This window comes from Triticum urartu, chromosome 3A, assembly GCF_056163025.1.
Source record: "Triticum urartu cultivar PI428250 chromosome 3A, HENAU_Tu73, whole genome shotgun sequence".
NCBI classification, from domain to species: Eukaryota; Viridiplantae; Streptophyta; class Magnoliopsida; order Poales; family Poaceae; genus Triticum; species Triticum urartu.
The window spans coordinates 158,288,461-158,360,549 of NC_141875.1; positions in this window are offsets into that span (position 1 = coordinate 158,288,461).

A 72,089-nucleotide genomic window follows, 5' to 3' on the forward strand; every position below is an offset into this window, starting at 1 on the left:
AAAGGTGGAACCCACAAGAAAAAAATACTTATTGGTCATGGTGGATAAATTCACCAAACGGATAGAGGCCAAACCGGTTAAAATAGCCGAATCCGGACCGGTGATAGATTTCATATCCGGGGTTGTACATCGCTACGGCGTCCCCCACAGCATCATCACTGATAACAGCACGAACTTCACGGCCAACAAGGTAAAACTCTGGTGCAGCAAAATGGGCATCAAGCTCGATTATGCTTCAGTCTACCATCCACACACCAACGGTCAAGTCGAACGAGCAAATGGTCTTATAATGAGCGGCATTAAACCCAGACTAGTGCGCTCCTTAACAGAGTCTGACACGCACTGGGTAGAGGAGCTCGACTCTGTACTCTGGGGGCTACGGACCACGCCGAATCATAGTACTGGATACACACCATTTTTTATGGTGTACGGCGCAGGGGCAGTCCTGCCCTGTGACATAATTCATGACTCACCTCGAGTGCGCATGTACGAAGAAAGAGAAGCCGAGCTCGATCGGCAGGACAGTCTGGATACCTTGGAGGAAGAGCGCGACGTAGCCATAGCCCGTTCCGCATTTTACCAGCAACAGGCCCACAGATACCAAAGCAGAGAAGTGCGAGCCAAAACTTATAACGTTGGCAAGTTCTCCGGCTGCCGGATAAGAAAAAGAACAAGCTAGAGCCCAAATGGGAAGGTCCCTTCGTCATCGACCAAGTTCTGACTGGCGGAGCATACCGACTGTGGGATGCATCGACTAGTCGACTCGAGCCGAACCCATGGAACGCAGCCAGGCTCCGAAGATTCTACGCCTAGCACTGGACTTTGTGTTAGTCCCTTCCCTTTGTCCATTTTCTGCATATGCGTCGTCTGTCTTGTTTCCCTTTCTTTCTTTTATTCTTCTAGGCCTTCAAGGGTCACCTTGTGCCTCACTTGTACACTACAGAGGTGCTAGCCGCACTATCTACACCTGGGGGCTTCTTTCACAGAAGCTTAAATTATTTACCTAGGCATCACGCCCAACACATGCGTTATACTTCCGCATGTACCTTTTTTCACCATTATATGCATCGATATGACTTAAGTTTTGGCCAAGCTTGGTTGCCTGGCTCTTGTATTAATGCCCTACGTTCCCGTTAATTCGGCTAGGGCATAAGGGGAGCACCTCTGCGATTGTTACCGCCGGGTCAGCCGGACGTGTACCTCAGACTGGGTGAAGCCGAAAGCTAGCGTTCTTAAGAGAATATTCGGTCAGTGAACAAAAGATGACTGTTATTTATTAACCATATCTGCCCCCAAAAGTTTTTACTGCGCTTCTTGTCGCAGTCAGGACATGCACTTTAGGGCATGCCTACCCAGGTAAAGGAACCCTTAACGAAACTATTCTCTCTGGAAGATGTTTCTTACTACCCATGTAATATAACATAACTAGTTGGGCACTTGTCTGATAAAGCACTAATGACCCCTACGCCTAGTCTCCACGCATGCCCCAGTTCTTATATAACCGAGAGGGTATTCGGATACACTCCGGACTGTCGGGTCCCGAGGTTGAAGCGAAAAGGTCCGCCACGACAAACGATCTACAATCCGGCTAGAAGGCATCATATATGTCACTTTACAATTACATAGTCAATTTGACAGGTTGGATTTCTCTTCAATGCCATCCAATAGGCTGTCTAGTCTACAGTCCTGTTGGGAATACTTTGCGGACAATTCTACTTGGCCGTACACTAAATTTACAGGGATCTCCTTGCCATCAGGCCCCACAGGTCCGACTTCGGCCATGTGGTTTGGGTCAGCCTTCATGTACCGTGTCTTCACCATCGCCCAAGCTTCCCTGGCACCCTGACGGCGGGCCGATATCTTCCATAATCGGAAGCGCCGCCGTGCTCCCTTCAGCTTTTCTGCAAGCTCTCCAAGGCCTTCGGGTAGGGAGACGGACGGCCACAAGGCCTGGGCAACGCCTTGCATCACCTGCCGAACTCGTTCGTGCAACTGTGCGAGCTCGGGAAGAAGATCACCCGTCGAACTAGGCATCTCCTCGGCAGGACGACCTGTTAACATACCTACAGACATAACTCTGTCAGCCAGCTTCCCCGCCGAACTCTTTTTAAGTTCGTTCAAGCACTTACTAAATATGTCGCGCCGAAGCCGTCGATTCTCCTTAACAGAGTCCGACAGTTGGGCATGGACATCTTTCAGTTCCACGCCCAGCTTGGTGTTGGCATCTTGGAGATCATTCTTCTCCTGCCTCACCCTTGTAAGCACGCTCTCACCAGCCTTCAACTGGCATTTGAGCTGTTGCTTATCCAGATTCACTCCAGCGTCATCTGCAATTTTTTCGTCAGATTTGCATATAAAGCCGCACTCTAATATGATACTTATCATTTGACGGATATGTTACCAACGGGGGTATCTTTGGGCTCCCCTGCGGCGGACAGTGCGACATGAAGTTGGGCTTTGCACTCTTCCAACTCCTGGGACAGTTGAGTATTATTTTTTGTAAGAACCTACATAACAAATGATCCTTAAATCAGTTATCCTAACTGTTTCAAGTCTCAGGGGCTACTGATATATATAATCATCAAATTTTCTCACCTGTATGTCTTTTACATACTGCTCCGTGGCTCTGGCTAGACCATCTTGAGCGGCACGGAGGTGCGCATCTCCCGAGTTGAAGGCATCCAATGCCTCTGGGGAGAAACAAGCGTCACAAAGAACAGTCTGGCGACGCATGTGGTCCATGGAACTTTCCACCTCGGAATGGGTGGCGGATAGTCTATCCGTATCCTCTGTCCAAGGAACACCCGGCACACGCCTTGTACTCGTTCCCACCTCTGAGTCTGGCCTTGGAGCCTGGCTTGTGGAGGCGCGATTGGTAGCCTCTCCGGGTAAAGTCTGGCGAGCGCTCTTTTTCCTGAAAAGAAGGCATGGGCGTTAGTATGCCTCTGTAAATAATGTCTTGTAATAAAGACGGCACGCCATACCGCTGCGCCGGTGCCTCAATCTGGACTACGGATCTTTTCAGCCTGCCTGGCCTAGCGGCCCCTTGTTGGCTAGTTGCCACGGGCTCGGCCTTCTGCCCCGAGGACCTCCCCTGCAAAACACGGCTGTTATACGGCAATAAAAAGAGCACAAGGACAGATCCCTTTTTAAGCGCTGGGATTTCGGTCTCAGTCACCTGTGAGGCTGGAACTAGCCCAGGGTAATCGGCCGTAATGGCCACCAAGGTATTGTCATTACTCGCTTGGTAAAATACCCCGTCGATCAGCTCCACGGATATGTCCGGATCCTCCTGGGAGGCCGGGTCAAGGGACCGTCCAGGGTCCTCGGGCTGTGGGGGAGGCTTGTTTATCTCCTTTACTGCCTGGCGCAGCTCCTGCGATGAAATCGCTAGAGTGAATACTTAAACTATGGGAATACAAAACGGATGGGCGAGAAAAATCTCCGCTTACCTAGCTCGGAGGATTGTACATGGAGAATCCGCCCTGCGGGTTGAAACGGAGGAATTCCTCCTCTTCTCCCTTGTACAAAGTGGACAAGATCTTTATTAGATCAGCAGCCGATCCCGGCCCTTTGCGGCCGTGGCGGGTGGCGTCATCCTCCCCGTTGAAATCCCACATGGGGTGGCCTCTATACTGGAGCGGCTGCACCCCCCGCATAATGCATATAGCCATGACCTCGATCATGGTCAGTCCGGATCGAGCTAAAGAGCTTATCCGGCTCATCAGATAAAGAATGTCCCGGTTGTCTTCCTCCAGGGGGCTCCGTGGACGCCAGCTCTGACGCTCCTTCAAAGGGGCGTTGTCAAACTCTGGAAGGCCGATCCGAATAGGGTCCGGAAGGGGTGCATCTTCTATATAAAACCATTCTGAAGGCCAGTCTTCGGACGTCTTCTTTGGGGTCCCGGATAGGTATCCGGTCCCGGCGATACGCCACACTTCGGCTCCGCCTACTTGATATATTTATCCCTTCTTACAACGGGGCACCAGGCAGAACAGCTTCTTCCACAGAGCGAAATGAGCCTCACAGCCCAAAAATAACTCGCAAAGGGCTACGAATCCCGCGATATGCAGCAGAGAGGCAGGTGTGAGGTTGTGCAGCTGGAGGCCATAGAACTCCAGAAGCCCTCGGAGAAATGGATGGATTGGGAATCCGAGCCCTCTTACCAGATAAGGGACAAGGCATACCCGCTCTCCCTTGGAGGGATTGGGACAGCTCTCTGCTTGCTCTCCGCCATTATAAGTGGCAAGCCCGGCTCGAACCGGGACCAGGTACGCTGGGGGAAGAAATCCCTTGGACTGAAGCATCACCAATTTGCTGTGCGGGATGGAACATCTCTCCCAATCTCCAGGCTTGGAATTAGAGGTGCGAGAGGAGGAGCTGCGTCGACCGGCCATGGTGGAATGGATCTCTGTCAGGTACGCTCTGATGAAGACTCGGCAAGGGAGGATGATGTGATTTGGATCTGAATCCTCGTCTTTTTAAATAGATGGCTCATTTACATAGCTAGGGGGTAAATTTGAAAACACCCTGGCTCTTCACATTCGCTCGACACGTGGAAAGTAGCCATTATTGGGCGTAGAAGCCAAGAAGTACAAACCATCACAAGGAACCGGACATTATTTCGACATGTACACAGAATATGAAGAGGAACCCGCCTTGCAATGTCGAGGATAATACTGCGCGCCGGACTCATCGTCATTGAAGCCTGGTTCGGGGGCTACTGAGGGAGTCCTGGATTAGGGGGTCTCCAGACAGCCGGACTATCTCCATTGGCCGGACTGTTAGACTATGAAGATACAAGATTGAAGACATCGTCTCGTGTCCGGATGTGACTCTACTTGGCATGGAAGGCAAGCTAGGCAATACGTATATGGATATCTCCTCCTTTGTAACCGACCTTGTGTAACCCTAACCCTCTCCGGTGTCTATATAAACTGGAGGGTTTTAGTCTGTAGGACAACAATCACAACATACAATCATACCGTAGGCTAGCTTCTAGGGTTTAGCCTCTCTGATCTCGTGGTAGATCTACTCTTGTAACACCCATATCATCAATATCAATCAAGCAGGACGTAGGGTTTTACCTCCATCAAGAGGGCCCGAACCTGGGTAAAACTTCGTGTCCCTTGCCTCCTGTTACCATCCGGCCTAGACGCACAGTTCGGGACCCCCTACCCAAGATCCGCCGGTTTTGACACCGACACTCATGTCATGCCTAAGTAGCTAGGAGTGGGTAATGATTTATCTTCGATGTTAACAGTGTGTTAAAATGATCGTGATGTAGTATGACGATATGGTATCCTCCTCTGAATGTTTCAAGTGGCTTGACTTGGCACATGTTCATGCATCTGGTTGAATGAAAACCAACATAGCCTCTATGATATTTATGTTATGGTGTCCATATCTGTTGGAAATATGCCCTAGAGGCAATAATAAAAGCATTATTATTATATTTCCTTGTTCATGATAATTGTCTTTATTCATGCTGTAATTGTATTATCCGGAAATCGTAATACATGTGTGAATAACAGACACCAACATGTCCCTAGTAAGCCTCTAGTTGACTAGCTCGTTGATCAACAGATAGTCATGGTTTCCTGACTATGGACATTGGATGTCATTGATAACGAGATCACATCATTAGGAGAATGATGTGATGGACTAGACCCAATCCTAAACATAGCACAAGATCGTATAGTTCGTTTGCTAGAGTTTTCCAATGTCAAAGTATCTTTTCCTTAGACCATGAGATCATGTAACTCCCGGATACCATAGGAGTGCTTTGGGTATGCCAAACGTCACAACGTAACTGGGTGACTATAAAGGTAGACTACGGGTATCTCCGAAAGTGTCTGTTGGGTTGACATGGATCAAGACTGGGATTTGTCACTCCGTATGACAGAGAGGTATCACTGGGCCCACTCGGTAATGCATCATCATAATGAGCTCAAAGTGACCAAGTGTCTGGTCACAGGATCATGCATTACGGTACGAGTAAAGTGACTTGCCGGTAACGAGATTGAACAAGGTATTGGGATACCGATGATCGAATCTCGGGCAAGTAACATATCGATTGACAAAGGGAATTGCATACGGGGTTGATTGAATCCTCGACATCGTGGTTCATCCGATGAGATCATCGTGGAGCATGTGGGAGCCAACATGGGTATCCAGATCCCGCTGTTGGTTATTGACCGGAGAGTCGTCTCGGTCATGTCTGCTTGTCTCCCGAACCCGTAGGGTCTACACACTTAAGGTTCGGTGACGCTAGGGTTGTGAAGATATGTATATGCAGTAACCCGAATATTGTTCGGAGTCCCGGATGAGATCCCGGACGTCACGAGGAGTTCCGAAATGGTCTGGAGGTAAAGAATTATATATAGGAAATGCTGTTTCGGCCATCGGGACAAGTTTCGGGGTTATCGGTATTGTACCGGGACCACCGGAGGGGTCCCGGGGGCCCACCGGGTGGGGCCACCTGTCCCGGGGGGGGGCCACATGGGCTGTAGGGGGTGCGCCTTGGCCTTCATGGGCCAAGGGCACCAGCCCCACTAGGCCCATGTGCCTAGGGTTTCCATGGGGGAGGAGTCCAAGTGGTGGGAGGCACCTCTAGGTGCCTTGGGGGGGGGGGGGGGGGGAATCCTCCCCCTGGCCGCCGCACCTAGGAGATCAGATCTCCTAGGCTGCGCACCACCCCCCCTTGGCCCTCCTATATATAGTGGGGGAGAGGAGGGACTTGATACACCAGCCCCTGGCGCCTCCCTCTCTCCCCGTTACGTCTCTCTCTCGTAGTATAGGCGAAGCCCTGCTACTGTGACGCCCTGCATCCACCACCACGCCGTCGTGCTTCTGGATCTTCATCAACCTCTCCTTCCCCCTTGCTGGATCAAGAAGGAGGAGACGTCTCCCGTCCCGTACGTGTGTTGAACGCGGAGGTGCCGTCCGTTCGGCGCTGGTCATCGGTGATTTGGATCACGTCGTGTACGACTACATCATCACCGTTCTTTCGAACGCTTCCGTGCGCGATCTACAAAGGTATGTAGATGCATCCAATGACTCGTTGCTAGATGAACTCCTAGATGATCTTGGTATAACGAGTAGGAAAATTTTTGTTTTCTGCAACGTTCCCCAACAGTGGCATCATGAGTTAGGTCTATGCGTAGTTCTTCTTGCGCGAGTAGAACACAATTAGTTGTGGGCGTAGATTTGTCAACTTTCTTGCCGTTACTAGTCTTTTCTTGCTTCAGCGGTATTGTGGGATGAAGCGGCCCGGACCAACCTTACACGTACGCTTACGTGAGACCGGTTCCACCGACTAATATGCACTAGTTGCATAAGGTGGCTGGCGGGTGTCTGTCTCTCCCACTTTAGTTGGAGCGGATTCGATGAACAGGGTCCTTATGAAGGGTAAATAGAAGTTGACAAATCACGTTGTGGCTTTAACGTAGGTAAGAAGACGTTCTTGCTAGAACCCTAATTCAGCCACGTAAAACTTGCAACAACAATTAGAGGACGTCTAACTTGTTTTTGCAGCAAGTGGTTTGTGATATGATATGGCCAAAGTTGTGATGAATGATGAATGATCTATATGAGATGTATGAGATGTTCATGCTATTGTAATAGGAATCACGACTTGCATGTCAATGAGTATGACAACCGGCAGGAGCCATAGGAGTTGTCTTTATTCTTTTATATGACCTGCGTGTCATTGAGAAACGCCATGTAAATTACTTTACTTTATTGCTAAACGCGTTAGCCATAGTAGTAGAAGTAATAGTTGGCGAGCAACTTCATGGAGACACGATGATGGAGATCATGATGATGGAGATCATGGTGTCAAGCTGGTGACAAGATGATCATGGAGCCCCAAGATGGAGATCAAAGGAGCTATGTGATATTGGCCATATCATGTCACGTTAATTATTTGATTACATGTGATGTTTATCATGTTTTGCATCTTGTTTACTTAGAACGACGGTAGTAAATAAGATGATCCCTCATAACAATTTCAAGAAGTGTTCTCCCCTAACTGTGCACCGTTCATAAAGTTCGTCGTTTCTAAGCACGCCATGATGATCGGGTGTGATGGATCCTTACATTCACATACAACGGGTGTTGACGAGCCTAGCATGTACAGACATGGCCTCGGAACACATGCAAAACACTTAGGGTTAACTTGACGAGCCTAGCATGTACAGACATGGCCTCGGAACACAGAAGACCGAAAGGTCGAGCATGAGTCGTATAGAAGATACGATCAACATGAAGATGTTCACCGACGTTGACTAGTCCGTCTCACGTGATGATCGGACACGGCCTAGTCAACTCGGATCATGCAATGCTTAGATGACTAGAGGGATGTCTAATATAAGTGGGAGTTCATTAATAATTTGATTAGATGAACTTAATTATCATGAACTTAGTCTAAAATATTTTACACTATGTCTTGTAGATCAAATGGCCCACGTAGTCCTCAACTTCAACGCGTTCCTAGAGAAAACCAAGCTGAAAGACGATGGCAGCAACTATACGGACTGGGTCCGGAACCTGAGGATCATCCTCATAGCTGCCAAGAAAGATTATGTCCTACAAGCACCGCTAGGTGATCCACCCGTCCCACAGAACCAAGATGTTATGAACGCTTGGCAGACACGTGTTGACGACTACTCCCTTGTTCAGTGCGGCATGCTTTACAGCTTAGAGCCGGGGCTCCAAAAGCGTTTTGAGAGACATGGAGCATATGAGATGTTCGAAGAGCTGAAAATGGTTTTTCAAGCTCATGCCCGGATCGAGAGATATGAAGTCTTCGATAAGTTCTTCAGCTGTAAGATGGAGGAAAATAGTTCTGTCAGTGAGCACATACTCACTATGTCTGGGTTACATAACCGCTTGTCTCAGCTGGGAGTTAATCTCCCGGATGATGCGGTCATTGACAGAATCCTCCAGTCGCTTCCACCAAGCTACAAGAGCTTTGTGATGAACTTCAACATGCAGGGGATGCAAAAGACCATTCCTGAGTTGTTCTCTATGCTGAAATCAGCGGAGGTAGAAGTCAAGAAGGTACATCAAGTGTTGATGGTCAATAAAACCACTAAGTTCAAGAAAGGCAAGGGTAAAAAGAACTTCAAGAAGGACGGCAAGGAGGTTGCTGCGCCCGGCAAGCAAGCTGCCGGGAAGAAGCCAAAGAATGGACCCAAGCCTGAGACGGAGTGCTTTTATTGCAAAGGGAAGGGTCACTGGAAACGGAACTGCCCCAAATACTTAGCGGACAAGAAGGCCGGCAACACCAAAGGTATATTTGATATACATGTAATTGATGTGTACCTTACCAGTACTCGTAGTGACTCCTGGGTATTTGATACCGGTGTCGTTGCTCATATTTGTAACTCACAGCAGGAGCTGCGGAATAAACGGAGACTGGCAAAGGACGAGGTGACGATGCGCGTCGGGAATGGTTCCAAGGTCGATGTGATCGCCGTCGGCACGCTGCCTCTACATTTACCTACGGGATTAGTTTTAAACCTCAATAATTGTTATTTAGTGCCAGCTTTGAGCATGAACATTGTATCGGGATTTCGTTTAATTCGAGATGGCTACTCATTTAAATCTGAGAATAATGGTTGTTCCATTTATATGAGAGATATGTTTTATGGTCATGCTCCTATGGTGAATGGTTTATTCTTAATGAGTCTCGAACGTAATGCTACACATGTTCATAATGTGAGTACCAAAAGATGTAAGGTTGATAATGATAGTTCCACATACTTGTGGCACTGCCGCCTTGGTCACATAGGTGTCAAACGCATGAAGAAGCTCCATGCAGATGGACTTTTAGAGTCTCTTGATTATGAATCATTTGACACGTGCGAACCATGCCTTATGGGTAAAATGACCAAGACTCCGTTCTCAGGAACAATGGAGCGAGCAACCGACTTATTGGAAATCATACATACTGATGTGTGCGGTCCAATGAGTGTTGAGGCTCGCGGTGGCTATCGTTATGTTCTCACCCTCACTGATGACTTAAGTAAATATGGGTATGTCTACTTAATGAAACACAAGTCTGAAACCTTTGAAAAGTTCAAGGAATTTCAGAGTGAGGTTGAGAATCAACGTGACAGGAAAATCAAGTTTCTACGATCAGATCGTGGAGGAGAATACTTGAGTCACGAATTTGGTACACACTTAAGAAAATGTGGAATAGTTTCACAACTCACGCCGCCTGGAACACCTCAGCGTAACGGTGTGTCCGAACGTCGTAATCGCACTCTATTAGATATGGTGCGATCTATGATGTCTCTTACCGATTTACCGCTATCTTTTTGGGGCTATGCTTTAGAGACCGCCGCATTCACTTTAAATAGGGCTCCGTCGAAATCCGTTGAGACGGCACCGTATGAATTATGGTTTGGGAAGAAACCTAAGCTGTCGTTTCTAAAAGTTTGGGGATGCGATGCTTATGTCAAGAAACTTCAACCTGAAAAGCTCGAACCCAAGTCGGAAAAATGCGTCTTCATAGGATACCCAAAAAGAAACTATTGGGTACACCTTCTACCTCAGATCCGAAGGCAAGATCTTTGTTGCCAAGAATGGGTCCTTTCTAGAGAAAGAGTTTCTCTCGAAAGAAGTAAGTGGGAGGAAAGTAGAGCTTGATGAAGTATTACCTCTTGAACCGGAAAATGGCGCAACTCAAGAAAATGTTCCTGAGGTGCCTGCACCGACTAGAGAGGAAGATAATGATAATGATCAAGATACTTCTGATCAAGCTCCTACTGAAATTCGAAGGTCCACAAGGACACGTTCCGCACTAGAGTGGTACGGCAACCCTGTCTTGGAAATCATGTTGTTAGACAACGGTGAACCTTCGAACTATGAAGAAGCGATGGCGGGCCCGGATTCCGACAAATGGCTAGAAGCCATGAAATCCGAGATAGGATCCATGTATGAAAACGAAGTATGGACTTTGACTGACTTGCCCGTTGAACGGCGAGCCATAGAGAATAAATGGATCTTTAAGAAGAAGACAGACGCGGATGGTAATGTGACCATCTATAAAGCTTGGCTTGTCGCAAAGGGTTATCGACAAGTTCAAGGGGTTGACTACGATGAGACTTTCTCACCGGTAGCGAAGATAAAGTCCGTCCGAATCATGTTAGCAATTGCCGCATTCTACGATTATGAGATATGGCAAATGGACGTCAAAACGGCATTCCTTAATGGTTTCCTTAAGGAAGAATTGTATATGATGCAGCCGGAAGGTTTTGTCGATCCTAAGAATGCTGACAAGGTGTGCAAGCTCCAACGCTCGATCTATGGGCTGGTGCAAGCATCTCGGAGTTGGAACATTCGCTTTGATGAGATGATCAAAGCGTTTGGGTTTACACAGACTTATGGAGAAGCCTGCGTTTACAACAAAGTGAGTGGGAGCTCTGTAGCATTTCTCATATTATATGTAGATGACATACTATTGATGGGAAATGATATAGAACTCTTGGACAGCATCAAGGCCTACTTGAATAAGAGTTTTTCAATGAAGGACCTTGGAGAAGCTGCTTATATATTAGGCATCAAAATCTATAGAGATAGATCAAGACGCCTCATAGGTCTTTCACAAAGCACATACCTTGATAAGATATTGAAGAAGTTCAATATGGATCATTCTAAGAAGGGGTTCTTACCTGTGTTACAAGGTGTGAAATTGAGCTCAGCTCAATGTCCGACCACGGCAGAAGATATAGAAGAGATGAGCGTCATCCCCTATGCATCAGCCATAGGTTCTATTATGTATGCCATGCTATGTACCAGACCTGATGTAAACCTTGCCGTAAGTTTGGTAGGAAGGTACCAAAGTAATCCCGGCAAGGAACACTGGACAGCGGTCAAGAATATCCTGAAGTACCTGAAAAGGACTAAGGAAATGTTTCTCGTTTATGGAGGTGACGAAGAGCTCGTCGTAAAGGGTTACGTCGACGCTAGCTTCGACACAGATCTGGATGACTCTAAGTCACAAACCGGATACGTGTATATGTTGAATGGTGGAGTAGTGAGCTGGTGCAGCTTCAAGTAGAGCGTCGTGGCAGGATCTACATGTGAAGCGGAGTACATGGCAGCCTCGGAGGCAGCACATGAAGCAATATGGGTGAAGGAGTTCATCACCGACCTAGGAGTCATACCCAATGCGTCGGGGCCAATCAAACTCTTTTGTGACAACACTGGAGCTATTGCACTTGCCAAGGAGCCCAGGTTTCACAAGAAGACAAGGCACATCAAGCGTCGCTTCAACTCCATTCGTGAAAATGTTCAAAATGGAGACATAGAGATTTGTAAACTACATACGGACCTGAATGTAGCAGATCCGTTGACTAAACCTCTCCCTAGAGCAAAACATGGTCAACACCAGAATTCCATGGGTGTTCGATTCATCACAATACAACTAGATTATTGACTCTAGTGCAAGTGGGAGACTGTTGGAAATATGCCCTAGAGGCAATAATAAAAGCATTATTATTATATTTCCTTGTTCATGATAATTGTCTTTATTCATGCTGTAATTGTATTATCTGGAAATCGTAATACATGTGTGAATAACAGACACCAACATGTCCCTAGTAAGCCTCTAGTTGACTAGCTCGTTGATCAACAGATAGTCATGGTTTCCTGACTATGGACATTGGATGTCATTGATAACGAGATCACATCATTAGGAGAATGATGTGATGGACTAGACCCAATCCTAAACATAGCACAAGATCGTATAGTTCGTTTGCTAGAGTTTTCCAATGTCAAAGTATCTTTTCCTTAGACCATGAGATCATGTAACTCCCGGATACCGTAGGAGTGCTTTGGGTATGCCAAACGTCACAACGTAACTGGGTGACTATAAAGGTAGACTACGGGTATCTCCGAAAGTGTCTGTTGGGTTGACATGGATCAAGACTGGGATTTGTCACTCCGTATGACGGAGAGGTATCACTGGGCCCACTCGGTAATGCATCATCATAATGAGCTCAAAGTGACCAAGTGTCTGGTCACAGGATCATGCATTACGGTACGAGTAAAGTGACTTGCCGGTAACGAGATTGAACAAGGTATTGGGATACCGATGATCGAATCTCGGGCAAGTAACATATCGATTGACAAAGGGAATTGCATACGGGGTTGATTGAATCCTCGACATCGTGGTTCATCCGATGAGATCATCGTGGAGCATGTGGGAGCCAACATGGGTATCCAGATCCCGCTGTTGGTTATTGACCGGAGAGTCGTCTCGGTCATGTCTGCTTGTCTCCCGAACCCGTAGGGTCTACACACTTAAGGTTCGGTGACGCTAGGGTTGTGAAGATATGTATATGCAGTAACCCGAATATTGTTCGGAGTCCCGGATGAGATCCCGGACGTCACGAGGAGTTCCGAAATGGTCTGGAGGTAAAGAATTATATATAGGAAATGCTGTTTCGGCCATCGGGACAAGTTTCGGGGTTATCGGTATTGTATCGGGACCACCGGAGGGGTCCCGGGGGCCCACCGGGTGGGGCCACCTGTCCCGGGGGGGGCCACATGGGCTGTAGGGGGTGCGCCTTGGCCTTCATGGGCCAAGGGCACCAGCCCCACTAGGCCCATGTGCCTAGGGTTTCCATGGGGGAGGAGTCCAAGTGGTGGGAGGCACCTCTAGGTGCCTTGGGGGGGGGGGGGGAATCCTCCCCCTGGCCGCCGCACCTAGGAGATCAGATCTCCTAGGCTGCGCACCACCCCCCCTTGGCCCTCCTATATATAGTGGGGGAGAGGAGGGACTTGATACACCAGCCCCTGGCGCCTCCCTCTCTCCCCGTTACGTCTCTCTCTCGTAGTATAGGCGAAGCCCTGCTACTGTGACGCCCTGCATCCACCACCACGCCGTCGTGCTTCTGGATCTTCATCAACCTCTCCTTCCCCCTTGCTGGATCAAGGAGGAGACGTCTCCCGTCCCGTACGTGTGTTGAACGCGGAGGTGCCGTCCGTTCGGCGCTGGTCATCGGTGATTTGGATCACGTCGTGTACGACTACATCATCACCGTTCTTTTGAACGCTTCCGTGCGCGATCTACAAAGGTATGTAGATGCATCCAATGACTCGTTGCTAGATGAACTCCTAGATGATCTTGGTGAAACGAGTAGGAAAATTTTTGTTTTCTGCAACGTTCCCCAACAATATCCTACTCATACTAGTATCCAATGTTCATTATTGACAATGCATGTTCATGACCGTTTTCTCTCTCTAGCTGGCCGCTTCTCAACCTATTTGCTAGCCTTTGCCTGTACTAAGCGGAACTACTGCTTCTACATCAAAACCCTTAAACCCAGATGAGTCCACCATATCTACCTATATGCGGTATTGCCATGTCGTTCTAAGTAAATTTGCATGTGCCACCTCTAAAAACTTCAAATAAACATCTGTTTTGTGTGCCTGGATTGTTCATAGAGCGACAGGGGTAGTCGGTATCTTCCATGCTAAGCGGGTTATTCTTATGATGAGTGTTTATTCACTCGTCCTTGCACGAGAGGGATTCCTAGTCCCGAATTCAAAAATTGCAAATAATTAAACAAAACTCCCCCGGGATTGTTGTTGGTATGGACGGTACCTATGGATTCGGCTAGCCGTGGAGTGTGTTTGTTGGTGGAGGGGGAGTAAACATTTACTTTTATCGCTTGGCAACCGCCACTAATGTGTTTAGCATGGAAGATATTGATAACTTTTGGTTGTGACATAAACAGGAAGGGTGCATTCCCCAAAATTTCATTTATCTCTGTTTTTAAAACTTTGAGCTCTGGCACCTCTACAAATCCCTGCTTTCCTCTACGAAGAGACTATCTATTTAATTTTATGTTGAGTCATCACCTTCTAAAATAAGTGCCAGATCTGAGAGCACTATTGTCATCCTAATGCATTGTGTATAGTTAATGTTGGATGCATCATGACTGGATCTTTTCTACCCCATGACTTACAAAGTTTAGTCGCTTGTTGAACTTTGGAGGTGCTCTGCATTTATGTTTTGCGGTCTCAAAAAGGCTAGTGAGATACAACTGTTGTCATATTATATCATGATTGTTTTGACAAAGTGTTGGCATTTGAGATATCTTATTATTTCTCGCTAGTTGATTATGTCATTGATATGAGTTAATATAATTTTTAAGACTTATTATTGATATGGTTAGTCATGATCTTTGCTGAAAACCTGTGTGCTACTTAAGCTTATTTATGTAAACAAGAACAAAAGAGTTCGTAAAAGTTTTTCTTTTTCACTTTCAGTTTGTTAACTGGATTGCTTCAGGACAAGCAAAGGTTTAAGCTTGGGGGAGTTGATACGTATTCATCATATCTACTTTTCCTAACGCTTTTGCTCTTGTTTTGGACTTTAATTTGCATGATTTGAATGAAACTAACTCGGACTGACACTGTTTTCAGCATAACTACCATGGTGTTGTTTTTGTGCATAAATAAAAGTTCTCGGAATGGAACGAAACTTCTTGGAGAATTATTTTGCAATAATAGAAAAATATTGGAGCCAAGAACCACCGGAGGGGGGCCCTGGTTGAGCACAACCCACTAGGGCACGCCACCCCCTCCAGGCGCGCCCAGGTGCGTTGTTCTCACCTGGTGGCCCATAGACCCTAATTCTAACTCTATAAAATCCTGTTTTTGAAGAAAAAATAAGGGACGAAGTTTCATCGCGTTTCACGATACGGAGCCGCCTCCACCTCCTGTTCTTCATCAGGAGGCCAGATCTGGAGTCCGTTCAGGGCTCCATGGAGGGGGATCCTCGATTTTCGTCATCACCAGCCCGCCTTCATCACCAATTCCATGATGCTCCCACCGGGAGTGAGTAATTCCTTCATAGGCTCGCTGGTCGGTGAGGAGTTGGATGAGATTCATCATGTAATCGAGTTAGTTTTGTTAGGGCTTGATCCCTAGTATCCATTATGTTCTGGCATTGATATGTTATGACTTTGCCATGCTTAATGCTTGTCACTTTGGGCCCGGGTGCCATGATTTCAGATCTGAACCGTTTATGTTTTCACCATTATATCTATGTTCTAGATCCGATATTGCAAGTCATATTCACCTATTACGTTTTATGATCCGTAAACCCCAGTGTGACAGTAATTGGCATACTTTCCGGTGATGACCGTAGTTTGAGGAGTTCATGCATTCCCTATGTGTTAATGCTTTGTTCCGGTTCTCTATTAAAAGGAGCCCTTAATATCCCTTAGTTTTCTTATGGACCCCGCTGCCACAGGAGGGTAGGACAAAAGATGTCATACAAGTTCTTTCCGTAAACATGTATGACTATTTACTGAATACATGCCTACATTATATTTATGATGAATTGGAGCTAGTTTTGTATCGTCCTACGTTATGACTGTTATATGATGAATATCATCCAACGAATCCACCGATCCAATTCCTATGAATTTCCCATATATTGTTCTTGCTAAGTTGCTACTACTGCTATTACTGTTACACTTGCTACAAAATCATTGCTATCACTGTTACTGTTACTACTGTTGTTACCACTGCTATCAAAACTATCATACTACTATGCTACTGATTACTTTGCTGCAAATATTAAATCTCCAGGTGTGGTTGGATTGAGAACTGAACTGCTAATACTTGCAAATATTTTTTGCCCCTTGTGTCGAATCTATAAATTTGGGTTGAATACTCTTCCCTCGAAAACTGTTGTGATCCCCTATACTTGTGGGTTATCAATGATCATCAGAGAAATTAGATAAAATAACACGCTTAGGAGAGGCACGAGGGATACCTTCAAGGATCTGATCCCGCTCCTCCGCCCGTCGAGATGCCCTGTCCAGCACCGACTCTCCCACATTGCTTGAGCGCTTGCTCTTGCGAGCAGCGGAGAGAGAAGTGCACGCAGGGATGGAGCGGCTAGAATATGGGGTAGTCACCGAAGCCGAGGGCGAAGCCACCCCGCCTAGATCTCCATCCAGCTGACGATAGAGCCCAGCAGCGGACAGCTTGGAGGACCCCAAACCCTGGCTCCGCACCGAGAACTTTCAGATAGCAGATTTGGAGCGCGGCACCGCAGCAGTAGAGGAAGGCATAGTTGGGGGCGGGATCATATCATCTTCAACGCCAGAGAGGGTGGGGGATAGCTGGCCGGAAGGTTGGAGTAGATAGCCGAGAAGGGGCTAAGGAGGACCGATACGGCCCACGTAGAAGAAGTGGCCCCGTGACGGGAGCTGCAGCAGTAGGGGAGCACACCGCGACCGCGGAAGTGCCGCCGCCGCCAAGCGGCGCCCATGCTTGAAGACTTCCTAAAGGTGGGGGCTAAGGGAATCCCATTCATGTTGCTGGAAAGGAGGCCTGGAATCACGGGAGTCATTCTAGCTGGTATCATCATGGTTGCCATCACTCGGCGGGTCAGGGGGAGGTGGAGGCTGCGGTGGCCCCACGGCAAAAGGAGGGGAGCCCTCTAGGCGGATGAAAATGCGATAAGCAGAGGATCCGGGGAAGAACAAGACATGGCCACGGACGTGGGCGGGGTCAAGGCATTTGATGAGCGCACGGATCAGACCTGGACGAGCAAGAGAACTGGAGTCAACCGAAACGGGAAGCCCAACCAACTCAGCGAAGGCCATCACAGCAGCAGAGGTGCGCATAACAGTTGGGAGATCATCCAGCAGGACCCAAGAATCGGTCAGGGAAGCAGAGGCTTTCCCACCTTCCTCGGCCTCCTTCACTGAAATCACCAACTGGTTGCAAGGGTAAAGCTCGTGCAAGAAGCTATCATCCTAAGATTGTCTTCGAATGAAAAAATGACCCATAGGAGGCTGGAGCCAGCTGCTGGATCTGCCAGTCCCAGCCCTTCGGGTCCCAAGCACTCAGCTCATCCAAAAGCACCTTAAGAGAAACACTAGGAGACGGAACTGATACCACAGAAGGCATTTTGGATGATGGGAACAGGGGGAGCAGATTCGAGATTCCCAACCATCACAAAGAAATCACAGCCAAGCAGCCCAGTCCCAAAATGCTTAACCACAGGAGGTGAAGAAGGGAGGTAGCAGTTACCACAGTTGACCGTAAGATGGCCATCCTGGCGGCAAATCAAACAGAACGGTGGAAACTTGTAATGGTATTGGAAGTGGCCAGGATGGTGACAAGCAAAGCACGATAAAGATCCAGATGAGGAGGGGGTGTTGGAGGGCGCGACGATGGCAAACGCGGGAGGGGCACCGGGGGGAGGAGGAGGAAGAACACCGTCTCCACAAAACACAGGCGCAGACTTGCGGGAATTTTTGGGGAAGGAGGAGGAGTTGTTCAAGTGTTGCACATGGCGGGATCCACCACCAGCCCCAGAACCAGCAACAGGGCCAAATCTGGATGCCACCAGAGGCGGAGACACGCGTGACAGCCTAGACCCGCCAAGACCGCTACCTCCCACGCATCCGTGCCAGCACTGGACGACGAGACCCAGCCATCAGCGGACCGACCGGAACCCACCCATCGCGCTCGCGCGCCGGCTGCGCATCGCGAAGCTTGGACCGCAACAACGCCTCATAGGCCAACGGATCCACCTCCCCAGCTTCCGGAGACCCCAGCGGCCTCTTGCCGTTGGAGTTACGGTCGTTGGAGGACCCGCAAGAACGTCCATGGCGACCACAGCGGCGAACTAGCGAGAGAGCGGAGGAGGGGGAAAGCAGAGGGAGACGGGATGAGGAGGAACCCTAGATCTGGATAGGTCACGAAGCCTAATCCAAGGCCGAGAAGCGGTTAGCACGGGGCGCCCCCGCATAGAGCGGACCACAACGTGGAGACGGGGAGGACACGAACGCCACCAAACCAGCCGAGGGGAAGGGGGGCGGCACCGGAGCCCACCGCGGCAGGGGGGGAGGGGCAGGGCACGAGGGAAGGGGAGCGCGAAGCCATCCTTCTCCGCCGTCTTGTTTGCGATCAGCTTAAACAAAATCTGCCTAATTTCATAACATCTTTTTAGTATAGTAGTATATACTTTGTATGCACTTGATCTAGTATCATCGTACCGTAATTAAAGATTAAACCCATTAAGCTACACGTGAAGGGCGGCCAACCAGCTATGTCACATGGCGCAAGCTGGTTGGCCGCAGTGAGAAATCTTTAAAAAAAAAATTAGATGAAGGTGAGGATTATTTTTTAAATGTTTTTAGATGGAGGTGAGGTCTCTGTTTTTTTAAACGGAGGGTTATGCAAGCTGCGGTGGTATTTTTTTTGTTTTTTACTTCTTTTTTTAACTGAAGATGAGGATTTGTTTTTAGAATTTTTTTGAAACGGAGACGAGGACTCTATATATTTTTCTAAAATAAAAACGTACATACAGTTTCATTTCAAGTGGCGTCACCGGATGGCGCCCCAATCACTAGTGCTATGTAAATCACCTTTCTTTCCCAAGGATCAAGTGCGGCGTCGGTTGCGTCAACGGCGTCTTCAATCTTTTCCCCCGAGCTACGAGCTTATATTATGCCTGCAGCTGAAACGAAAATCTTAGCTAGCTGCTGCATCTCAAGGCATATGCTGCAGGCTACAGCTACACAAGCATATTCTCCGACGTGCCTAAACAGCAAAGTAATCGCAGACCGCGCATCATCAGAGACCGACCCCATGGAAAATAGAGCAACGGAATGGACAAATTAGAGCACCTACCATAAACCGGTGTCAAATCTAATCAATCACGCACGTTCATAGCGAACGTGCGCCGCGAATTTCTGCAAGCTTCAGGCCGCCGACTAGCTAGCTAGCTGTGACAGCATCAGCAACCAGAAGACACCGATATACAGCTCCGTCATTTGCTAGCTAATCAGGCCGAGCTGGCACGATCGTATCTCTCGATGATACGGTTTTCCTACTATATTGCTGCAATCTATGCGGAGCTTGATTGCCTTGCACGTTTGCAGTTAGGCACGTACACACCTACTCCCTCCGTTCCGAATTACTTAGTTTTAGATTTGTCTAGATACGAAGGTATGTAGCACTAAAATGAGTTTAGATACATCCGTATCAGACAAATTTAAGACAAGTAATTCGGAACGAAGGGATCAGCTGTGGTCAGCATCCGGTGACCAGGTGTGATGGGATTCCTCAGATATTTCAGAGCCACGAGGCGACAGCCGGGCCAAAAAAAAGAAAAAGGAGAAGAGAGTGGCGCGCGGCGCAGAACAGTTGCCGCGGCCGGATGGATCATGGATGCGTGCGTGCCCATTCAATCCGGGGAAGCTGAGATGGGCAGCAGTAAACGCGCCGTCTCTTTGATCGGCCTGAACCACGTCGTGCCAACGAGTCTCCCCAATCACAAAGAGGAAGTTCCTGATTTGATTTGATTTACCCCACAATATTCCAGTTCCTGGTATGACATCGAAATATGAAATATTCCTCACTCCAGTTATTATGCCGTACAAGTTACCTTAGTTAATTGGCTGGGTGCTGGCTCTTTTCAAATGTCACAGTCCGAAGACTAACCGCGCCCCTGTCCTGAAATGGATATTGCTGGCAGAATAATTTTTCTGTCGAAAGAAGGGTGGACCTAAGTAGCCATCTTTGATTGCAAAATTTCAGATATTGTTTTAAAAAAAAGACAAAATATTTACCTTATGCATTAATTAAGGTGGAGATAACAGAGTTTTAGCTCAGCATTAGAGCACGTCAAAAAAGATTTAAAAAATGCACAAAACGATGTTGCAGCATAATCAAAATCATGTGCTTAGCCCCGCCGTGACCGAAAGCTTGGCCTCATGCTGCCTCATGATGTAGAATGGTGGCGTTGATTTTTTCCTCAAAACTCTAGCATTACATTCATTCCATATCATCCAACTCACTAGCATGGTAAGAGAGGCCATCCCCTTCTGATTTGTGGTATTCGGTCCCGACATATTGTTCCACCAGTCCTTAACAAAGTGTACTCCCGCCCATTGGCCAGGCTAGATAGGGTCAAAACCTAGCCAATCCTTGATCAATCTCGAAACTCTCATAGTGTAGTGACATTTGAAAAACAGATGAAGTGTCGTCTCATTAGCTCTCTAACAAATAGTGCAAAGCCCACAGTTGGTCCAATCCCTCCTCTCCAGGCAATTAGTTGTTCACACCCTATTTTGAATTGTCAGCCTAGCAAAAAAAATAACTTTAGGTGGTGTCCAAGACTTTCATATTAGTTCATTCACCACTATGAGTGGCTGCAATGAATGGGGCCACAGCAACTGAGTACTCGGCCTGCAAAGAAAACTTCCAAGAGATATCATCCTCAACATCCTCGTGAAGCTGAACCTCGTGAAGGAGGGCCCATAGTTCCACATACTCAAAGATCTGCTCAATGGTTCACCCCCCCCCCCCCCGACTGATTATGTCTAGCTCCGCCACTGGTTATCTCCCTTGAGGTCTCAATCTTATTAACCATGCATTTTCCACGAGGGCTTCCCTCACCGTCCCTTCTTCCTCTTGGAGGCTGCATAGATCAAGGGGGCAATGTCTTTCAACTTCTTCCCTTGTAACCATGGTGAGTTCCAAAACAAGGCCTTCCTACCATTTCCTATGGTGATGACGGTGGAGACGTAGAAGAGGTCCATATTCACATTGTTGAATGGATTCTCCATCCTAACCCACATCTTGCTCGGGTCCTTCCATTCCAGCCACGTCCATCTGAACCATAGTGCTTGAGAAAATGTCTCCAAGTTCAACACTCCAAGCCCCCAAGATGAGTAGGGCGGTAGACGGTTGCTCGGTTAACTTTGCACCTATTCACCAAAGCCGTCTGGCCAGCCGTGGTGATGTTTTTGTGCTGCCACGACGACATGTTTGTCGTGACCTTGTCATTGAAGTGTTGGAAATCCACCCTTTTGTCAGGACCCCGATCCTAAGTCACGCCGATCTAGCATGTAACACATCATATCACTTTGCGGCCTCACGCACGGTATTCCCACGGGTGCTGCCTTACCTGGCCCGGGACCATTTTCACCTTTTGGCTCACGTATATGATAGTGTCGCTAGCATTCATATGACAAAGAACCCGGGCCGACATGACTAGTCGTAAACCCAAAGTGGCACTAACTTACAGGGACAGGCATACATGACCCAGCAACGAACGTGTCGGTCATCAACGTGTGAACCCAAGTCGTAGCAAGCTACAAGGACTTAAAGGAACAACGCGTGACATTTCCCCGAAGGGACAGACACGGGAACGAAGAAGGACACATGCCGGCCAGTCTAGGTGTTCCGGAGCAGTAGTAACTGGGCTAACAGGACTTCGGTAAACCGGGTTGTAGCAGACTACCATGGCTCAGTGGAAGCACTAGACTACATTTCCCCAAAACAGAGGCTACCAAGGATAGACAACTAGGTTGTCGGTCCCACACATACCAAGCATTTCAATCATATACACAATATGCTCGATATGTGTAAATACAACATGACATCACAACAAAACTCTACGACTCAAATTATTTATTCATTAGGCTCCGAGGAGCCAAGTATTACAAACATGGGTCTCATGACCCAACATACAGAGCATACAAGCAACAAGCGGAAGCATAAACATGTCTGAGTACAGAAAACTACAAATGAAAAAGGTTGAGAAGCCTGACTATATACAAGACCCTCCCAAGGGTACAAGATCGTAGCTGAGGTAAGAAGCTAAACATCGAAGTCCACGCGGAACTACTAGTGAGACTGAAGTCTCTCTGCAAAACATAAATTAAGCAAACGGGAGTACAAATGTACCCAGCAAGACTTACATCAGAACTAGCTACATATGCATCGGTATCAACAAAGGGGGCTAGAGTTTAACTACAGCAAGCTAGCTTTGACTTAGTGGCTATCCTGAACTACGACTGCAAGTAACTCTTTTGAGGTGGCGCACACGAGTCCACATATTCACCATATCAATACACCACTATGGATCCGCTCCCGTCTCCCTACGAGAACGCCATCCATAGCACTCACGCTTATCTTGCGCATTTTAGAGTATCCACTTTCACTTGTCTATGAACTGTACAGGCAACCCAGAAGTCCTTTACCGCGGACGCGGCTATTCGAATAGATGATGTTAACCCTGCAGGGGTGTACTTCTTCACACACGCTCTCGCCACTTACCACCATGTACACGTTGTGTATCTCGGCAACCTTCAAGCGGAAGCCTGGCGAGGGAGTCGGCCATGAATTAACTAACCACAAAAGTCTCTAGTCTAGGTTTATCACCTATTCGGGTTCCATCCGCAAGGAGATCCAGCCGGGGTTTGGCTCACGACCCCAAACGATGAGAGCAGGGTTCCCGAGGCACCAAAAGGGCGTCCCGGTACACCGTGCCTCGTGTCTCTACCGCATCATAGCCCACCCCTAGGGTCAGCGCTACACATGGCCCCCAACACATATCCTACAAACACCAGAAACTAGTTGTAACTCCTGGACAAAGATCAAGATGATTATAATAAGTCGAGAGGGGCACTTAAGCATTCCAATGCGTGGTAGTAGCTGTTCATGGATCACAAACACAGAACTCGGTTCCTGAGGACAGTTTCAATGAGACAACCCACCATGTACTCCTACATGGCCTCTCATCGCTACCTTTACCAAATCATGTTCGCACACTTAGCTCTCAACAGTAGGACATGTTCACCATATTCCAATTCATCCTCGATGAATCAGACCTGACTCAACTCTAAGCAGTAGCAGGCATGACAAACAAGCATGAATGAGTAGGCACATCAAGGCTCAAACAACTCCTACTCATGCTAGTGGGTTTCATCTATTTACTGTGGCAATGACAGGTCATGCAGAGGAAAAGGGGGTTCAATTGCCGCAGCAAGTAACAGATGAATCGTTGTTGTCCAAATGCAGTAAAAGAGAGAGGGAGCGAGAGAGTGGGATTGTATCGGAATGAACAAGGGGGTTTTGCTTGCCTGGCACTTCTGAAGATAGTATAGCTCTTCATCGGTGTCATCGAACTCATCGCCGGAACAACGTCTACTGAGGGGGAACGATTACCGGCAACAGAGAGGAAACACAATCAATGTAGTGCTACAATATGATGCATGAATGTGACATGGCAATATGATGTGATTTGATCTAATACATCTAGCAACCAGGTTAAATGAAGTTGGTTTGAATCAAAGATTCAAATTCAACTCCATATGTGAAGATTCAAGTGCCATTTGTTTCATTCGCCCTAAACAGTAGTCATAAGTTGTTCTAACATGCATGCAAATGGTACAAATGGATAGATTGGATTTTTCTGATAATTTTTCATATATAAATTATTTCATTTGGAGTTACGGTTTATTTTCTATGATTTTTAGAAGTTTAGGACATTTTCTAAATTAAGTAAATAAATTAGATTTACTTAAATCGAGAAAAGCATTTATGACATCACCACTGTGTCATCGTGACAGCCAGTCAACAAGGCGGGTCCAGGTCAAACCTGACAAGTGGGTCCCACTGGTCAGTCTCACGGTGCTAGCTCCAGTCACAGACAGGTGGGACCGGTCAACGACCACGTCAGCAAAGTCAATGCTGACGCGTGGGTCCAACTGAATTAGACTAATTCTAACTAATTTCCTTAACTAGTTAAAAAGCCGGTGGGGCCCGTCTGTAATTGACGGTGGCGTTTAATTAGCGGCATCATTGGCCACTAATGACGGCCACGTCGGCGCCACGTCGGTAGTCGCCGGAGCTTGGCCGGCGGCGACCAAATCGACGGCGGCGCGGCTCGGATTTGTGCTACGGGCGATGGTTTGGCGTGCGGTTTGCGAGTATGGGTTGCTTGTGCATGCGCACATCCAAAGGTGGCCATGGGATGGAGCAAGGTGGACCTTAGCGGCGGTGGCGTCGAGCTGGACGGCGGCCGGAGTTCGGACGTCGAGCGGGACGAGGCTACGGAGTGCTAGCGGGTGGCCAAAGGGGTTCTCTGTACTCTTGGGAGCTCCAGGAGCACAACTGCGCGGCTTTTTGAGCGGAGGAGCTCGTGAGTGCAAGGCTCGCCGACCATCGCAGCGACCGAAGCTCGGGTGCACGGGGATGGTGGATAGAGAATGGTAACGGAGGGGGAGAGCATAGCAGGAGGATCAGAAGCTCACAGGGGTGCTGAAAAGAAGCTCGGGGAGGCCGGGGAAGCACGGATGGTGGCGAATCGAAGGTGAGGTTGTCGGCGGCCAGAGGTTGAAGACGAGCTCGAGGATGACGCTGTAGGGCTCCCGCGGTCGAACGGACTGATGTAGACGGTGAAGGAGACGACGACGGTTCTTCTAGACACGTTGTATGGGCGAGGGAGGGCCGGTGGACGTGGCGGTGCTCGTCGGCGTTCTTGGGCGCTCACAAACAGAGAGAAGGGAGGGAGCAGAGGAGGGAATGAGCTTGAGGGAGAGGCCGAGGCGTCGAGGGGGTGTCGTGGCGCCGTCTAGGTGCATCGGGGAGGATCCAAGTAGGCAGGAGGAGTTGGCGCGGCTCGTCTGCACGCCGGGCACGCAGCTGCTTCTCCTCCTGGCAGAAGGAAGAAGACAGCGCCGCCCCTGGTGGGCCGGGCTGGCTTTGCCCAGTTGGGCTGCTACAGTGGTGGGCTGGCAGGTAGGTTTCTGTTTCCATTTCCTTTTCTTCTGTTTTTTTGTTTTCTTTTATTTTGCTGCAGTTTTAGAATTCAAACAATGCCAAAACATTCTGAATAATTTTATGTTACTTCTCTAGACTATTCCAAAAGCACATAAAATTATATCAGAGACATTTGAAAATATATTCCATATATTAAGAATATAGATCCAAATTCAAATACAATAGTGATTTAAATTCAGTGCCCGAAATATACCACAAAAATGTTCACTATTTTTGGTTTGGTCTCAAGCCTTGCCAAAATTATCAAACATTGATGGAAGCATTTTGGGTTCATTGAATGCATTTTTTTAAGCTGGACCTATTTGGATTTCAAAGTGCTAGGGTTTGATCACCCCCATTTCAAGTTTCAAATACATTTAGACATGATGCATGGATATGCTTATGCAATGACAGGCAAGGCTAAGCTAGGGTTGTGACAACTCACCCCCACTAAACAAGAATCTCGTCCCGTGATTCAAGACGTGAGGTAAGAGAACAAAGGGGACACAAACTAACACAATCTTCATGATCCAATTGCTCTTCTCGAAGATGTTGATTCATTGCATCATCTTGATCTTGACATCTTTGCTTTCGAGACATTCATGCCCACACTATGGTGACAAAAGGAAACTCTACAGGGATCGATCTTCTTGGAGATCGAGCAACTCACGATCAACTCACAAAATGAGGCATAATAACATCTCTTGAGATGAGTCACAAGACACACATCAGGGGTGATGGAAAAGCAGATGACGAAGGTTCAAGTTGGTAGTCAATAACTCCATGCTTGAGTAAGATGGTGCATGGTTTCAAAGTAGCGAGGAGATAATTGCCATGATTCCATAACGGGGCACCATAGGGAAGGTGGCTCGTAGAAATGTTACCTTAAGTGGCAAAAAGAATTACTTTTGATTCGGAGATCATTGAAATTCTCTATACCAGCCTAAGGCAATTCCCAAATGATCGTTTGAAGGAGTTCGAAAGAATGACATACTCAGACTAGGATGGACGATGTGGACTACCTTGTTGAAGACAACGTAATGGATGTTTTTTTTCTTATCATTGGAGATGGATGGGACCCATGGTAAGTCCACTTTTGAAGATGATCTTGGAAAGCAACTGCTAAGAAGGCAACCCATGGGAAATTGACACAATGGCGGTGCAAGTTGGGGACAAAATGCAAATGTTGGGAATGTTCCAACCATCATATCTGCCTGAGATTCAGATCTGGTTGGTAACGGAATATTTCAGACCGCATGTCTGGAAAAGAAAGATAGCAACACAAATCGACGAGATGACATTGCGAGATTCTCGGGAAATGAAGTACGATAGCAAGCTCCAAAACATGAGCTGGTTCTGCTACATACCTGTGAACACGATGTCCAAGACAAGCATGACCACATAGTAGTCTTACAGCAAGCACTACCGAGTTCGGGTAGAAACCATCATTGAGGGTATCGAAGTTTTATGCATTACCATGGATTAGCAGTTAACTTCTTTTCCTGGAACAAATCAATCAGTGGCTTGGTGTGCTAGGGATTCATATAGAATGAAGGTTGCAAGTCTCCAGACCACAGAATACTTCACACGTATGCATGACTGACTTGGGATGATTCCAGAGGAAGCGAAACAAACTTTCTCAAATTCACGGCGGCAACTTGCATCATATGCACGTGAATTAGAGGAAGTCACTTCTTCCACCAAAACATAAACTTCATGAGCTAGCACGAAGAAAATGCTTTCAAAAGTTTCCAACACTAACTTAGATTTTCAACACAAATCATGGACAAGATGAAAATGGTGTCAATGGGCTCAACAACAAACCATCCAGTCTTCCATATAGATTGAATCCCACAATTAAGTGAACACGGTGATAGCATTGGTCAGACCAAAGGATGTAATGGTGTATGCTCGAGGAATCAACCACGAGTAAGACAACATTACGAACATCGTTGGTTATGATTTGATTTGAGGATAGCCCACACTCAAATCAAAGTTTGGACAAGACAATAGATCCAATAATTTATCACGAGGACCAATCGATGAAGATATCACCTTTCTTCAACACACACACACACACACAAATATCCCTTAAAATGAACTAAGTTAGACAAGCTTTTATCTTCCAACTTTCCAAGTTGGTGTTTGGCTTAAGCAACTAGCTCAGGGGTATCCAACACAGATTCTTGGAGAAAGAGTGGTTTATTGGAAAACCAACTTGACCATGAACTCAACATATCGGTCAGGGGACGACCTGGTGATACTTCCGTGAAGATATCCGGAAAATCACGAACCACCGATATGTCTCTAAGCTCGGGAACAATCTTGCTTTTCAGAGCAAGATGATGTGATCAAATAAGCATGGGATTTACAAAATCCTAACTCATGGGTCGAAGAGTGCACTAGGGAAAATGGACTAGGTAGCACGATCAATCTTAGAACAGTGATTCAGTAACCAACACGCTAAGAATGAAATTATCTTCCATTAACTACTAAGCAACACAGTTGCTAGGAGTATTAATTTCACACATCACAATTCACTTGTCGGTATTCCGGTTACAATAACACGGAGACCGAGGAATGAATGATGACGGTGAGAGGTTGATACGTCTCCAACGCATCTATAATTTTTGATTGCTCCATGCTATATTATCTACTGTTTTGGACATTATTGGGCTTTATTATCCACTTTTATATTATTTTTGGGACTAACCTATTAACCGGAGGCCCAGCCCAGAATTGTTGTTTTTTTTCCAGTTTTAGGGTTTCGAAGAAAAGGAATATCAAACGGAGTCCAAACGGAATGAAACCTTCAGGAATGTGATTTTCTCAACGAACAAGACCCAGGAGACTTGGACCCTACGTCAAGACACAAAATAGGAGGCCACGAGGTAGGGGGCACGCCTACCCCCCCTCCCCCCAGGCGCGCCCTCCACCCTCGTGGACCCCCTATTGCTCCACTGACATACTCCTTCCTCCTATATATACCTACGTACCACCAAACGATCAGATACGGAGCCAAAACCCTAACTCCACCGCCATAACTTTCTGTATCCATGAGATCCCATCTTGGGGCCTGTTCCGAAGCTTCGCCGGAGGGGGCATCGATCACGGAGGGCTTCTACATCAACACCATAGCCCCTCCGATGAAGTGTGAGTAGTTCACCTCAGACCTATGGGTCCATAGTTATTAGCTAGATGGCTTCTTCTCTCTTTTTGGATCTCAATACAATGTTCTCCCCCTCTCTTGTGGAGATCTATTCGATGTAATCTTCTTTTGCGGTGTGTTTGTTGAGACCGATGAATTGTGGGTTTATGATCAAGTCTATCTATGAACAATATTTGAATCTTCTCTGAATTCTTTTATGTATGATTGGTTATCTTTGCATGTCTCTTCGAATTATCAGTTTGGTTTGGCCTACTAGATTGATCTTTCTTGCAATGGGAGAAGTGCTTAGCTTTGGGTTCAATCTTGCGGTGTCCTTTCCCAGTGACAGTAGGGGCAGCAAGGCACGTATTGTATTGTTGCCATCGAGGATAACAAGATGGGGTTTTCATCATATTGCATGAGTTTATCCCTCTACATCATGTCATCTTGCTTAAGGCGTTACTCAGTTTCCATGAACTTAATACTCTAGATGCATGTTGGATAGCGGTCGATGAGTGGAGTAATAGTAGTAGATGCAGGCAGGAGTCGGTCTACTTGTCTCTGACGTGATGCCTATATACATGATCATACCTAGATATTCTCATAACTATGCTCAATTCTGTCAATTGCTCAACAGTAATTCGTTCACCCACCATAGAATACCTATGATCTTGAGAGAAGCCACTTGTGAAACCTATGGCCCCTGGGTCTATCTTCATCATATTAATCTCCTACTAGTTAGTTATTTCCTTTGCCTTTTATTTTTCTTTTACTTTACTTTGCATCTTTATCACAAAAATACCAAAAATATTATCTTATCATATCTGTCAGATCTCACTCTCGTAAGTGGCCGTGTAGGGGTTGACAACCCCTTATCGCGTTGGTTGCGAGGATTTATTTGTTTTGTGTGGGTGCGAGGGACTGGCGCATAGCCTCCTACTGGATTGATACCTTGGTTCTCAAAAACTGAGGGAAATACTTACGCTACTTTGCTGCATCATCCCTTCCTCTTCGGGGAAAACCAACGTTGTGCTCAAGAGGTAGCAAGAAGGATTTCTGGCGCCGTTGCCGGGGAGGTCTACGCAAAAGTCAACATACCAAGTACCCATCACATACCCTTATCTCCCCATTACATTATTTTCCATTTGCCTCTCGTTTTCCTCTCCCCCACTTCACCCTTGCCATTTTATTCGCCCTCTCTTTCTATCCTCCCTCTCTTTCTCTATTTGCCTCTTTTTGCCCGCTTGCTTTTTTGTTTACTTGTGTGTTAGTTTGCTTGCTTGTCACGATGGCTCAAGATAACACTAAATTGTGTGACTTCACCAATACCAACAACAATGATTTTATTAGCACTCCGATTGCTCCTCTTACCGATGTTGAATCTTCTGAAATTAATACTGCTTTGCTGAATCTTGTCACGAAAGATTCGTTTTCCGGCCTTCCTAGTGAAGATGCCGCTACCCATATAAATAGCTTCATTGATTTGTGTGATATGCAAAAGAAGAAAGATGTGGATAATGATATTGTTAAATTGAAGCTATTTCCTTTTTCGCTTAGAGATCGTGCTAAAGCTTGGTTTTCGTCTTTGCCAAAAAATAGTATTTCATGGAACAAATGCAAAGATGCTTTTATCTCTAAGTATTTTCCTCCCGCTAAGATCATCTCTCTTAGAAACGATATTATGAATTTTAAGCAACTTTATCATGAACATGTTGCACAAGCTTGGGAGAGAATGAAACTAATGATACGTAATTGCCCTACTCAAGGTTTAAATTTGTGGATGATTATACAAATTTTTATGCCAGATTGAATTTTGCTTCTAGAAATCTTTTAGATTCGGCCGCGGGAGGCACTTTTATGTAAATCACTTAAGGAGAAGCTACTAAACTCCTAGATAATATTATGGTTGATTATTCTCAATGGCATACTGAAAGATCTACTAATAAAAAGGTGCATGTGATAGAAGAAATTAATGTTTTGAGTGGAAAGATGGATGAACTTATGAAATTATTTGCTAGTAAGAGTGTTTCTTCTGATCCTAATGATATGCCCTTGTCTACTTTGATTGAGAATAATAATGAATCTATGGATGTGAATTTTGTTGGTAGGAACAATTTTGGTAACAACGCATATAGAGGAAATTTCAATCCTAGGCCTTATCCTAGTAATCCCTCTAATAATTATGGTAATTCCCACAACAATTCTTATGGAAATTATAATAATATGCCCTCTGATTTTTAATCTAATATTAAAGAATTTATTACTTCACAAAAGAATTGTAATGCTTTGATTGAAGAAAAATTGCTTAAGATTGATGAGTTGGCTAGGAACATTGATAGAATTTATCTTGATGTTGATTATTTGAAACTTAGATCTATTCCTCCTAAGCATGATATCAATGAGTCTCTCAAAGCCATGAGAATTTCCATTGATGAGTGCAAAGAAAGAACCGCTAGGATGCAAGCTAAGAAAGATGCCTTTATAAGAGCGTGTTCTTCTAGTTCCTATGAAAATAAAGATGAAGATCTAAAAGTTATTGATGTGTCCCCTATTAAATCTTTGTTTTGAAATATGAATCTTGATAATGATGGGACTGAATATGATCCACCTTTACCTAGAAAACGTTCCAAGAATTCGGAATTTTTTGATCTTGATGCTAAAATTGATAAAAGAGGTATGGAAGAAATTAAAACCCTAGATGTTGCTAAACCCACTATTATGGATTTCAAGGAATTTAACTATGAAAATTGCTCTTTGATTGATTGTATTTCCTTGTTACAATCCCTGCTAAATTCTCCTCACGCTTATAGTCAAAATAAAGCGTTTACTAAACATATCGTTGATGCCTTGATGCAATCTTATGAAGAAAAACTTGAATTGGAAGTTTGTGTCCCTAGAAAACTTTGTGATGAGTGGGAACTATTAAAATTAAAATTAAAGATCATGAATGCTATGCTTTATGTGATTTGGGTGCTAGTGTTTCCACGATTCCAAAGACTTTGTGTGATTTGTTAGGTTTCCGTGATTTTGATGATTGCTCTCTAAACCTGCACCTTGCGGATTCCACTATTAAGAAACCTATGGGAAGAATTAATGATGTTCTTATTTTTGCAAATAGGAATTATGTGCCCATAGATTTTATTTTTCTTGACATAGATTGCAATCCTTCATGTCCTATTATTCTTGGTAGGCCTTTCCTTAGAACGATTGGTGCAATTATTGATATGAAGGAAGGAAATATTAGATTCCAATTTCCATTAAGGAAAGGCATGGAACACTTTCCTAGAAATAAAATTAAATTACCTTATGAATCTATTATGAGAGCCACTTATGGATTTCCTACCAAAGATGGCAATACCTAGACCTATCATTGCTTGTTATGCCTAGCTAGGGGCGTTAAACAATAGCGCTTGTTGGGAGGCAACCCAATTTTATTTTTATTCCTTGCTTTTTGCTCCTGTTTATTAATAATAATTTATCTATCCTCTGTTTTGGTTGTGTCTTTTGTGTTTAATTAGTGTTTGTGCCAAGTAGAACCGTTGGGAAGACTTGGGGAAAGTCTTGTTACACTTGCTGTAAAAAACAGAAACTTTAGCGCTCACGAGAACTGCTGCCATTTTTATTTGGAAAGTGATATTTAGTTAATTATTTTTTAATATGATTAATATATAAATTCCTCATGTCCATCAATTTATTTTAGAATTTTGGGGGTTCCAGATCTTGCTCTAGCTACAGATTACTACAGACTATTCTGTTTTTGACAGATTCTGTTTTTTGTGTGTTGTTTGCTTATTTTGATGAATCTATGGCTAGTAAAATAGTTTATAAACCATAGAGAAGTTGGAATACAGTAGGTTTAACACCAATATAAATAAATAATGAGTTCATTACAGTACCTTGAAGTGGTCTTTTGTTTTCTTTCGCTAACGGAGCTCACGAGATTTTCTACTTTGAGTTTTGTGTTGTGAAGTTTTCAAGTTTTGGGTAAAGATTTGATGGATTATGGAACAAGGAGTGGCAAGAGCCTAAGCTTGGGGATGCCCATGGCACCCCCAAGATAATATAAGGACACCTAAAATCCAAAGCTTGGGGATGCCCCGGAAGGCATCCCCTCTTTCGTCTACTTCTATCGGTAACTTTACTTGGAGCTATATTTTTATTCGCCACATGATATGTGTTTTGCTTGGAGCGTCTTGTATGATTTGAGTCTTTACTTTTTAGTTTAACACAATCATCCTTGCTGTACACACCTTTTGAGAGAGCCATACATGATTTGGAATTTGTTAGAATACTCTATGTGCTTCGCTTATATCTTTTGAGTTATATAGTTTTGCTCTAGTACTTCACTTATATGTTTTAGAGCACGGTGGTGGATTTGTTTTATAGAAACTATTGATCTATCATGCTTCACTTAGATTATTTTGAGAGTCTTAAATAGCATGGTAATTTTCTTAAAATCCTAATATGCTTGTTATACAAGATTAATAATAAAACTTTCTTATGAGTGTGTTGAATACTATGAGAAGTTTGATGCTTGATAATTGTTTTCAGATATGAAGATGGTGATATTAAAGTTTTGCTAGTTGAGTAGTTGTGAATTTGAAGAATACTTGTGTTAAAGTTTGTGATTCCCGTAGCATGCACGTATGGTGAACCGTTATGTGATGAAGTCAGAGCATGATTTATTTATTGATTTTCTTCCTTATGAGTGGCGGTCGGGGACGAGCGATGGTCTTTTCCTACCAATCTATCCCCCTAGGAGCATGCGCGTAATACTTTGCTTTGATAACTTGTAGATTTTTGCAATAAGTATATGAGTTCCTTATGACTAATGTTGAGTCCATGGATTATACGCACTCTCACCCTTCCACCATTGCTAGCCTATCTAATACCGTGCACCTTTCGCCGATATCATACACCCAACATATACCTTCCTCAAAACAGCCACCATACCTTCCTATTATGGCATTTCCATAGCCATTCCGAGATATATTGCCATGCAACTTTCCACCATTCCGTTTATTATGACACACTCCATCATTGTCATATTGCTTAGCATGATCATGTAGTTGACATCGTATTTGTGGCAAAGCCACCGTTCATAATTCTTTCATACATGTCACTCATGAGTCATTGCATATCCTGGTACACTGCCGGAGGCATTCATATAGAGTCATATTTTGTTCTAAGTATCGAGTTGTAATTGTTGAGTTGTAAGAAAATAAAAGTGCGATGATGATACCCACAAGTATAGGGGATCGCAACAGCTTTCGAGGGTAGAGTATTCAACCCAAATTTATTGATTCGACACAAGGGGAGCCAAAGAATATTCTCAAGTATTAGCAGCTGAGTTGTCAATTCAACCACACCTGGAAACTTAGTATCTGCAGCAAAGTGTTTAGTAGCAAAGTAATATGATAGTGGTGGTAGCGGCAACAAAAGTAAAGATAGCAAAAGTAATGTTTTTGGTATTTTGTAGTGATTGTAACAGTAGCAGCAGGAAAGTAAATAAGCGTAAACCAGTATATGGAAAACTCGTAGGCACCGGATCAGTGATGGATAATTATGCCAGATGTGGTTCATCATGTAACAGTCATAACATAGGGTGACACAGAACTAGCTCCAATTCATCAATGTAATGTAGGCATGTATTCCGTATATAGTGATACGTGCTTATGGAAAAGAACTTGCATGACATATTTTGTCCTACCCTCCCGTGGGAGCGGGGTCCTATTGGAAACTAAGGGATATTAAGGCCTCCTTTTAATAGAGAACCGGAACAAAGCATTAGCACATAGTGAATACATGAACTCCTCAAACTATGGTCATCACCGGGAGTGGTCCCGATTATTGTCACTTCGGGGTTGCCGGATCATAACACATAGTAGGTGACTATAGACTTGCAAGATAGGATCTAAAACTCACATATATTCATGAAAACATAATAGGTTCAGATCTGAAATCATGGCACTCGGGCCCTAGTGACAAGCATTAAGCATAGCAAAGTCATAGCAACATCAATCTCAGAACATAATGGATACTAGGGATCAAACCCTAACAAAACTAACTCGATTACATGATAAATCTCATCCAACCCATCACCGTCCAGCAAGCCTACGATGGAATTACTCACACGGCGGTGAGCATCATGAAATTGGTGATGGAGGATGGTTGATGATGATGACGGTGACGAATCCCCCTCTCCGGAGCCCCGAACGGACTCCAGATTAGCCCTCCCAAGAGGTTTTAGGGCTTGGCGGCGGCTCCGTATCGTAAAACGTGATGACTTCTTCTCTCTGATTTTTTTCTCATCGAAACTCAATATATGGAGGTGGAGTTGGAGTCGGAGACGCAACAGGGGGCCCACGAGGTAGGGGCGCGCCCTAGGGGGGGCGCCCCCACCCTTGTGAGAAGGGTGTGGGCCCCCTGGTCTTCATCTTTGGTGAGGATTTTTTATTGTTTTTTCTAAGATGTTCCGTGGAGTTTCAGGTCATTCCGAGAATATTTGTTTTCTGCACATAAAACAACACCATGGTAATTCTGTTGAAAACAACGTCAGTCCGGGTTAGTTCCATTCAAATCATACATGTTAGAGTCCAAAACAAGGGCAAAAGTGTTTGGAAAAGTAGATACGACGGAGACGTATCAGATGATCATCATTATTAGAGCATTGTCCTAGCGAGGAAAGGATGATGGAGACTATGATTCCCCCACAAGTCGGGATGAGACTCCGGACGGAAAATAAAAAAGGCGGAAAAGAGGCCATAAAAAAGAGAAAAGGCCCAAATAAAAAAAGAAAAAAGAGAGAGAAAAAGAGAGAAGGGGCAATGCTACTATCCTTTTACCACACTTGTGCTTCAAAGTAGCACCATGATATAAATAGTAGAGAGTCTCTCATTTCGTCACTTTCATATACTAGTGGGAATTTTTCATTATAGAACTTTGCTTGTATATTCCAATGATGGGCTTCCTCAAAATGCCCTAGGTCTTCATGAGCAGGCAAGTTGGATGCACACCCACTTAGTTTCTTTTTGAGCTTTCATATACTTGTAGCTCTAGTGCATCCGTTGCATGGCAATCCCTACTCACTCACATTGATATCTATTGATGGGCATCTCCATAGCCCGTTGATACGCCTAGTTGATGTGAGACTATCTTCTCCCTTTTTGTCTTCTCCACAACCACCATTCTATTCCACCTATAGTGCTATATCCATGGCTCATGCTCATGTATTGCGTGAAGATTGAAAAAGTTTTGAGAATGTCAAAAGTATGAAACAATTGCTTGGCTTGTCATCGGGGTTGTGCATGATTTAAATACTTTGTGTGGTGAAGATAGAGCATAGCCAGACTATATGATTTTTTAGGGATAACTTTCTTTGGCCATGTTATTTTGAGAAGACAAAATTGCTTTGTTAGTATGCTTGAAGTATTGTTATTTTTATGTCAATATGAATTTTGTCTTGAATCTTTTGGATCTGAATATTCATACCACAATTAAGAAGAATTACATTAAATTATGACCAGTAGCACTCCGCATCAAAAATTCTATTTTTATCATTTACCTACTCGAGGACGAGCAGGAATTAAGCTTGGGGATGCTTGATACGTCTCCAAGTATCTATAATTTTTGATTGCTCCATGCTATATTATCTATTGTTTTGGACATTATTGGGTTTTATTATCCACTTTTATATTATTTTTGGGACTAACCTATTAACCGGAGGCCCAGCCCAGATTGATGTTTTTTTGCCTATTTTAGGGTTTCGAAGAAAAGGAATATCAAACGGAGTCCAAACGGAATGAAACCTTCGGGAACGTGATTTTCTCAATGAACGAGACCCAGGAGACTTGGACCCTACGTCAAGACACAAAAGAGGTGGCCACAAGGTAGGGGGCGCGCCTACCCCCCCCCCCCAGGCACGCCCTCCATCCTCGTGGGCCCCCTGTTGCTCCACCGACGTACTCCTTCCTCCTATATATACCTACGTACCCCCAAACGGTCAGATACGGAGCCAAAACCCTAATTCCACTGACGTAACTTTCTGTATCCACGAGATCCCATCTTGGGGCCTGTTCCAGAGCTCCGCCGGAGGGGGCATCGATCATGGAGGGCTTCTACATCAACACCATAGCCCCTCCGATGAAGTGTGAGTAGTTCACCTCAGACCTACGGGTCCATAGTTATTAGCTAGATGGCTTCTTCCCTCTTTTTGGATCTCAATACAATGTTCTCCCCCTCTCTTGTGGAGAACTATTTGATGTAATCTTATTTTTGTGGTGTGTTTGTTGAGACCGATGAATTGTGGGTTTATGATCAAGTCTATCTATGAACAATATTTAAATCTTCTCTGAATTCTTTTATGTATGATTGGTTATCTTTGCAAGTCTCTTCGAATTATCAGTTTGGTTTGGCCTACTAGATTGATCTTTCTTGCAATGGGAGAAGTGCTTAGCTTTGGGTTCAATCTTGCGGTGTCCTTTCCCAGTGACAGTAGGGGCAGCAAGGCACGTATTGTATTGTTGCCATCGAGGATGACAAGATGGGTTTTTCATCATATTGCATGAGTTTATCCCTCTACATCATGTCATCTTGCTTAAGGCTTACTCTGTTTTTAACTTAATACTCTAGATGCATGCTGGATAGCGGTCGATGAGTGGAGTAATAGTAGTAGATGCAGGCAGGAGTCGGTCTACTTGTCTCGGACGTGATGCCTATATACATGATCATGCCTAGATATTCTCATAACTATGCTCAATTCTGTCAATTTCTCAACAGTAATTTGTTCACCCACCGTAGAATAATTATGCTCTCGAGAGAAGCCACTAGTGAAACCTATGGCCCCCGGGTCTATCTTCATCATATTAATCTCCTACTACTTAGTTATTTCCTTTGATTTTTATTTTGCTTTTACTTTACTTTGCATCTTTATCACAAAAATACCAAAATATTATCTTATCATATCTATCAGATCTCACTCTCATAAGTGGCCGTGTAGGGATTGACAACCCCTTATCGCGTTGGTTGCGAGGATTTATTTGTTTTGTGCAGGTGCGAGGGACTGGCGCGTAGCCTCCTACTGGATTGATACCTTGGTTCTCAAAAACCGAGGGAAATACTTATGCTACTTTGCTGCATCATCCCTTCCTCTTCGGGGAAAACCAACGCAGTGCTCAAGAGGTAGCAGAGGTATCACTGTATCAAGAGTTCGTAGGAGGGTGCAATTCCCATGACATTCTTGACATAAAGATGGTAATATCCCAAGGTAGAATAGATCAAAGGCTGGATTGGCAATTTGATCTGCGGAATACAATTGCTTTGACCCAATCCTAGATATGGATGAGGTACTGGAGTTTGTTTCTCCTAGTCATTCCGAAATAGAACGTCTTAATGGACCACAGGAATAATAGGCGTCTATGAACACGACTACACTACTACTCCTATCACTTGATACACGGAGATCAGAACACAACTAAAGAGGAAGAACTCAAGGAACATATGGTTTTCTGAGTTGTGGATGCATAGATTAACATGTCGAACGAGTTCAACATATTTCTTCTGGATAACCCATGCAGAAAGGTAGAACTGGCAGAGTCACAATATAGAATGGGGAACTCATCGAGATCACTCTTATTGTGATCTTTTGGTTCAAGAACTTCTGCCATAAACAGTTCATGGTATTTGGAAGAAGGAAATACCACAGACCTCGAGGACTATCGCAAAGGTTACTAATATCCTAAAGGAACTAGCAAACACTATCAACATGAAGTAAGTAGGGTGAATCTTGGGTTCAAGAACCCAGGAATAGAATGCCTATGTAACGCCCTCGATGCGGCTATAGCTCCCACGTGTCGAGGCACGACTTAGAGACATAACCGCATTGAAAGCAATGTCGCAAGTCAGGCAATCATTACAACATCCCATGTAATACATAATAAAAGGGGGAGATACATAGTTGGCTTACACTCGCCACGTCACATTAGAGTACATAAATAACATCCATCAAACAAACACTCAAGGCCCGGCTACGGCGCCAAAACGGAAAAGAACCCAACATGCGACAAGGCCCTGAATCAAACCCCAACTAGGCACCACTACTGATCATCGGGAAAGGAAACATAATAACGCTAAGAGTCCTCGTCGAACTCCCACTTGAGCTCGTACTCGTCACCTGGAGCAGAATCACCTGGACCTGCATCTGGAATTATAGTATCTGTGAGCCAGAGCGACTCAGCAATCTCGCACCCTCGTGATCAAGACTATTTAAGCTTATAGGAATGGATAAGGCAAATATATGTGGAGCTGCAGCAAGCGACTAGCATATGTGGTGGCTAACTTATACGCAAAAGAGAGCCAGAAGAGGATGCAAAGCGTGAGCGAGAATCTAGAAGAACAACCTGCGCAAGCATAACTCCAACACCGTGTCCACTTCCCGGACTCCGCCGAGAAGAGGCCATCACGGCAACACACTCAGTTGATTCATTTTAATTAATTAAGGTTTAAGTTATCTACAACTGGACATTAACAAATTCCCATCTGCCCATAACCGTGGGCACGGCTTTCGAAAGTTCAATCCCTGCAGGGGGGGTCCCAACTTAGCCCATGACAAGCTCTCACGGTCAACGAAGGAATAGACCTCCTCCCAAGACGTTCCGATCAGACTCGGTATCTCGGTAACTCAAGACACTTCGACAGGTTAAAACAAGACCAGCAACACCGCCCGAATGTGCCGACAAATCCCGATAGGAGCTGCACATATCTCTTTCTCAGGGCACACTCAGATGAGCGCTCCATACAACTAAAACCAAACCTCGAGTTTCCCCGAGGGGGCGCTGCACAGGACTCTAGTTTGGACCAACACTCAGAGGAGCAATGGCCCGGGGGGGTTAAAATAAGATGACCCTTGAGTCTGCAGAACCCAAGGGAAGGAAAAAGGCTAGGTGGCAAATGGTAAGACCAATGTTGGGCATTGCTGGAAAAGCTTTAATCAAGGCGAACTATCAAGGGGTTCCCATTATAACCCAACCGCGTAAGGAACGCAAAATCCGGGAACATAACACCGATATGACAGAAACTAGGGCGGCAAGAGTGGAACAAAACACTAGGCGAGAGGCCGAGCCTTCCACCCTTTACCAAGTATATAGATGCATTAAGATAACATAGCAATATAGTGATATCCCAACAGGTAAATAAATGTTCCAACAAGGAACGGCTCCAATCTTCACCTGCAACTAGCAACGCTATAAGAGGGGCTGAGCAAAGCGGTAACATAGCCAAACAATGGTTTGCTAGGACAAGGTGGGTTAGAGGTTCCACATGGCAATTGGGAGGCTGACAAGCAAATGGTAGGCATCGTAGCATTGGCAAAGCAAGAGCGAGCAAACTAGCATAGCAAAGATAGTAGTGATTTCGAGGGTATGATCATCTTGCCTGCACAGTTGTCAGAGTTGACTGGATCCTCACAAGCAAACTCAACGGGCTCCTTGGTAGCGAACTCGTCTCCCGGCTCTACCCAACAAGACAAACAAGCAACAAGGATACAATCAACCACGTGCAAGACCAAGCAATATGATGAAATGATGATATGCTATGCGGGATGTGATGCGGGATGCAAAATACAAGATATGACAGGAAATGCATGAACCTGGCCTCAACTTGGAATTCCAAGGGTGCCACTGGATAGAGGGGATGAAATCGCTTGAAAACGATATAAGGATCATTGGAATCGGAGTTACGGTTTGGAAATGGCAAGCGTTTTAAGATATGACACCGGTCTGCAATTTACAGCAAGTAGGCATCTAAATGCAACGAAATGAACATGCTACAGCCACCAAACAAGACAACAAAGTACATCGAAGGGATGCACACAATATGCTTAACAAAAGACTAGCACTGAGCCACGTCCAATTCATCCATTATGAGGTTCAAACAAGCATGGCAAAAACGCAAATGCAAAACAGATTCCATACTTAGTGAAATTAACACTTGTCTGAAATTTCAGATCACGATGCTCTCTTCGGAGCAGCAAAACAACATGATAAATGACCTGAACATGACAAGTAAGAATATGGCATGGGGCTACTCAACAAGCTTAACAAAAGACCCAAAGTGACCTGGGGCCAAAAGGGTTCACAAAATATATTAACGGGCACACGAACATAACTAAAACACAATCAGTTTTCAGACTTAGTGAAAACTGAGACATGCTGAAATATAACTCACGAAGGCATGAAAACGAGCTCGATGCACTCACCACGGTGCAAGTCATGGCAAGGCAAGAATACAGCCATTAAGAAAGCACAAAATACAAGCTATACATGGCAACAACAATGGCATAGCATACACGGATCAACTACAACAACGCCGGCAAAATCGCAAACGAGTTGACGATCTGCCCAGATTCCCCACGAAGCAAAAGTAGAGCTCGATTGACTCAAGTTATAGTGCTCCATAATTGCAAAAAAATACATGGATGGATAGAGCATAACATGAGTAACAAAAGTCCCTTACTGATCATCCTCAAAAGAGGCACGGATCATTAGGAAACAAGCTGAACATATGGCATCATGAACTAAAATATCCCAGACTTAGTGAAAACAACTAAGTCCCTGAAAACAGATTTACCGGGTACCTCACTTTGCAAGCTTGCACAAGTCACCACACACATCCTAAAAATGCATGGGTTGCACCTTTGGAAAGAAGACAAAATGCTTAACAAAACATATGAAGGACTCACAGGCATAGCATGCACACATTAATCATGGCAAAAATGACAAAAGTCTAAGATGAACTAGCAGATCTGACAGTTAACTCACGAAGCCTCCTTATAACAGCATTTTGGGCATCAAGATGACCTCAAATGAAAATGATGCAATGGAATGAAATGATTTACTCATCGAGGCGAAGATTTTGATATATCATATGTCCAAAACGGAGCTACGGATGCAAAGTTACGGGGCCTCGAACAGAGCATCTTGGATCAAGAATTTCAGGACTTAGAGAAAATTCCACCTCGCGAAAATTAGGGTTACTGTAGCTGGATCTAGATCGGGCACTGTTCACCGAAACTCGCCGGATCCGGCGCTCGCCGGTGGCTGGCGTGGAGGAGGCGGCCGGGGTGGCGCGGCCGGGAGGTGGCGGCGGTCGGCGGGGCCGGGAGGCGGCGCGGCCGGGCCGGCCTGGGGGGCGGACGGCGGCAGCGGCAGGCGGCGGGGTCGGCGTGGAGCGGCCGGGCCGGGCGGCGGCGAGGCGGCTGTGGCGGCGCGGTGGTGGCCCACGGCGGCGCCGGCCACCGGCGCTGGAGAGGGCGGCGGCGGACGAGGTAGGAGGCGGCGGGCGGAGATGGGCTCGCGGGGGCTTCCCGCGGGCCTGGCGGGCCTCGGGCGCCGACGGCGAAGCGGTCCCGCGGGCGCTGACGTGGCGGCGGCGGGGTGGCGATTTTTGTCCGGTCGGGTCGGACGTGTCCGGCGCGGCACGGGGCGATTTTTTTTAGAACTAGGGTTCGAGGAGGAAGACGAGATCCGAAATTGGAGGGGGTATATATAGGCATAAGTAGAGCTAGGAGAGTCCAAATGAGGTGCGGTTTTCGGCCACGCGATCGTGGTCGAACGCTCTAGGACATGGAGCAAAGTTTGGTGGGTTTTGGGCCAAATTGGAGGGGTGTTGGGCTGCAACACACACGAGGCCTTTTCGGTCCCTCGGTTAACCGTTGGAGTATCAAACGAAGTCCAAATGGTACGAAACTTGACAGGCGGTCTACCGGTAGTAAACCAAGGCCGCTTGGCAAGTCTCAGTCCAATCCGGAAATGTTTAATCCCCACACATGAAAGAAAGATAGAAATGGCCACCGGAGGAGAACGAAGCGCCGGAATGCAAAACGGACAACGGGGAAAATGCTCGAATGCATGAGATGAACACGTATGCAAATGTAATGCACATGATGATATGATATGAGATGCATGAAAACGAAAACAACACACGGAGACAAAGACCCGAACCTGAGAAATAAATATAACTTAATGCCGGAAACGGCAAGAGTTGGAGTACAAATTGGGAAAGTTACATCCGGGGTGTTACGGCCTACTAACTAAATGGCATCACGGGATGCTTTCGAGAATGACGGCTAGAATCATCACACTGGAAATACAAGGCATGGCTAAATTACTAGTTGGTTCTCTAAGATGCCTAGGGTCATAGTATTTGCTCCAACATATATATCGAGGAAATGAAGTACCTCAACACATTGATTAGTGTGGTTAACCTAGCCCAAAAGGACATCGAGAACGGGAAGAAGGGATTAACAAATGCATCAGAATATTTAGAAACCTGGGATGACTCGGACAGCATAACGGCTGTAAATGCTCAAAAAGATTTGAGACATCCTACAAAATTGTGGCATAACCACTTAACATCACAATATCAAGGTTTCAAGATCAACTGTTAACACACGAAGATAATAAAAACTGAACTGAGACTTGAATCCATCAATCCTATAAGTCTACGGATTAGTAACACGTGATCCTGATGGAAAGAAAAGAAAGCCTAGTTCCTTAACCTCGTAGGAAAGATAAGATGACTCGTATCAGAAGGGCATAAGGTAAAGGAGTAAAAAGAGCCTTACGTTCCCTTCCACAATCAATTCAGTTATATAACTTCGACCAGTTTGGCTTGGTAATCCTACATGCAGTCAGGCTCTGATACCAAATCTGTCAGGACCCCGATCCTAAGTCACACCGATCTATCATGTAACACATCATATCACTTTGCGGCCTCACGCACGGTATTCCCACGGGTGCCACCTTACCTAGCCCGGGACCGTTTGCGCCTTTTGGCTCACGTATATGATAGTGTCGCTAGCATTCATATGACAAAGAACCCGGGCCGACATGACTAGTCGTAAACCCAAAGTAGCACTAACTTACAGGGACAGGCATACATGACCCAGCAACGAACATGTCGGTCATCAACGTGTGAACCCAAGTCATAGCAAGCTACAAGGACTTAAAGGAACAACACGTAACATTTCCCCAAAGGGACAGACACGGGAATGAAGAAGGACACATGCCAGCCAGTCTAGGTGTTCCGGAGCAGTAGTAACTGGGCTAGCAGGACTTCGGTAAACTGGGCTATAGCAGACTACCATGGCTCGGTGGAAGCACCAGACTACATTTCCCCATAAGAGAGGCTACCAAGGATAGACAACTAGGTTGTCGGATCCCACACATACCAAGCATTTCAATCATACACACAATATGCTCGATATGTGTAAATACAACATGGCATCACAACAAAACTCTACGACTCAAATTATTTATTCATTAGGCTCTGAGGAGCCAAGTATTACAAACATGGGTCTCATGACCCAACATACAGAGCATACAAGCAACAAGCGGAAGCATAAACATGTCTGAGTATAGACAACTACAAATGAAAAAGGTTGAGAAGCCTGACTATCTATAAGACCCTCCCAAGGGTACAAGATCGTAGCTGAGGTAACAAGCTAAACATCGAAGTCCACACGGAACTACTAGTGAGACTGAAGTCTCTCTGCAAAACATAAATTAAGCAAACGTGAGTACAAATGTACCCAGCAAGACTTATACCAGAACTAGCTACATATGCATCAGTATCAACAAAGGGGGCTGGAGTTTAACTACAGCAAGCTAGCTTTGACTTAGTGGCTATCCTGAACTACGACTGCAAGTAACTCTTTTGAGGTGGCGCACACGAGTCCACATATTCACCATATCAATACACCACTATGGATCCGCTCCCGTCTCCCTACGAGAACGCCATCCATAGCACTCACGCTTATCTTGCGCATTTTAGAGTATCCACTTTCACTTGTCTATGAACTGTACAGGCAACCCAGAAGTCCTTTACCGCGGACGCGGCTATTCGAATAGATGATGTTAACCCTGCAGGGGTGTACTTCTTCACACACGCTCTCGCCACTTACCACCATGTACACGTTGTGTATCTCGGCAACCTTCAAGCGGAAGCCTGGCGAGGGAGTCGGCCATGAATTAACTAACCACAAAAGTCTCTAGTCTAGGTTTATCACCTATTCGGGTTCCATCCGCAAGGAGATCCAGCCGGGGTTTGGCTCACGGCCCCAAACGATGAGAGCACGGTTCCCGAGGCACCAAACGGGCGTCCCGGTACACCGTGCCTCGTGTCTCTACCGCATCATAGCCCACCCCTAGGGTCAGCGCTACGCATGGCCCCCAACACATATCCTACAAACACCAGAAACTAGTTGCAACTCCTGGACAAAGATCAAGGAAATTATAATAAGTCGAGAGGGGCACTTAAGCATTCCAATGCGTGGTAGTAGCTGTTCATGGATCACGAACACAGAACTCGGTTCCTGAGGACAGTTTCAATGAGACAACCCACCATGTACTCCTACATGGCCTCTCACCGCTACCTTTACCAAATCGTGTTCACACACTTAGCTCTCAACAGTAGGACATGTTCACCATATTCCAATTCATCCTCGATGAATCAGACCTGACTAAACTCTAAGCAGTAGCAGGCATGACAAACAAGCATGAATGAGTAGGCACATCAAGGCTCAAACAACTCCTACTCATGCTAGTGGGTTTCATCTATTTACTATGGCAATGACAGGTCATGCAGAGGAAAAGGGGGTTCAATTACCGCAGCAAGGAACAGATGAATCGTTGTTGTCCAAATGCAGTAAAAGAGAGCGGGAGCGAGAGAGTGGGATTGTATCGGAATGAACAAGGGGGTTTTGCTTGCCTGGCACTTCTGAAGATAGTATAGCTCTTCATCGGTGTCATCGAACTCATCACCGGAACAACGTCTACTGAGGGGGAACGATTACCGGCAACAGAGAGGAAACACAATCAATGCAGTGCAACAATATGATGCATGAATGTGACATGGCAATATGATGTGATTTGATCTAATACATCTAGCAACCAGATTAAATGAAGTTGGTTTGAATCAAAGATTCAAATTCAACTCCATATGTGAAGATTCAAGTGCCATTTGTTTCATTCGCCCTAAACAGTAGTCATAAGTTGTTCTAACAAGCATGCAAAGGGTACAAATGGATAGATTGGATTTTTCTGATAATTTTTCATATATAAATTATTTTATTTGGAGTTACGGTTTATTTTCTATGATTATTAGAAGTTTAGGATATTTTCTAAATTAAGTAAATCAATTAGATTTACTTAAATCGAGAAAAGCATTTATGACATCACCACTGTGTCATCGTGACAGCCAGTCAACAGGGCGGGTCCAGGTCAAACCTGACAAGTGGGTCCCACTGGTCAGTCTCACGGTGCTAGCTCCAGTCACAGACAGGTGGGACCGGTCAATGACCACGTCAGCAAAGTCAATGCTGACGCATGGGTCCAGTCGAATTAGACTAATTCTAACTAATTTCCTTAACTAGTTAAAAAGCCGGTGGGGCCCGTTTGTCATTGATGGTGGCGTTTAATTAGCGGCGTCATTATCCACAAATGACGGCCACGTCGGCGCCACGTCGGTAGTCGCCGGAGCCTGGCCGACGGCGACCAAATCGACGGCGGCGCGGCTCGGATTTGTGCTACGGGCGATGGTTTGGCGCGCGGTTTGCGGCTATGGGTTGCTGGCGCACGCGCGCATCCAGAGGTGGCCATGGGATGGAGCAAGGTGGACCTTAGCGGCGGTGGCATCGAGCTGGACGGCGGCCGGAGTTTGGACGTCGAGCAGGACGAGGCTACAGAGTGCTAGCGGCTGGCCAAAGGGGTTCTCTGGACTCATAGGAGCTCCAGGAGCACAACTGCGCGGTTTTTTGAGCGGAGGAGCTTGCGAGCGCAAGGCTCGCCGACCATGGCGGCAGTCGAAGCTCGGGTGCACGAGGATGGCGGATAGAGAATGGTAACGGAGGGGGGAGCATAGGGGGAGGATCAGAAGCTCACAGGGGTGCTGAAAAGAAGCTCGGGGAGGCCGGGGAAGCACGGATGGCGGCGAATCGAAGGTGAGGTTGCCAGCTGCCGGAGATTGAAGACGAGCTCGAGGATGACGCTGTAGGGCTCCTGCGGTCGAATGGACTAGTGTAGACGATGAAGGAGACGAGGCGACTCTTCTGGACACGTTGTATGGGCGAGGGAGGGCCGGTGGACGCGACGGTGCTCGTCGGCATTCTCGAGCGCTCACGAACAGAGAGAAGGGAGGGAGTAGAGGAGGGAATGAGCTCAAGGGAGAGGCCAAGGCATCGAGGGGGTGTCATGGTGCCGTCTAGGTGCATCGGGGAGGAGCCAGGCAGGCAGGAGGAGCTGGCGCAGCATGTCTGCACGCCGGGCACGCAGCTGCTTCTCCTCCTGGCAGAAGGAAGAAGACAGCGCTGCCCCTGGTGGGTCGGGCTGGCTTTGCCCAGTTGGGCTGCTACAGTGGTGGGCTAGCAGGTAGGTTTCTATTTCCATTTCCTTTTCTTTTCTTTTTTTTGTTTTCTTTTATTTTCCGTAGTTTTAGAATTCAAACAATGCCAAAACATTCTGAATAATTTTATGTTACTTCTCTGGACTATTCCAAAAGCGCATAAAATTATATCACAGACATCTGAAAATATATTCCATATATTAAGAATATAGATCCAAATTCAAATACAATGGTCATTTAAATTCAGTGCCCAAAATATTCCACAAAAATGTTCACTATTTTTAGTTTGGTCTCAAGCCTTGCCAAAATTATCAAACATTGATGGAAGCATTTTGGGTTCATTGAATGCATTTTTTTAAGCTGGACCTATTTGGATTTTCAAAGTGCTAGGGTTTGATCACCCCCATTTCAAGTTTCAAATACATTTAGACATGATGCGTGGATGCTTATGCAATGACAGGCAAGGCTAAGCTAGGTTTGTGACACCTTTTTAGCTACCAAACCAAAAGCGGGAGGCCCAGGTATCTCATGGGGAAAGACGAATGTGTAGCCGGAAGACTGTAAAGAATCTCATCTAGGTTCAGTTGGCCACATCTAATGGGCATGACCGAGCTCTTCTGGAAGTTGGTGCAAAGGCGCAACAAAAATGGCGGCATCATCGTCATATGGGGATGTGTGGAATGTGGTCCCTCGCTTTCTGATCTTTTGAGAATGCCCTTCTGCATGGCCACATTGAGGATCTGCTGCAGAGGGTCGATGACAATGACAAAATGCAACTATGCGAGACGGTCATCCTGTCGGAGCCTACGAGCATGCCATATTAGGGGGGCAGCAATCCCAGTTAAGAAGTACCCTAGAAGAAGTGCAGAGAAGGGTGGTAATCAATCCCGGGAGTGGTCCGGGGAGCCCCTATGTAGGAGAAGATCCCGAATGAACTTCCAACCCACAAATTCAAAGTCTTTCCAGAAGTCAAGCTTGAAGAGGAGCGACAAGCTCCTGCTTCTGTGCAGCCGCTGAGCGAGATTCCTGGCGTACATGAAGTTAACATGAATTCTCCTCATCTTGATGAAAGCACTTTGCCCGTTGGATACGATATTGTTCGTGAGAGGCCCAAGTAGAGTGGCAAGCCCTTTGGCGATGATCTTGACGATAGCGTGGATGAGACTAATTGGATGGCAGTCGACAATCAACTCCGCCCCTCCTTAGGAAGCAACGCGATGTTGGCGAAGTTCAGCCAATGAAAGTTTGTCGAATGAAGGTTACCGAATTTGTGTTTACCTCTCATGCATCATCTTTTATTATGCGCCAGCATTTCTTGAAGGAGCCAGTGAACCCATCCAGCCCCAAAGCCTTGTCACCCGACATTTGGTCAATGGCAACCTTGACCTCCTCCTCAGTGATGGCATCATCAGTGTCGTCCGTGCATGTCGAGAAAGCCAAACTACAGGCTTTCCCAATTGAGATCTAGTGGCCTACACTACAAAAAAAAGACACATCCGTGACATTTTGGGCCGAACGAAAAAAATTCTATCATACATATGACACTTCTATGACGATAATTGTGAAAAAACCCGGTATCATCATAGATGTGGTGGGCTCCTACTTCTATGACAAAAAATCATGACAGAAAATGGGCTTTTCGTCCTGGGCGGGCCGGAGACGCAACTGCATGACATTCTTTGGGTCGCCCATGACGGGAAAAACCGTGGTAGAAGCGAGGGGAGGAAAATCTCGGGGAGTTCCCGGTTATGGTGGGAGGTCGGGGGCCGAGCGATGCGTGTTTCTCTCGTACACGTACGCGCATGTGTGCGAGGCGTTGGCGCTAACTGAACCCGAGCGAAGCGTTGGGCTCTAACTGAACCCGAGCGATTGCACTAGAGGCTACGTGTTACTGAACCCGAGCGATCGATCGATGGCTGTTAACTGAACCCGATCGAGCGATTCCTTCGCTACTGCTGCTAACTGAAGCCGATCGATGGGATGAACAGTGAGCGTTGCGGGGGGGGGGGGGTATGGATGAACAGTGAGCGATGGTGTTGCCTCTGGATGAACAGGACCCCGTGGTGCGGCGGAGGGCTGGATGAACAGTAGACGGTGGAGGGGTGCCCGTGGAGGGGTGGATAAACAGGACCCCGTGGTGTGGAGGGCTGGATGAACAGTAGACAGTGGAGGGGTGGTTGAACAGGACCCCATGGTGTGGAGGGTTGGATGAACAGTAGATGGTGGAGGGGTGCCCGCGGAGGGGTGGTTGAACAGGACCACGTGGTGTGGAGGGCTGGATGAATAGTAGACGGTGGAGGAGTGGTTGAACAGTAGCCGGTGGAGTAGCGCGCGGTGGAAGCTGGATGAACAGGAGCCCATGGAGGCTGGAGGAGGTCGACGGTGGAGATGAACAGTATCCCATGGAGTCCCGTTTTTCGGTACGCCACACCCCTCCCGATGAACAGGACCCCCGTTTCGACCGTAGCGCTCCAACACAAGTCCGTTTCCTCCGTTTTGCGGTACGCCACACCACTCCCGATCAACAGGACCCCCGTTTCGACCGTAGGACGTCGGTTTCCTCCGTTTTGCGGTACGCCACACCCCTCCCGATGAACAGGATCCCGTTTCAAACATGGTCGGTCGAACACAAGGTCGTTTCCTCCGTTCTGCGGTACGCCAGGCCTCGTTTCCATCGTCTGTTCCGTCCAAGCCCTCCCGATGAACACGACGCATTCCGTTGCCTCCCCATGAACACGACACATTCCGTTGCCTCCCCATGAACACGAAGACGACGTTGTTTCTCCGTTCCGACCCAGCCATGTACACGAGCCCTCGCCGTACGTATGCGCGAGTAGGCGTTCGAGACCCTGCCCGTATGTACACATACGTGGCCGTATTTTCTTTCTTGCACCCTGACCGCTGTACGTACGTGTACATGCTACGTGCGCGCCTCTACTACGACACGTGCGCGCCTCTACATCGACCAGTATATATGTACGTACACGTTCGCGACCAGAATGACAACGCTACGTACGCTTCGACCAGGTGGGTCCCGACTATCAGGCACTTCCTTGCGTGCGAAGATGTAGCTGGTGGGTCCTAGCAGTCAGGGGGCGAATCGTTTTGTTTTTTTTGCCCGGACGCACTTCCTTGCGTGCGAAGGAGTAGCTGGTGGGTCCCAGCAGTTAGGGGGGAAACGTTTTTTCACGAAATACGGTGGCCCGTCCGGTGGGTCCCCGCTGTCAGGTGGAGGAATAATTATTTTGCATGTAATAAGGAGGCACTTCCTTGCTGCAGCCGTGGACCCCGCTGTCAGCCTCTCCACGTACAGTCCATGTCCGATGGAAGTCGTTCCTTGACCATGTTAACCACGCCGCGCCGAGAGCACCAGGGCGGTGGACGACGGCAAGGCCTAGGAAGGGGACGACAGGGAGCCGGGGAAGAGGCGGCTGTGGAAGCCCACACGGAGAGGAGTATGAGGGTTCACTGGTTCGGCTGCGGTGTGAGGCTGCCATCGCCGCAGGGCCCGGCTAGCGGTGGGAATAGTAGGGGGCGGTGAGGCCTCCGCGGCAGCACAGCCGGCCACGGGAGGCAGGAGCATGCGGCACGACCGGCGCTGCTTTGGGCGGCTGGAGCAAGAAGACCAGAGGTTGAAGAAGCACTACGGCCGTTGGATGGACATTGTACGGTCACTAGAGCTAGAATCGTTCATATTGACTAAAGTTGACAAAGGCCCCCGTCCCGGTCAAGTTAGTAGGCCCACAAGTCAGCCTCCCACCATGGTGGGTCCCAGCTAGCAGGGGGAGTATTCATTTTTTTGTGCGTAATAAGGAGGCACTTTCGGTGGGTCCGAGCTAACAGCGGGGGGAACGTTTTTTTCGCGAAATACGCTGGCCCGTCCGGTGGGTCCGACCAGTCAGGGGGGAAACGTTTTTTCGCATAAGGTGGCCCGTCCGGTGGGTCCCTACTGTAAGGTGGAGGAATAATTATTTTGCGCGTAATAAGGAGGCACTTCCTTGCGGTCGCCTGGACCCAGCTGTCAGCCTCTCCACACACAGTACTCTTCCGATGGAAGTCGGTTGTTGACCACGTTGACCACGCCGCGCCGAGAGCACCAGGGCGGTGGTCTGGACGACGGCGAGGCCTAGGAAGGGGACGACGCGGAGCCGGGGAAGGCGCAGCAGTGGAAGCCCGCGCGGAGAGGAGTACGAGGGTTCACTAGTTCGCCTGCGGTGTGAGGCTGTCGTCGCCGCAGAATAACAGGGGGTGTGGGTGAGTGGAGGGATGGCCTGGCCAGCGGTGGGAGTAGTATGGGGGCGGTGAGGCCTCCACGGCAGCACAGCCGGTCACGGGAGGCAAGAGCAGGCGGCACGACCGGCGCTGCTTTGGGCGGCTGGACCAAGAAGACCAGAGGTTGAAGAAGCACTACGGCCATTGGATGGACATCGTACGGTCACTGAAGCTAAAAACGTTTATTATTGACTAAGTTGACAAAGCCCTTGGTACTCTCCAACTTAGTAGGCCCACAGGTCAGCCTCCGAAACGGTGCGCCCTAGATGTCAGGGGGATGAATCATTTTTTGGGCGGCCGAAGCTAAGAATATCCGAGATTGAAGAAGAAGCACGACATCTGTTGGATAGACATCCAACGGCCACTGCTACTAGAACCGTGTGTTGACTATAATAAGTTGGCAAAGCCTTGCATACGCGTCAACTTATTTTTTTAGGGGACGCATCACTTAGTAGGCCCACAAGTGTGTGGCAGAGAACTTATAGCCCATTTGCCTTTTGTAAGAATGTACAGCCCATTTTGGAATTCTAATGGAATTTATAATAGCCCATTTATAGTTTGTTAAAAGTATAGCCCATTTTCTAGCTAGGACAATGATTAATAATTTCAACCAACCATTGAAGACAACACTCAATAAAATTTCCCACATTTTGATGGGCTCCGAAATATTTTTATCCCGAAATTTCTAGTCAGATTAAATATAAATTTGTATTACGTAAAAATCCAACGAAACATTGCGCGCGCAACAATGAAAATTTAAGATTTTCAAAATCCATAAATAATATTTTATAAACTAATTTCGTGTTTGGTGCATTTTTTATAGTTACTGCCCAGTTTTTATAATTACATCCCATTTATTATTTTTAAAGCCCATTTTCCTGTTAAGCCTAATGCATCCCTCCTAGGAAAGATTTGTAGCCTAGGGGGGCAGAGAATAACAAGTTGACCTTGCCTGGGTATTCCTCAAAAAGACATATAGCTTGGCTAGCCATTTTCATCTTGAAAAAATTAGTATCTGGGCTGGATATCTGGCCTGGGCTAGACGGGCCACAGCCCGCCTAGTTAATACCATGCTCTCCTCTGAACAACAACGAAATCATCGCCAAGAAAAACTCTGCTGTGCTCATGCCTCAAAAACACAAATACTGCTCGAGTTGCTTGGTCCCAGCTGTCGGCCGCACCTTGTGCAATTCTCCCGTTTATATTGACTACATAGGTTGACAATGGTGTGTGACCGTGATGTCAGGAAACTAGGAGAAAGCAAAAAAAATATAGTTGTACATAATAAGGAGGCACTTGCATACGTACGGCTATGGCCCTGGTGGGTCCCTAGTGTCATCCAGTCAAAATAAAGTCATCTCCTGAATCCTCATGTTCGTTGACGATGTTAACAATGCTCGGCGCCACAGCGAGCGCAACAACTCGAAGGACAATGGAGAGGGCCTCGCGGGCCCTACGGATGGTCTGATACAGCGCCCGCTACTCATTCAGGAAGCCAGGATCATCGGACACCTATGAGCACCTTCGAGAAACTGAGACGGCATGAAACGGTAAGGCCGCGCTTGGGAGCTCTGGTTTATTTCAAACATGTATTAACAGACAAGCGTAATTTACTCGTCATCGAAAACAACACATAAAATACAGGCGTAATGAAACCGAGGGCCCGAGGTCTGTAAGTAAAACCGGCGGGTTACGCGTGTAATTTGAGAGACCAGTGTATATTTTACGAGCACTGCTATATGGACGACATTACCAGACAATACATGCACGACATGCGTATCATGCCATCCATGGGCAAGGCTGAAACAGCAGCTAACGGCTGGATTAGCAATCGTCCGAGTGTCGTTCAGCGTTTTTATCGTATGTCAAGTACTTCCAATATTTTACTAGTCGAAATCGAACAACCAAGCGCCTTCGCCCGAGACCATCTGCTTTAATTTACAAGCGTCAGTTTGACAAGCGGTTTTGGTTGGAAAACGATGATCCAATCACGGCCTAATATCATGAGTTAGTCGGAAGATCATATGGTTTCACGTCTAACCTACCCGACTTGTCGTATAGGCTATGAATGAAACATCGGACGTTGAACTTCTTAAGCACGGAAACAACAGAAGAGGATGATCTTCTTAACAAGCAAATCACTGGCATTAGATCGACATGCAAAACAATACGAAGCATTATTCTCAGGAGGCATGGTGAACAGCTCGTGATGCCGCATGCCACAACATTCCAAGCTCAACTTTGCAATCAAACACAAGGCTTGGCATTACATAGACAATATTTAGAACAAACTCTTAACACAGGAATATATCAGCAGAGTAACTATTTACTTCTAAACTGAACACAGGAATAGGAAAAAAACACTCAGCGCTACTCACAGCAAGGGCATCCCACTCAAAAATATCAAATGCATGTCTTCTGGCTAACATCAATGAGCAAATTTTGACAAGGTTTTCCAATTCCAATATATTAAACTAACCTCTTCTTGCTAACATCAATGATTAAACTTTGACAAGCTTTTCCCATTCAAAATATGTAATGCCTATGATCGTGGAGTCCTGTCGTAGCTTTTATACTTGTTTGGGCACTTTTTGCCCAGGGCACTCCACGTATTGTTAAATTGCCAATGGTCTCTGCAGACTAGTCATGTCACTGGTGTCTAATAATACTCTGTAAAGCTTCTCGATCATTCCTTCTGTAATGTAGCGCAAACAGTGACTACTTCTTTCTACAAAGTGGAACGACCAGATAGACCTAGTAATGCAGCAGTTTGCCTTACAAATTGGCTCCTTTTCTGCAGTTCAACTAAAATCGAAGTCGAAATAAAACCGAGCTTTAATTTTGATATCCCTGTAAGTAACAATAGGTATAAGGGAAACAATTACTAAGAAATAATGGTTGATGACTTGTACTCCCAGAAGAAAAGCATCTAGTGATCTACTTTATCTTAATGGGAAACAAAGCAGGAGAGTAGCAATTCTCCATCAGTGTGATTCATTCATATTGACTGAGACATTATCTTAACAATGCCTTGTTTCAACATGTATAAAGAACGACAAAGCTTATAAAGGGGGTGATGCTGAATTTGTTGTAACAAAGCAACAAGCATCATGTCTGGGTTGGTCCCATTTTTGTTCACTACTTAATGGGAAAAGACAGCAATACAATAGCTTCAATTCATCATTTATTTAAAACAGTACCAATACAAGTAGCACAGCATCTCAAAACACACTGCACGATCATGTGGATGAAGGCAAGTACCAACCTGCCATGACGCACACAAGATCACGTACGAATCTGCCAACACGAATAAGAAATCCAATCTCGTTTTGTGCAGTTGCACTGAAATCAAGCAAAGTGTTTCGCGTAGCAAAGAAAAATGTCACAATAGCAACAAGTTGGAATAGATATCCCTGTATAAACAGAGGCAAAAAAAGGAATCAATTACTGGCTAATAAAGGAGGATGAAACATGCGGCCACAAAAATGGTAATCCCGCCAATCCCTAACAGGTGTTGCAGTTTTGAAATAAGATTCAGTAGTTAATTCTGAGAGTGGCACAATTACTGGCTTATAAAGGTGGTGATGCTGAATTTGTTGTAACAAAGCAACAAGCATCATGTCTGGGTTGGTCCCATTTTTGTTCACTACTTAATGGGAAAAACAGCAATACAATAGCTTCAATTCATCATTTATTTAAAACAGTACCAATACAAGTAGCACAGCATCTCAAAGCACACTGCACAATCATGTGGATGAAGGCCTGTACTGACCTTTCATGAGACGACCAACATAAAATACGAATCTACCAACACGAATAGGAAATCCAATCAAGTTTTGTGCAGTTGCACTGAAATCAAGCAAAGTTGCCGGTGTGACATTTAAGTTTTCTATAGCAAAAAGTTGAATAGATATCCCTATTTTAAGAGGCAAAAAAGAAAACAATTACTGGCCAATAAAGGAGGATGAAACATGCGGCCACAAAAAGAAGCATCTACCTTATCTTGATGGAAAACAAAGTATAGGACAGTAGCATTTCTAAAATGGTTGCATTGATTCATATTAACAGAGAAATTCTTTTAAAACAGATCAGTAGTTAATTCTGAGATTAACAACAGCAAAATAGTTGCATGGGACATGCCATCACCATGTGCGTCCACACGTATAAATGGGTGATGCAGAGTATGTAGCCAAGCAACATATATGTGCTGGTCCCATATTTGTTCTCTTTGAACCTTCTTCCTATGTGAGGGCAGCAAATCTAGTCGTGCACAAACTACCCGACCCCCCAGTTTCTTTCCCTTTTCAACAAAGAGATCGGTTCCTTACAGATGTGTGTACTGGGTTACCCCTTTTTCCCTTTTCGACCTACAAAGCGGTTGGATAGCCAGTCTATACTACTTTCCGCCCCTCCTTTCCTCATTGGACCACGTCCTAGATTCTTGCTCCAGCCTACCGCACCCTTCTTTCCTCTTTGAACCAAGACCTAGATTCGACTACAAATCGAAAAAGATCCACATGCAGCTAGAGCAACGACGGTTTCAAAGAAACTTATACCTTAGGGTCGTCGGGATGTGGCAAGGCGTGCGGCGGGAGGCCGGATCTGCCCACACTAGGTACGGCAGCGAGGAAGAAGGGGTCGGTGGCCCTCTTGCACAGGCGCTGGGTGAAAGAGAACAGCGCAGCCGGCAGTGGATTGCCTCCCTCGCCGAAGGCGATAGAGTGAACGTTGCACCTCCTCCCCTTCCCAGTGCGACGGGATACGGACGCCTCGTTCACCAGCTGTGAGGGGGGAGAGAGAGACAAGAGGCCAACGCAGTCTTGTTTAGATCTGGTGAAGAGAGGGTGAGAGATTATGAATATAGCAAACCCTAGCAAATGTATCTAGACTCATTTTAGTGCTAGATACCTTCGTATCAAGACACATCTAAGACAAGTAATTCAGAACGGAGGGAGTAACATATATGTAGTGCGGCGAGCGTGTGGAGAGTGCAAACCCTAGCGAACAAGCGTTGAGGCTCCCGCTTATATATATACTACTGTAGTACGGACTGAGCTCCGGTGCCTTCACTGCACCTGCTTTTGGCTGTATGACAGGTGAGCCAGCCACATTTTGGGCCCACCTGTCGTAAAACCCTAGCGAAAATTGCACCAACGTGAAAGACGATTGCGTCTCCAATGCAACCAAGGTGAACTGACGAAGGATATCATCTTTGTGCGTAACAAGCAAAGAGCACTGATGGAAGACAGCTTGTTTTTCGTCGAAAATCGATCAGCTTCACCAGCTGAAGCAACCATGAGGCGCAACCATGAGCATCGATAGGTCATCGTGGTGATGCATCATCTATTTGGCATCAAGTTTGGGTGAGGCACCTAAGAAGTTCGACAAATCCTCATTGTGGTCTGTTTCTTCTCAGTAATCAAGCTCGAGGAAGGAAGAACCACGTGGCAGAGGATAGTGAGGCGGAACAACAATGGCCATCCAATTTTGTGCAGTTCCACTAAAATTGAGGAAGACATGCCCGGGTATGGAGACACGCATCGCTGTTTCCAAAAATATAAAAAAGGGTTAGCAACGACATCTCAATTGTCAATAAGAATTAATGAAAAGTACACCAACAAACAGAAGCATCATAATTATCTTGATGGGAACTAAACCAGGATACCCGAGAAAAAAAGCATTTCTTCATTTAACCAGTGATAGTACTACCACCATATGGACAATGACCGCACAACCACCATGTACCTTTTGTTGAAACAACATGTATACCTCCACCGAGGCATAAATCAGGACAACTTTTTGAGTGGCATTTCCTCTATAATAGTACTAGTAGGTGATGTTGGACCAGCCGATGAACCCTAGCTACTATGCATGGGGAGCTGGGGAGTAGTCGCATAGAAGAAAACCCGAACGCGGCGACTTGGGGAGCTGGACCAGTACAAGAAGTTATACCTCAGGTGGGCGAGATGTCGTTTAGGCGGGTGGGCGGGATCTGCCCACACGATGGCAGCGAACAAGGGTGTGGAGGATCTTCGTCCGTGCCAGCGCCGGCTCCGAGAGGACGGTGCACATCGGCTTCCTCCGTCGCCGATGGCGACAACGTCAACGTTGCACCTCCTCACCTCCCGCAGCGGACGGGATTCAGCCGGATCTGTGACCACCGGTGAGGAGAGAGATAGAGTGGACATTGTCATCTTGTTTTGATATGGAGAGGGTGAGAGAGCGAGACGCGAGAAACTCTATCAAACAAGAGGCTATAATGGAGTAAAAAAATCTCTCCATAGTAGTGGTTTTAAATAGAATACGCGCGTTCCCGGAAAAAAGAAACAAAAACTGGCAGACAATTTTTTAAGGGTCTGTCTAGGACACATCTAGATGTGACATAGTTATGTCACATATAAGTTGATTTCCACTCTGTTTGTGGTCTTTTCCTAGTTTTTTTTATTTCTTGTTGCTACATTATATACTTGTGGGATCTTAGATGTGATATCCTTAAATAACATCTAGATGTGAATTGGACAAACTGATTTTCTAACGTACCAAGAAAGAAAACTCGATCAAAAACACGCCCCCGCTTCCAGGTCGCGAGAGTCGTCGCGCGCGCACACATAGACACAGACATGCATATCCGTGTTTATGTAAAATTCCATTTCCATCTCCATCTCCAATCATATTTGTCCAACTGGCACATTATTTACGTTGTTAATTATATACGCAGCAATATTAACGTACAACATCTCTTGTTTGCGCACATCCGGACCGCTGCCACGGCCAGTCCTGACCAACCCGAACCCTCTTCATCACCCGTGTGTGCTTCCCGCCCGAAACGGTCAATGCCGCATTCATGCCCGGCCAGAGCGAACGCGACCTCTCACTAGCGTCGGCATTGATTGCGGCGCGCCGGCCGAGAGAGCGTCGCCCGCGCCGCTTCCGGGTGCACGCGGCTGCTCCGCGTTCAAAGGTCGCAATAGCCGGCTACAACATGCGCGATCTCTTCCAGTAGTAAGTTCTTGGGAGTCCGTGCTACAGCTAGCTGTCCTCCCCCAACTCGTCAATCTCTTCCAGTAGTGCTAGTACTCCATGGCGCGATCCATCGACAAGCAGGCGGGAAAGTTATGGTATACTACTCGGTTTGCGGTGAGTGGCATGCCGAGCGACCGTATGGGGTCGAGTCGTGGAGGAGGGTGAGACACGAACACGACAGACGTGATTTAAACGTTGGTTTTGCTCGATGGCGCGTTCCAACGAAACGAAACGTTGGTTTCTCTCCGTTTCCATTTTTTTCTCCGGAAAAACGGAAACTTTTCCACTCCATTTTCATTCCTATTCCAAGGTTGCCCTGTTACAACATTCCATCAAATACAAAGGAAAACTAACACGCATGCTAATGCATCTCAATGATTCACAGATTATAGCCAATATTTACTTCACAACTAAAGAAAAAAGTTGTGAGAGCTTGTACGATAGAAAAACTACTGTGGGGTCACTACGACTTAAACCCTAAACCCTAAACATGATTTAATTTCCTGGCCAGGTAGAACCTGTCGAAGGAATGTGCTAGAGGGAGATTCTTTAGTGAGAATGTCAGCAACAATAGAAGCAACACTCTTTGGTTCTCCACCTTCTGGTACCTCTTGTTCCATAGCACTTTCCATGTCGGGAAGGAAAGACGGCTGGCACCCTCGGATCATACGATGCTTTTGTGCAGTTCCACTAAAAACGACCTGAGCATCCCTGATGGCAAAGATATTGAAGAAGTGTGATTAGAATAATAGTACTGGCACTAGTTCATGAGACATAAACTCATCACAAATAGAAGCTGGTAGAAGTAGAGAAAGATCAACATGGAGATGGAGCTACGGCAATGGAGCGAGCTGGCTCCAAAAGGAAGATGGACTACCTGGGACGTCGGGCTGTAGCTAGAAGGGCGGTTGGGACGCGGCATCGGCCCATGCCGCGGTGACCCCCGATTGGGACGCACCGACTGTGGGTTTTCTCCCTCGCCGATGTCGACCGCATCTACGCAGAACATTGTTCCCTTTCCCCAGCTGCGGGATCAGGCCCGTCGTTCTATGCTTGTGAAGAGAGCAACCTAAGCAAGCAGGCTTGTAGCTTAGGCTCCTGCTAGTGTATATATAGTGGTTTTCTTTTTCTCTCCATATCAACCATTTTATATTGCGTACGTGTCATTCAAGAGTGAAATGATGGTTGCTTCTTCCGACTAACTTACTGTGTGATTTGACTACTCCTTAGTGGCCCCTACACGTACTCCCCCTACGTGTATGCAACAGTCACACGTACACATGGACGCAAAAATGCGCGCGACACCCTAATGCATGCATGTCCAAGCACATGACGGAACACACACGGTCACGCTCAAGTGCTCAACCAACACGTGCATGCACACACATACTCAGTCAGGGTGAGCTAGTGACCGTATGAACACCGGAAAATATATATATTGAGCGCAATGAGCGTATTATGAAGTCCACTGACCGTATTTTTACAAATATACAGTGACAGACAGTGTATTTATCTCGTTTGAAATTAAGCCATATTAACCGGAGAGGAGGCAGCATGGACTAGCATTACTTTGCTGTGTCCCGTCAACTTGCCGAACGAGGAGAAGGTTGCAGGGTGGGAGCAGCTTGCATGCGGTGGCTCGCAGGACAAGGAGAAACTTTTGACTAATGCAAGCTCTCCCTCGCTCAGGCGGTGGACGTGCAACAATTAATTCGGTGTCAGATTGCCAGAAGCATACACTATACTACTAGTGCTATTATTGTTCGACTTCCCGAATAGCCAAGCGCAAAGTTTACTAGTACTACTACTATAGTCCATAAAGGTACGTACTATACTAGTACTAGGAACCGGATGGAGGAGCGTCTGCACTCTTATTATAATTTTAAAATTTGATAAAGCAATCTTCAACACATTTGGTTCTCTTTGAGGGTTCTCGCATGTGATAATGGAAGTTGATTGCATGGAACACTTGCCACAATTCTCGCTTAATTCTGGCTCATATCCTGTTACAAATAGTAGCGCTCAGTAATATTTCCTCTTTTTTGTTATTCAGCATGTAAACAGGTCAGCAAACCTTGAGGCGCATCTTCGTGCGAACCGTGCTTGCTGCACTTTGAATGTGGCCGAGAGCTGGCTTGATGAAACACCTCGCTTCCTACTTCTTTTTTTGCGGGGTACCTCGCTTCCTAGTGACTAGTGTCTTGGCTGATCGTCCTAAGAATGCTTATATATGAATAAAGCTCTCTCATTTACCCGCAAAAAAGATTAAGCCATATTAACCGGAAAGGAGGGAGTATGGACTAGCACTACTTTTTGGTGTGTCCCGTCAACTCGCAGAACAAGGAGAAGCTTGCAGGGCAAGGTGAAGCTCACTTACGCCTTTTGACTAATGCAACATACCCTCGGTGGACATGCATCAGTCCATTCGGTGTCAGATTGTCAGAGGCATACACTGTAGTACCCAACATGCGGAGTACCATCATTGTTCGACTTCACGAAGGGGCGAAGAGCCAAGCGCAGTAGTACGCATACTTGGTTTTGCACCTTCATACTACTCCACCCTCCGTCACAGTTTACAGGGCGCGCTTCATTATGATGCATTTATATCAATGCATTTCCACCACCAGAGAGACTTTAGACGCGTTTGGTATAATGCTCAATTAATTAGGGCGTGGTAACCGCAATCAAGTCCACAATTTTCTCTCCATGTTCTGTACTACTACGGAGTGCATGCATGTGTGTACCCGGGGTGGAAGCACTACATGCATGTGTGTACGCATTATTCCCTCTAGTAATAGACGTCGTGCTATAACTATCAATGCTATTTTTCAGGTCGATCGCTAGTCGCCTTGGTCCCACAGATTTTTTTTCTTTTTTCTGAAGCGCGTTGTATAAACAGTGACGGATGGAGTAGTATGAGCGGATTCAAAGAAGAGCGTATTGATGGTTGCTTCTTCAGAGCAACTTACAGTGGGAAAGGTGGGGCTTATGATTTGACTGCTCATTACTCACTATTAATGCGGCGCAACGACCGGGCTGAGTCTCCCATGCGGTTGTGCACTACCCCCTCGGTTCTTAAATATACTCCAGAGTATTTGTCTTTCTAGAGATTTCAACGAGTGACTACTCAAATATTTGTATTTTTAGAGATTTCAAATGGACTGGCACATGCGGATGTATATAGACATATTTTAGAGTGTAGATTCACTCATTTTTCTCTGTATGTAGTCACTTGTTGAAATCTCTGTTAAGACGAATAGAATATTTAGGAACGGAGGGAGTACATATACGAAGCAAAATGAGTGAATCTACACTCTAAAATATGCCCGTTTGAAATTTGTAAAAATACAAATATTTAGGAACGAAGGAGTATAATTTTGTGCATGGCACATGAACCCAGATGATGAAGAGGCTTCTGGCAATGCTATCAAGCTTCCATCATTTGTTTACATAATTGACATAATATACAAATAATTTTCCAGCGAAATGAAATTGTACAATGGTGTGAGCTTTCAGTTTTTGTTTCGCGTGTCTTGCCATCGATGCTCTTTCGGAAACAATAAAAAACTAACTTCCTTACTAATGCATGTCAATTATTAGCAGATCAGAGCTAATAATTATATCACAACCGAAGACAAAGTTGTGAGAAGGTGTTAAATTAAAATTGATCCATGCTTTCATTGGCAGCAACATCCCCCCAGCTCTGTCTAAATCAACAAGGCATGTTGGGAAAAAAAATTAGCTGTCTGGAGCATGCAACATTTCGATCATTTTGTGCAGTTCCACTAAAATAGAGTTGAGCGTCCCTGTTCCAAAGATATCAAGTGTGATTACGATAATAGAGGACTGCTGATGAAACAATAAACACACAAATAGAAGCCGGTCACCTTTGCAGTCTCTCTTAAGACTAACTAGTTGGAGAAGATTAGGCTCGGAGTTGGATGAGGAGGATAGAGCAAAACCAATCTCCCTTTGTGCAGTCGCACTGAAATGTAGAGACGTTGCCCGTGTGGCATTTTAGTACAACTGCACAAAACACTCTTAAGAAAAAAGTGATTTGTACAGTTCACCAAATGGTCGCAATAGCAACGTCGTGAAATGGATAGCCCTGTTTGCAAAAAAGAGGTAGAAAAGAAACAATTACTGGCCAATAACAGTTGATGACACATGCGACGACAAAAAAGAAGCATATTCCTTGTCCTAAGGGAAGATAACAACACGGTTGTGTTTGTCTAAAACGGTGTGAGGACGAGAATGCAATATGGAAAGTACGCCGGACGAGCTACGTTTTGGGCAAAGAACTATGGAAGATCCACATGCAGCGACGTGGGAAAACGGGCAATGGAGCAAGGCCGGAGGGGATACCTAGAGGTCGTCGGGATGTAACTAGGTGAGCGGCGGCGGGCGGAATCTGCGAGCAGGTGGCGTAGGCCCTGCCGCGCCGGAGCTTGGTCAGAGATAACGCCGTGTACCGCAGATCGGGACGTGCTGCCTCAGTGCCGTCGAACGGAGAAACGATGCACTTCCTCCCTTTCCCCCATCGGACGGGATGCGGCCGGATCAGTGACCAACTGAGAGAGAGAGAGGCCACCACACTCCCTTTCCCCCGGCGGACGGGACGCGGCCAGATCAGTGACCAACGGTGAGAGAGAGAGAGGCCACCGCACTCCCTTTCCCCCGGCAGACGGGATGCGGCCAGATCAGTGACCAACGGTGAGAGAGAGAGAGAGGCCACCGGAGCCTTGTGTGAGATACTCTGAAGAGCGGACTACCTTTTCCTCCATAAAAATCGTTTTATATTCTGTGTACGTGACATTGAGCGCTATAACTTTATTTAAAAATAATGCGGCAACGCGTCAAGTTGAACTTTGTTTCGTGCACGCGTGGTACACGACCTTCCTAGGTAAACAACTGCTACAGGCGTTCAAATTAGCACGTGGGCTGCCATTTCGTAAAGAAATGAGCTCCACCATGTACCCGCGCGGGTGTGGCTGGGCACGAAGCGTGAGTACGTGCACGGTGCACCTATTCTCTTCTTCTGTACGTACACCACCTGCGTGGGGTTGTGTGAGAGAGATACAAACCTAGAGAGATATAGTGTGTGGGTTCTTGAGAGTTTTTTTTGTGGGGGAGGGGTCAATCAAAAAATTTAACATATGCAATGTGTGTGAAATAGAGTCTTGGATATAACATATATATAGAGGGGGCAATCCACGAGAAGAGAGTGGAGGTATCATCGGCTTGAAGTGTCCATAGAATCGAAGAGAGGGATGATGTGTGTGTGTGCGCACGCGATCGATAAAGAGTGCCATCGAATTTGTGTGTGCCCACGTCAAAGATATATAGTGGTTGGCCTACTGGAACGTGAGATGGGACATGTGCAGTTTGTCTCTGTGGCATGGATACCTACCTGCAGCGCTCGACTATCGGTGTGTGGTGGGGGAAGAGGGAGGCCCAATTAACTATAGAGGTACAATGGCTGGTATATGTGTGGAGGAGGAGAGAGGCCTACCTCATGTATTAAGGAGATCGATCTGCCTCATGTATTAAGGGAGATCGATCGGCATCCATGCATATGTGCAGGAGATGAATAAGGTTGGGAGAGAGACAGAGCTTGAGTGTTGGAGGGGGTGGTAGTGGAGTTGCTTCTAACAAATGGTGGGATAGGCTTGCTAGACAAACGGAGGGCACGCCTGCAATATCAATAAGAGAGGAGATGGCTACTTGTTGTCTGTGCACATGCGTGTGAGAGACGGGTCAGGAGGCATGCACGAATGATGAGGGGGGACGATGTGGCTGTGGTAAGCAGACGTAACTACATAGGAAGATCAATTGCCCTTTGTAAGAGAAAGGAGAGACATAACTTATGAGGTACGTCAATCGATGGGGGGTAGTTAAAGTCAATCTAGGTATATGTTGGGAGATCGATCGGTATACATGCATGTGTGTGTTAGAAGAAAATGAGGCACGAGGAGAAGGATAGAGAGAGAGGGATGCATGTAGGAGGTGGTACGAGAGGCATACTATATCGAGGGGGAGGAGTGTGCGAGTACGAGAACGATGAAAAGAGTGGTGGGAGTGAGGCATGGACAGTGACAAGAGAAGAGGGGAAGCTTGTGTTTGTGCTAGGCACACCTGGCTAGAGAGGCATATCGATCGATGTGTGCCGTAAAGAAGGAGCTGGGGGGGCTACACACACCATGGGTGAACGACCTAAAGTGAAAATACGAATTTGTGCGATGGATCTAGAGAATACTGAGGGAGGGTGAGAGGGATGCGGGCGTGTGCATGCACAAGAGAAAGTTAGCGCTAGCTACAAAGATAAGAGGGTTGTGTGGGTGTAAAAGACAAATAGAGATCATATATACTTCATTATAAAAAGCGAATTCAGATATTTGAAGAATTTATCATAGTGTTTCAAACCGACGGATGTGTGAATATATATAACGGTGATACACATGGTGTGGTTATGAACATGGTATACTACATTTAGTATATTTTATCTCTACTCTTATAAAAAACGGAGTTGTTGATGATGGTGTGCCTGCCATCCTGCATTATAGGCCGTCTGATTTATATCTGGCGGATAGCAAGGAAACTATGATGGTTGAAGTTGGCAACAATCATGATTGTAGATTCTTATTGAAATAGAGAAACGAATTCAAATTTAGTTCGAATTGCAGCGGTAGTATAGACATTTGGATTGCACTAAAATGTTGGTATGAATAGGTTACATGCATTATACAGCAAGCGAAAAATTTTAATCGGACATAACATGGATTCATACTCCCTCCTTCAATCTATATAGGGCGTAATGAGATTTTTAAGACCGCCTTTGACTATTGACAAGATTAAGAGTACATGACATGCACAATGTGAAAATTATATCATTGAAAGAACCTTTCACGGACGAATTTAACGGTGTGCTTTGTGTAAGTTTCATGTCATATATCATTGCTCTAATATTTGGTCAAAGTTAGCATCAAAAAACGCATTAGGCCCTATATAGATGGAAGGAGGGAGTAGCTTTGAATAGCATTTGTATAGTAAAACGGGGCAAGACTCTCTCTTTGTGTGGTGTGAATAGTTTTATTTTTTCGTTTTCTTTTTGGTTGAGGGAAGTACGAATTGATTTGGTATGTACAAGTACAATATTACTACATGTTAGGCTTGTCCCTAAAATTCAACCTGTGTCTTGTTATATCCCGAAAATTCAGATATCGTGCTCCCAAAACTGGCGCCTTCACAACCCGCGCCTTGCTATCCCGAAATTACAATGCGCGCGAAAACTCCCTCCAGCTGCCAAATCCCGACACGTGAAATCCCCCTTCTAACCCTAAGCCGAAAAGGCCGCTAGTTCAAATCGGTGGGGGTACTTTTGTAACACACCCTACATTTTGGACAAGCGTGTTCCTAAGTCATGTTTCACCCCCTCCCATCGCCCCCTTTTCGCCATTCGAAATCCCAGGCTGCCATAACCTCTCCGCTCCAGCCGTGAAACCCCACCCTCCTTCGTCCGCCACGTCACCACTGCCCAGTCGGAGCCTCTTCCCCGACGACGTCGTCCACCGCAACAGCTCGCCATCCCTCGTCCACCTCCCCGGATGAGGATCTGTTGTCCATCTCGCCGTCCCGCCTGTTCAGCCGCCCCGTCCTCCACCTCCAAGGAGCTGCTCCGACGATCGCCTCGTCTATCGCGGCTGCTCCATCCCCACAGTGCAGCCTTAACCTGCTCCACCGGAACCGCAGCATCCTCACCGACTCCTCGGACGAAGCCGAGGCCTACTCGGCGCCACCAAAGAGGTTATACACTCATCGCATCGCACCTTCTCCTTAACTCGACCTCCCGGCACCGACGGTGCTCCATCCCGCACCCCCATGGAGCGGCTACCTTGAAGCCGGCGCCGCAGGCGACATCTCCACGGCGGCTCTCCCCCAGTGCGAGGCCCCTTCGGCGGCGGCGGCCATACCAGCCGGATCTGCTGCTGCTGTTGCTCTCCCCCTCGCTCGTGCTGCTGCTCTGCTCCGATTAAGCCACACTTCAGTCAACTGAATCGACTTTTGGGTTAGTCGATTTTCAGCGGTTGGGGGGCTCGCCGGAGTTAAGGAAGAACCACCCGCAGCGGGGACGGGGGCTCGCCGGAGAGGTACCCCACTACCTATCTTAGGGTTCAGGGTGGGGGCGGGGGGCCTAGAGGGCTAGCCGGGGCAGCGGTGGAGAGTTGTTTCAGGGCGGCGAGGCGGCACTGGGGCCGGCGGCGAGGCCGGTGGTGGCTGGCGGCTCAGGGGGGTGCAGGTTGAAGATGAACTGCAAGCCCTCCCTAAACTACATGTCAAGTGCCTCTCTGCTACCATTGCGTTCAGTTTCGATAGTAGCATTCAGATTCCACGGTAAATTTCAGTTTCGACAGTTAAGTTAGAATCAACAGTTTTTACCTCATCTATTGTAGTCAGGTGGATTTTGGTGATGTTAATTTTACATCCATTTTACATCATCTATTGGAGATGCTATTAGAATCCCACTTGAGATTGACGATGTCTGTCTTGTGCTGCTTCAGCCTTGACGTCTTACGGCTCACCGGAGCTGCTCCAACGACAGAACGATCCATCACAACAGAGCAGTGCCCTGGACGCCGTCTACATCGCCCTCAGATCTTCCTCCACACCTCCGACAGCCATCTCTGCCTCAACTGCTTCAGCGACCAACCCAATGATGCTGAGGTCGACACGACTACAGCAAAGAGGTTGTACACTTGTTGCATCACTTATTACTATGCATTCACGTTGATCCATTAGGGATATTTTGGTTCAACGGAAAAACATCGATCCACTGGTTGTTACCATCACTCTAAATTTCTGCATGCTCTCCTTACATAATCTCACCATATTTTTTTCGTATGCATGTCAGATATTGTACACAGTCATGCTGAACATGTAGAGAAAAAGAGAAGAGTTTTGCGCGGCAATACAATGTCATGCAGACATCGCTCCATGGTGGGTTCAATGGCAAACCCTCCCCACCCCTCTCCAGATTGTAATCCAGAGGAAGATATCTGTTCTAAGGCGGATTTGAACGCCGCTGACCACTCCTATTTACCCCCCAAGGTGTTTGCTCTACCTTGGCATGATGATGTTAGTCATATCATGCATATGTTGCCTTGCAGTGCCTACTTTTGGCATCATATATGTCATCTGCTTAGTTTAGACATGTTCTGTAATGCCACCTGTTTAGTTTCTATATCATATACGGGAATTATGTAGTCTCATGTCTTTTAGCCAGCCATAATATATGTGAAATGTGCAATGCCATCATGTTTAACCAGGCATCATATATTTGAATGATATCTTGCCCATCCTTTTCTTCATTATATTTCCATTTGTCGACAATGTTTGTACATTAAACTACTCTTCCTGTGCATATGCCCTCTTTTTTCCACACTATCTATTGCATCTGTCTCTCATACAATGTCTGTACATTCAACTATGTTTCCTGTTTATCAGCCATTTGAATTGGAGCGGGTGATGCCAGTATCTAGCAGACTAAAAACACGGTCTTCAAATAAAACAGTGCTACCTCTTGGTGGAGATAGCACCCCGGTTGTACATGCACAAGAACCAGCCCTACCACACATAACCCAAACTCTCGCAGATTGTACCCCTACTACGATGGACAGAGAACCAGCTTCACCCAATCTAACCCCAACCCCAGCCGATAGTAACCCAGTTCCTGTTGACACAGCACCATCTCCACCACAGAGCTCCCAAACAAGAGCAGTTAGTAAGGCAGCTCAAGTGCCCAAAGGGCCAGTACTATCACGGTGAACCCCAACTCCACCAGTTAGTACACCTATTCCTGTGAAGGAAGCACAACCAGTTAGTCGTAGTTTAGCATCTATCGCATTTAATGTTGTTAAATCGTATGTGCGTATCTTACCATCTTGGAAATATTATACTGAAGATGAAGGAAAATGACAGTTGCAAGTGTTTGTCCAGGAGTTATGTGTAAGTAATGTTATTCCTGGCAATTACTTTGCTTCGTCCCATACATCCTACCTCCATGATGGTTATAATATAGCAAATTTTCCCATTTTTCTCTATAGAGAAGGACTGATTTGGAAACTCAGGATGAGGTAACATGTGCTAATACCTCTGCTATCTTCAAGAATGCTTGGTGGCAGTATCGGAATTACCTGAAGAAAACGTACTTCGCTGGCAAAGAAACTCATCAAATTTCCTTACGTTCTCCTGAGACACATTTACTGGACGATGACTGGGAACGCCTTGTTCTGTACTGGTCCCGAACCAAGAATGTGGTAAGGTCTATGAGCTCATTTTCTATTTTTAAGTATTATATTCTTGCGTCTTACTGTACTCTGTTCATGTAGAACAAGTGCCTAAACCTGAAGAACAACTGTTCTAATTTAAGATTCCATTGCTACCAGGACATAGATATATGTTTGTTTGATGCTTTTATTATGTACTGGTACTTGGCAATAGGAGACTTGGTAGTTTAATCATGTCCACCTTACTAATGAACTGGTTCACTGAAATGAGTTTCATATACTAGTACATGCTAAACTTGTTATGTGTCTGCTTGTTTCTTCTTTTAGAATGCTGACAGAATATTGGGGAAGAGTGCCTTATTAAGCAACGGTAAAGGAAGTAATGCAGATAAGGTTCAGAATAGTGACACATCCTGTCTTGGTTTAGTGTTGGAGTTACTGGCCACTACCACTTGCACAAGCTATTCAAATTCACTGTCTGAATCAGTTCGGTTTCTTGAGTCTCAACTACAAGTTGAAAGACATCGATTAGCTGTGCTGCAACAAGAAGCGGAAGGACTGCGGAAGTCCCTGGAGCATTCAGATGCATACTTTCTAGTGCAACAGCAAGCGTTGGAGGATTTTAGCGCCAAACAGGACAAAGCTAATCAGTTTGCTAAGCTTATTGCCAGCATGGTGGATACCCAGGATAACATTTCTTGAGCTCTTTTGAAGTTGTTTCAGTTATGCTCTTGTTTTGCTGCCGTGTTTATTTGCACTGGTGGCCAATTTTGACGGCCAATGTATATGATATGCTGCTTTGTTCCCTATATTTGCACTGGTGGCGAACTTTGATGCCCAGTGGATGTAGTATGTGTAATAGCCGTGATAGCCTAGTGTTAGTTGCTTGCTTACTTATTTCCTTGTTGTCTTGTTTATTTGTTTGCTTGTAGTCATTGCAGTTCTTTTTCCGCGGTTAACTAGTGGCTGCAATAACCTATTTTTTAAAACTAGGCCACAATAACCATGGGCTAATATTTACTGTAGTGACACTGGGCCTCCTACGGGCCGTAGAAACAGTGGGCCTTCTACGGGCCGTAGAAACAGTAGGCCTTCTACGGGCCATACAAACAATGGGCCTTCTACGGGCCGTATCATCAATGGGCCTTATACGGGCCGTATGATCGATTGGCCAAACATGGGCCAATAACAGGTCGCATTATGGCCGTAAATGGGCTAGAGTTGGAATCGTCCGTTCATGGGCCGACCGTAATGGGCCATTCTTAATAGGCCGTATTTGATGAAGCTATGAAAACAGACCAACATATTAATGGACCACAAACGGGCCGACTGTAACCACCGGCTGAATTTGGCCCACAAGCAGAAAATGACAGTAACGGGCCGTAAGTAAACGAATGCTGGAAATGAGCCCAAGAATAAATGGGCTCTGAGAAAGCCGAAAGATAACATGGGCTGGAAACGGCCCAACGAAATAACGAGCTGTTAATGGGTATAAAGTGATACACTGTTCATTACGGGCCAGTTTCACCACGGGCCGTTAATGGGTGTAAAGTGATACACTGTTCATTACGGGCCAGTTTCACCACGGGCCGTTAATAGGCCAAGAGTTACATAGGGCCTCATATGGGCCGAAAGACGTCATGGGCCATATATGGGCCAGAAGTGAAAACGGGCTGGAATCATATTGGATGGCCCAGATGACGCTACTGGGCCTAATTCGGATAGGGCGTAACGGGTCTTGGGTTAGCGGGCTATAAATGGGCTATATGCGAACAGGTCGTTAACAAGCTTTCCATGGGCCGGCCCGCCACCTTTTAACCAAGTCAAACGGGCCGGCCTTTTCACAGGAATGGGCCTCTGTTGGGCCGTGCCACGTGTCGACGTATCATAGGCGCCTTCCGTCTAATGAGTGGTTGACATCTGTCCCAACGATGAGCCGACACGTGTTTCCTCCAGTCAATGATGATTTTACACGTGGAAAATCCCCATTGATCGGGGCTGTTAACGGGTTATCGGATCCAAAACCTGACCCGATAGCTTAACGGCGTTCCGTTACGGTGGATGCCACGTGTCGGTCATCTTTGACGAAAGCACTTCTGTGACGCGCGATTTTATCATCATGGAAGTGGACACTTCCGTGATGATAATTTTGGTAATGTCATGAAACACTTCTACGACAGCACAGGTATGACTATCTTGATTCTGTCATAAATTTGTCATGGATGTACATGCATGACAAAAAAAAGCGACCTACTGTGACAAACACGTATCATCACGGAAGTGTTTTTTTTGTAGTGCTAGATGGCGCTCTTCCAACAGTTCCCGCAAAATGCCCGTGAAGGAATTTCTCTTTGATGTTGCAGCCGGTGAACCATCGGCCCGATCCACTTCCTCGCTTTAAGCGGTGGATGTGATTTTTTCCCTTCGTCTTGCGTTGAGCCTTAGGTGGAAAAACTTCGTGTTGGCGTTGCCCTCTATGATGTTGGCTATGTGAGCATATTGCTTTTTTCTTGCCCTTTCCACAACAACCAGACTAACTACTTGGCGCTTGAGCCCTTCCGGAGGTCGTGATCCTCCGTCGATAGAGGATCAGTTTCCTGCACGATGTCGAGCCGAAGAATGACAAGGAGAGCCACATGGAGGTGCACCTTAGCCTTGGAGAAAACCTTTCTACTCCATTTCACGAGCAGCTGCCCATTTCCTTGAGCTTGTGAATTAACCTTTGGCACAACTCTTCATGAACGTTCTCCTCATCCCAGGCCTTTTGCACAATCTCAATGAATACCGAAATACTTGTCCAAAAATTCTCAACTTTGAAACGCCTCGGTCTTTTGGCCCCCTATTATCCGCTAGAAGGACCAAACAGTGATCTAATAACAAAGAGGAGATGGCATGGAGCACATGGAAGTTGAACTTCATATCCCACTCGGCATTGTAGAAAAGAGTCGAGTTTACAGAGGGTAGGATTCAGTCTCCCGTTGCTCCAGGTGAAGCGATGGTTTTGAAGGTGTATCTCTTTAAGCTCGCATGTGTCAAGGGCAGGAAGGAAATGATTGAGGCTGCTACAATTTGTGTTTCTTTTGTTCTTGTCTCTAGCCAGGTAGATTTAGTTGAAGTCGCCTAGAGCCAACCATTTTACATCATTGATTGGCTTTTGTGTTGTGAGCTCATTGAAGAAGTCATTCTTCCTACCCGAGGTGGTAGGCCCGTCATAAGCATAAGTGATTAGTTCAAAACCATGACCGAGGCATTGTCCCGCAACAGTAGGATACTCCCAGGGGTTCCAATTGCTGGCCTCTATCATATGCCGGTAAGGGCGCCAGTTCTGATTTTCTTCGGTCTGGTTTTTTAAACTACGCTCTGCG